Source organism: Ranitomeya variabilis, chromosome 2 (genome assembly GCF_051348905.1).
Source record: "Ranitomeya variabilis isolate aRanVar5 chromosome 2, aRanVar5.hap1, whole genome shotgun sequence".
Taxonomy (NCBI): Eukaryota; Metazoa; Chordata; class Amphibia; order Anura; family Dendrobatidae; genus Ranitomeya; species Ranitomeya variabilis.
This window is the reverse complement of record NC_135233.1, coordinates 190020821-190092909: the sequence shown is the minus strand read 5'-3', so window position 1 is coordinate 190092909 and position 72089 is coordinate 190020821. Positions and strand designations below refer to the sequence as shown.

Genomic DNA, 72089 nt, shown 5'->3' with positions numbered 1-72089 from the left:
AACGTCCCTCAAGGTTGTAGCACCCTCGGCCAATGAAGCTAGTCAGCAACGCAACATCCCTTCCGTCACTGTAAGGCCACCATTTTCAGCACCACCGGCAGTATCTGTGCAGGTTTCTTTGCCAGCCAAAAGCAGTCAGGGTCAGGGAATCACCAGTTTTGTAGGAGGAAATATTGCATGTAGGGCACCGGCGGAAACAATACCGTCTCCAACCGTCTCTCAGTCTGCCATGTCCACCGGCACACCCGAAAGTTCCACGATCTACAGCTCTCCAGTCCAGCTCACCCTACATGAGACTCTGGTTAGAAAAAGGAAGTACTTATCCTCGCATCCGCGTACACAGGGTTTTAACGCCCACATAGCTAGACTAATCTCGTTAGAGATGATGCCCTACCGGTTAGTTGAAAGCGAAGCTTTCAAAGCCCTGATGGAGTACGCTGAACCACGATACGAGCTACCCAGTCGACACTTTTTTTCCAGAAAAGCCATCCCAGCCCTGCACCAGCATGTTAAACAGCGCATCGTCCATGCACTCAGGCAATCTGTGAGTACAAAGGTGCACCTGACTACAGATGCATGGACCAGTAGGCATGGCCAGGGACGTTATGTGTCCATCACGGCACACTGGGTGAATGTGGTGGATGCAGGGTCCACAGGCGACATCAATTTAGGGACAGTTGTGCCTAGCCCACGGTCTAGGAAACAGTTGGCTGTAGGCGTTCGCACCCCCTCCTCCTCCTCCTCGTCCTCCTGCAGAAGCTACAGCTCTTCCACAGAACGCAGTCGGCCAACCACTCCATCGGCAGATGACACTGTTGCACACCAGTTGTCCCATTATGGGCCAGCTACTGCCAAGCGTCAGCAGGCTGTATTGGCTATGAAGTGTTTGGGCGACAACAGACACACCGCGGAAGTTCTGTCCGAGTTCTTGCAACAAGAAACGCAGTCGTGGCTGGGCACAGTAGATCTTGAGGCAGGCAAGGTAGTGAGTGATAACGGAAGGAATTTCATGGCTGCCATCTCCCTTTCCCAACTGAAACACATTCCTTGCCTGGCTCACACCTTAAACCTGGTGGTGCAGTGCTTATTGAAAACTTATCCTGGGTTCTCCGACCTGCTCCTCAAAGTGCGTGCACTTTGCTCACATATCCGACGTTCGCCTGTACACGCCAGCCGTATGCAGACCTATCAGCGGTCTTTGAACCTTCCCCAGCATCGCCTAATCATAGACGTTGCAACAAGGTGGAACTCAACACTGCACATGCTTCAGAGACTGTGCGAACAGAGGCGTGCTGTTATTTATTTGTGGGAGGATACACGGGCAGGCAGTAGGATGGCAGACATGGAGTTGTCAGGTGTGCAGTGGTCGAAGATACAAGACATGTGTCAAGTCCTTCAGTGTTTTGAGGAATGCACACGGCTGGTTAGTGCAGACAACGCCGTAATAAGCATGAGCATCCCCCTAATGCGTCTGCTGATGCAAAGTTTGACGCACATAAAGGAGCAGGCGTCTGCACCAGAGGAAGAGGGAAGCCTTGATGACAGTCAGCCATTGTCTGGTCAGGGCAGTGTACAGGACGAGGTAGCGGGCGAAGAGGAGGTGGAGGACGAGGAGGATGATGGGGATGAGTATATTTTTAATGCGGAAACTTTCACGGGGGCACAGGAAATTGGTTGCGTGTCACGGCCGGGTTCTGGTTTTTTGAGGGACACAAGTGACGTAGATTTGCCTGCAACTGCCCCTCAACCAATCACAACCGGAGATTTGACAAGTGGAACTTTGGCCCACATGGCGGATTATGCCTTACGTATCCTACAAAGGGACACACGCATTACGAAAATGATGAACGATGACGATTACTGGTTGGCCTGCCTCCTTGATCCACGCTATAAAGGCAAATTGCAAAATATTATGCCACATGAGAACTTGGAACTAATATTAGCAACCAAACAATCAACTCTTGTTGACCGTTTGCTTCAGGCATTCCCAGCACACAGCGCACGTGATCGTTCTCACACGAGCTCCAGGGGGCAGCAGACTAGGAGTGTTAGGGGTGCACACATCAGAAGTGGCGTTGGACAGAGGGGTTTTCTGACCAGGTTGTGGAGTGATTTTGCTATGACCGCAGACAGGACAGGTACTGCTGCATCAATTGAAAGTGACAGGAGACAACATTTGTCCAGTATGGTTACTAACTATTTTTCATCCCTTATCGATGTTCTCCCTCAACCGTCATTCCCATTTGATTACTGGGCCTCCAAATTAGACACCTGGCCAGAATTGGCAGAATATGCATTGCAGGAGCTTGCTTGCCCGGCAGCAAGTGTCCTATCAGAAAGAGTATTCAGTGCTGCAGGGTCAATATTAACCGAAAAAAGGACTCGTCTGGCTACCCAAAATGTTGACGATCTAACATTCATTAAAATGAACCACAACTGGATTTCAAAATCTTTTGCCCCACCTTGCCCGGCCGACACCTAGCTTTCCTATGAAAAGCTCTTGCCTGTGAATTACTTTTCTAATGTCTAATTTGCTGCTGCAGATTGTACAGCATACGACATGTTTACACCTCCCTAAATGGCCAAACTCCCCACACGGGGCCGTGGTATCGCGACTTGGCGCAAGCACCCGTGAGACTGCTGTTTGTCTGAAGAGGTGGGTGTGCTCGCTTTTGGTTGACGGCATTGCTACTGGGTCCCTCATAGTACAATGTAGTGTCTCTGGCGGTGGTGGTGCGCACCCAACGTCAGACACACCGTTGTAACATGAGTGGCCCTGGGGCGGTCCCGCCGGCCTCAAGAGAGTTCCCCCCTACCCCAGCTCAAACTGGGCTCTACTACGTGCAAAATTATGTCGCACAGCTCCACCAATCTTTAGTCTATTCGCTGACATCATTCAATGTCTGGCACTGACAATACAAATTTGTAGACATCTATGATGCAACTTAAAGTAGTCTGTGTCTGTGTCCTATATTGGCACCATTAAATAGTTACTGCCAAATTACTATGTCAGAAACACAGCAGATGAGCCCACCCCTGTACCTAAGTATGCCATCTTTTTTTTTGTTTTGGTTGTTTTGCGAGACATTAACATCTATTTATATTTTGGGAGTACTGGGACAGACACTCCTTGCACTACTCCTCCACTCAGCACCAAGCTGCCTGCCCGTGTATCCATGTAACCGCTGTAAAACTGCCATGAGCCTATTGTTTGTTATTTTAGGCCTTTGATAGCCTGTCTGCGGTCCCTACTCCTCCACTGACCACCAAGCTGCCTGCCCGTGTATCCATGTAACCGCTGTAAAACTGCCATGAGCCTATTGTTTGTTATTTTAGGCCTTTGAAGCCTTTCTGCGCTCCCTCCTTCCACTAGTCCTCCACTGACCAGACCACTGCTGCCCGTGTACCCCTGGAACCAATTTTAAAGTGCCTACAGCCAGCCCATTTTATTGTGTTAGGCCTTCGAAGCCTGTCTGCGGTCCCTCCTTCCACTAGGCCTCCACTGACCAGACCACTGCTGCCCGTGTACCCCTGGAACCAATTTTAAAGTGCCTACAGCCAGCCCATTTTATTGTGTTAGGCCTTCGAAGCCTGTCTGCGGTCCATACTTCCACTAGTCCTCCACTGACCAGACCACTGCTGCCCGTGTACCCCTGGAACCAATTTTAAAGTGCCTACAGCCAGCCCATTTTATTGTGTTAGGCCTTCGAAGCCTGTCTGCGGTCCATACTTCCACTAGGCCTCCACTGACCAGACCACTGCTGCCCGTGTACCCCTGGAACCAATTTTAAAGTGCCTACAGCCAGCCCATTTTATTGTGTTAGGCCTTCGAAGCCTGTCTGCGGTCCATACTTCCACTAGGCCTCCACTGACCAGACCACTGCTGCCCGTGTACCCCTGGAACCAATTTTAAAGTGCCTACAGCCAGCCCATTTTATTGTGTTAGGCCTTCGAAGCCTGTCTGCGGTCCATACTTTAAATACTCCTCCACTCAGCACCAAGCTGCCTGCCCGTGTATCCATGTAACCGCTGTAAAACTGCCATGAGCCTATTGTTTGTTATGTTAGGCCTTTGATAGCCTGTCTGCGGTCCCTACTTTAAATACTCCTCCACTCACCACCACCAAGCTGCCTGCCCGTGTATCCATGTAACCGCTGTGAAACTGCCATGAGCCTATTGTTTTTTTATGTTAGGCCTTTGATAGCCTGTCTGCGGTCCCTACTTTAAATACTCCTCCACTCACCACCACCAAGCTGCCTGCCCGTGTATCCATGTAACCGCTGTAAAACTGCCATGAGCCTATTGTTTGTTATGTTAGGCCTTTGAAGCCTTTCTGCGCTCCCTCCTTCCACTAGTCCTCCACTGACCAGACCACTGCTGCCCGTGTACCCCTGGAACCAATTTTAAAGTGCCTACAGCCAGCCCATTTTATTGTGTTAGGCCTTCGAAGCCTGTCTGCGGTCCATACTTCCACTAGTCCTCCACTGACCAGACCACTGCTGCCCGTGTACCCCTGGAACCAATTTTAAAGTGCCTACAGTCAGCCCATTTTATTGTGTTAGGCCTTCGAAGCCTGTCTGCGGTCCATACTTCCACTAGGCCTCCACTGACCAGACCACTGCTGCCCGTGTACCCCTGGAACCAATTTTAAAGTGCCTACAGCCAGCCCATTTTATTGTGTTAGGCCTTCGAAGCCTGTCTGCGGTCCATACTTCCACTAGGCCTCCACTGACCAGACCACTGCTGCCCGTGTACCCCTGGAACCAATTTTAAAGTGCCTACAGCCAGCCCATTTTATTGTGTTAGGCCTTCGAAGCCTGTCTGCGGTCCATACTTTAAATACTCCTCCACTCACCACCAAGCTGCCTGCCCGTGTATCCATGTAACCGCTGTAAAACTGCCATGAGCCTATTGTTTGTTATGTTAGGCCTTTGATAGCCTGTCTGCGGTCCTTACTTTAAATACTCCTCCACTCACCACCTAGCTGCCTGTGTATCCATGTAACCGATGTAAAACTGCCATGACTGCCTACTGTTTGTTATTTTAGGCCTTTGATAGCCTGTCTGCGGCCCCTACTTGCAATACTCCTCCACTGACCACAATGCTGCCTGGAGTGCCTGCCTGTGTATCCATGTAACCGATGTAAAACTGCCATGACTGCCTACTGTTTGTTATTTTAGGCCTTTGATAGCCTGTCTGCGGCCCCTACTTGCAATACTCCTCCACTGAGCACAATGCTGCCTGGAGTGCCTGCCTGTGTATCCATGTAACCGATGTAAAACTGCCATGACTGCCTACTGTTTGTTATTTTAGGCCTTTGATAGCCTGTCTGCAGCCCCTACTTGCAATACTCCTCCACTGACCACACCAATGCTGCCCGTGTACCCCTGGAACCTATTTAAAAGTTCATAGAGCCTAGTTATATATTTTATTTACTATTAATAAGGCCATGATGGACTACGCTGTACCACGCTACAAGCTAACCAGTCGACACTTCTTTTGCGAGAAAAGCCATCCCAACCCTCCACCAGCATGTAGAAGACCGCATTGTCCATGCACTCTGGCAATCTGTGAGTACAAAGGTGCACCTGACAACAGACGCATGGACCTGTAGGCATGGCCACGGAAGATTACGTGTCCATTACGGCGCAATGGGTTAATGTGGTGGATGCATGGTCCACAGGGGACAGCCTACTAAGTCTGTCTGCAGTCCCTAATTCAAATTGTCCTCCACTGTCTAAATCGGAACTTCCACCTTCTGGCTTTCGGCCTATAGTATCAGAAATTAAACTGCATTTGGCCTTCAACTTTGGTTAGGGCCTACTAACGGCTTCTGCCCCTCCCTGGTGTTGCCCTCAACTAAATAAAGCTGAGCTTCAACCTTCCGGCTCTCATTAAGTGGTTTTAAAAAAAAAATGGTGGTTAGGGCCTACTAACGGCTTCTGCCCCTCCCTGGTGTTGTCCTCAACTAAATAAAGCTGAGCTTCAACCTTCCGGCTCTCATTATGTGGTTTTAAAAAAAAAAATGGTGGTTAGGGCCTACTAACGGCTTCTGCCCCTCCCTGGTGTTGTCCTCAACTAAATAAAGCTGAGCTTCAACCTTCCGGCTCTCATTAAGTGGTTTTAAAAAAAAAATGGTGGTTAGGGCCTACTAACGGCTTCTGCCCCTCCCTGGTGTTGTCCTCAACTAAATAAAGCTGAGCTTCAACCTTCCGGCTCTCATTAAGTGGTTTTAAAAAAAAAAAAAATGGTGGTTAGGGCCTACTAACGGCTTCTGCCCCTCCCTGGTGTTGTCCTCAACTAAATAAAGCTGAGCTTCAACCTTCCGGCTCTCATTAAGTGGTTTTAAAAAAAAAATGGTGGTTAGGGCCTACTAACGGCTTCTGCCCCTCCCTGGTGTTGTCCTCAACTAAATAAAGCTGAGCTTCAACCTTCCGGCTCTCATTATGTGGTTTTAAAAAAAAAAATGGTGGTTAGGGCCTACTAACGGCTTCTGCCCCTCCCTGGTGTTGTCCTCAACTAAATAAAGCTGAGCTTCAACCTTCCGGCTCTCATTAAGTGGTTTTAAAAAAAAAAAAAATGGTGGTTTGGGCCTACTAACGGCTTCTGCCCCTCCCTGGTGTTGTCCTCAACTAAATAAAGCTGAGCTTCAACCTTCCGGCTCTCATTAAGTGGTTTTAAAAAAAAAATGGTGGTTAGGGCCTACTAACGGCTTCTGCCCCTCCCTGGTGTTGTCCTCAACTAAATAAAGCTGAGCTTCAACCTTCCGGCTCTCATTAAGTGGTTTTAAAAAAAAAATGGTGGTTAGGGCCTACTAACGGCTTCTGCCCCTCCCTGGTGTTGTCCTCAACTAAATAAAGCTGAGCTTCAACCTTCCGGCTCTCATTAAGTGGTTTTAAAAAAAAAAAAAATGGTGGTTAGGGCCTACTAACGGCTTCTGCCCCTCCCTGGTGTTGCCCTCAACTAAATAAAGCTGAGCTTCAACCTTCTGCTCCAAATTACCATTTTAAAAAATGCAATAGGCTTTTCCGGCCTACTAAAGGTGTCTGCCCCTCCCTGGTGTTGTCCTCAACTGAACAAAGCTGAGCTTCCACATTCTGGCTTTCGCCCTATACTATCAGATATTAAACTGCATTTGGCCTACTAGTGTGGTTAGGCCCTTGAAACAGTGTCTGCTGCTCTTGGGTTTGCTACTCCACTGAACAAAGCAATGCCGCCTGTTTAGTCCTGTTACCAATTTTGAACTGCATGTAGCCTACTTTATTCTTTGGCCCTATATCTGTTTCCTCCTCATCCTGCCCATTGCCCAGCCACTGCTAAATGAGTCTGCTGGTACATTGACCTAGACCACTACATTCCCCTTGTACTCTACACAGCCAGAATCTGTCCCTGCTGAAAGTAAGGTTCCCCTTCCCGCATGTTATACCACCTTACACAGGGACAAAGAGGAAGGTGCAGATGAAAGTGCAGGTTCCTTCATCAGGTGGGGGGGCATACTCGTTGGCGACGTCACTGGCACAGGGCCCCTCAGAGTACGCAAAAGTGTCGCTGCTGGTGGGAGGCGCCCCCGCCATGCAAACACACCGCCGTACTTTGAGGGGCCCTGTGCCAGTGGCAATGCGAACGAGTGGGCCCCCCCTGCTTGCTCAGGATCACAGCACTTGCAACTTTTAAATACTTACCTTTCCCTGCAACACCGCCGTGACGTAGTCCGCATTTCCTGGGCCCACGAAAAACTTGAGCCAGCCCTACTCCCCCCACAACTTTCCCCCAATTCCCTATGCCCAACTATTATTATACAGTTAATTAAGATTGGCAAGCTTCAGAAACAAGAATGGATGTTTTTGGCATTAAAATGGGCACTGTAGGTGTTTTCCTGGCCTCCACTCACTGCCGACTATGCTTCCCCATTGACTTGCATTGGGTTTCGTGTTTCGGTCGATCCCCGACTTTTAGCGATAATCGGCCGACTGCACTCGACTCGACTCTGGACAAAATCGGGTTTCCCAAAACCCTACTCGATCTTAAAAAAATGAAAGTCGCTCAACCCTAGTGACCAGTACATTGTAGAGACCAGTATGTTGTAGTGACAAGTACATTGCAGTGACAAGCTCATGCTTCTGGAGACACACCTGTAAATTAGGTGGGCTATCATCACTACAGGATCGCTGAACATGTGGGTGCTAAATATGGTTTTGTACACACTGGGTCTCAGAATGGAGGGGGGGGGGGTGCATTTGTATTTGGGAGCGGAGAATTTGCTGAATTTGTTTTGAGGGGTGAGAAGCAATTTAGCTTTTCCATAGTCTTTGTACTTTCAGTAACGTGGAAGCCCCCTATATTTCCATTGTCGGGTGATGGACCTGAGTGGGGACTTGCCTTTTTTGTGGATTGAGTTGAAGCTTTTATTGGGAATATTTTACATAACATGTAGGATCACATTTATCCAGCGATCTACACTGAGCACATTGGGGTTTCCATCTAAATTTCCGAGTGACATGACAGATGAAACCCCCGAGGGATCCATTCACTATAATGAGGCAGCAGAGTTACTCTGGACTCCGTCTGGCCTCTGTTGAGCAGTGTCATTCTTTTCAGAAATGCACAAAACTGTGCGCTTTTATGTGTGCCTAAAAAGTCTGACGCCACCGGATCACAGGTCCTACGGCGTCCACAGTGCTTCCATCTGCCTCATTATAGGGGATCGTCCGTTAGAGGTTCTGTCTGAATCATGTATTTTGTTTGTTTATTTTTAAAAATATATAAATGTATATATTGGAATAATATTTTTTAATTTTTTGTATTCTTCATTTGTTTTTTTTTAACCTCTTTACCCACCAAGGTGGTTTGTACTTTAATGACCAGGTCAATTTTTACAATTCTGACCACTGTCACTTTATGAGGTAATAACTCTGTAATGCTTCAATGGATCCCATTGATTCAAAGATTATTTTTTTCCTCACATATTGTATGTTATGATAGGGGTAACATTTCTTGGTAACATTTCTTCAATATGACCTGCATATATTTGAAAAAAATGGAAGTTTGGATAAAATTTGAATTTTTTTGTAATTTTCAACTTTGAATTCTTATGCCCTTAAATCAGAGATGTGTCACACAAAATAGTTAATAAATAAAGGTTCCACATGCCTACTTTACATCAGCACAATTAAAAAAAAATGTTGTTGTTAGGAAGTTACAAGGGTTAAAATTTGACCAGCAATCTCTTATTTTTCCTTCAAAATTTACAAAACCATTATTTTAGGGACCACCTCACATTTGAAGTGACTTTGAGGGGTCTATATGATAACATTTAACTTTTTTTTCACAAAAACTTTATTTAGACCCCAATTTTTTTATTATCACATGGGAAACAGGAAAAAAATTTACCACAAAATTAGTTGTGCAATTTGTCCTGAATACGCCAAAACCCCATATATTAAGGGAAAACCACTGTGTGGGCGCACGGCAGGGCTCGAAAGGGAAGGAGTGACATTTGACTTTTTGAATGCAAAATTTGCTGGAACAAGTAGCGGACACTATGTAACGTTTTGAGAGCGCCGGATGTGCCGAAACAGTGAAAATCCCCCACAAGTGACCCCATTTTGGAATCTAGACCCTGCAAGGAACTTAGCTAGATACGTGGTGAGTACATTGAACTTATCAGAAGTTGGTGCTTCACAGAAGTTTATATCTTTGAGCTGTGAAAATAACAAAATCACATTTTCCCCTCAAAAATGTTTTTTAGACCCAAATTTAGCATTTGCCTAAGGGTAACAGTTTAAATTGCACCATACAATTTAATGTGCCATTTCTCCTGAGTACGCCTGTCATGACTCTAATGTCAGGATTCCCGGGACCAGAGGCTCCTTCTCTGTCCCTAACACTAGGGGCGCCCTTGCTCGCCATGTTTCCTGGATAACTTCTGATGGTGAAGACAGTGTTTTATTGGGAACATTTTACATAACGTTTTGGATCACATTTTTACTGCACTCTACGCTGAGCACTTACTTTGGGGTTTCCATCTAAATCTCTGAGTGACGTGATTCATATGAAACCCCTGAGGGATCCATTCAATATAATGAGGCAGCAGAGTTACTCTGAGCTCCGTCTGGCCTCTGTTCAGCGGTGTCTTTTCAGAAGTGCACAAAACTGTGGCAGACACACTTTATACTCTCCTGAAAAGACGGACACCGCCGAATAATGGGCCGGACGGTGTCCACAGTACCTCCATCTGACTCATTATAGGGAATCTTCCGCTGAGGGTTCCATTTGAATAACGTATTTCAGAGATTTACACAGAAGCCCCGAGGCAAGCGCTCAGTGAGGAGTGCAGGATAAATGTGCGCCGAGCCTTACTGCGATCCTTGAGAGGCAGAATGAACAAAAAACAGTAATTCAGGAATTTTATTTGTTTGTATTTTCATGTTGTTCTGAGCGTGATAAAATTGATAAGTTAGTGTTATTTTTCAGGTCAGTATGATTACAGTGATTCCACATTTATATTTTTTATGTTTTGGCGATTTCATTCAATAAAAACTATTTCATAGAAAAAATTATTATTTTTTATCGCTTTATTCTGAGTGCTATAACTAATGGAGCTGTATGATGGGCTTTTTTTGTGGGACAAGATGATGTTTTCAGCGATACCATGTTTATTTATATTGATCTTTTTTATCTCATTTTATTTCACTATTTGTTCTGTAGTATGATGATAAAGCATTGTGTGTTGCTTTGTTTTTTATTTTATTTTTTTTATGATGTTCACTAAAGTATTTAAGTAGTGAGACAGTTTTATAGGTTGGGTCATTCCGGATGCAGAGATACCAAATATGTGTACTTTTATTCTTTACATTTTTTTTTAATAAAAATATTTATTTATGGGTACAATATATTTTGATTTTTTATGACTATTTTTTAAAAAATATTTTTACAATTTATTTTCCTTTTTTTCCCCTTTTTTTGCTTTTTTCCTTTGTCCCACTATGGGACTTTCATTTTTTGTAGGCTGATTGTTTGTATAGCATGGGGATGCAGCAGCATCCCTATGCTATGTAAACTGTCATATCTGAACTGACAGGCAAAGTTGCTGATCATGTTCGGGGCATGATCAAGCAACTTTGCTAGCTGCGGTGACCCGTCTGTCACCAAGACGACATCAGGTCACAATGGCAATGATCAGGACCCCGAAATGACGTCGCGGGGTCTCTGATCCAAGGGCACAGGGGCTTGTCAGAATGTCAGAATTAGCTGATACCTGGTGGTGATTGCCCATGCACAGCCTCTGTGCACACAAAATCCCTGGAACGTATCCATACATCTCAGGTCAATAAGTACCAGGTCACAGGTACGTATGGATACGTCTCAGGTGGGAAAGGGTTAATTTTTTTTTTTTTTTAGATTGTCCCACTATGGAACATTATCTTTACACTGACAGATCGCTGATCTGATACTCTGCAATGTTTCTGCACTGCAGGGCACCAGAGCAGTGTCTGACAGGCAGGGGAGGAGGCATAGCAGCTCCTGCTCACAGGTCGCCCTCTGTGAAGGACCCTGAAGGGCTTGTGGCCACCTTGGGGTCACCATGGAGATCATCAGCACAACACGATCACATGGTGCTGTGCTGATGGGAGCAGTCAGGGAGCTCACTCCCTCTACAATGCTCCTTCATGTCGCTGTCACTATTGACAGCGGCATCAGAGGGGTTAAATGCAATTGTGAAGTATATGTAGCTCTCGCAGCTCTGTACATATATGGCACATGTCGGGAAGGGGTTAAACCTGCTGTCATGTCATCCTCCATATTCATGAGCTCTGTATAACCCTGCCAATGTCTGGCGGCTTTCTGCCTATGCAGTGTACACAGAAAGCCACCAATCAGTGGTGTGGGCGGGGTTATACATAGCTCAGCATTCAGAGAACTGCTAGATCTGCAGCAGAATACTGTGATTTTATTAAAACTGCAATAAGCAGCCCAGTAAGTGACACATCGCTGGAATCAGGATCTCTACGTCTACATTATGCTGCTCTCAGATGGGGTAGAAAAAAACAGGAGCCAGATTCCCATTAATATACATTATATCATTAACTTTACAAGCTAATATCTCCGCAGCAGAGAGGAGGAATTAAAAAGAATAACCTTTTTCTCAGTTCCACAGCCAGTGTGGCCAATTTATCACTCTGAAACTGGTGAAAAGTCCTCATTAGATAGGCTGTTGGATTCCATCGTTAGCAACCATTTTCTCCAAGCCAGATAGGTTGGTGTCATTGGGATATTTATTAGGCTGTGTTTCCATTAAAGTCCTAGCTGACATCTGAGTGTTATACACATATTATCCAGGCAATTAGAGGCTCTACATTATTGATATTCACAGCAAATCAAATATTGGGGGAAAATGGAACAAAGCTGGTGAGTTCGAACTTCAAATAATTCTCTTATCTCTAATTAGATCAATTACTGTGCTTGCATTTTCCGGTCCTGTTTTTAGATTTGTGCAAAAAACTTTTTTTCTGCAGTTCTCTTTTGATGGACAGGTGAGACAACTAGTAATGTGCAAATCAGAATCCCAGCAGAGAAAAAGACGGCGCTCTGCTAACTGGAGCAGTCAGTTCCTCATCAGCAGCTGCACAGGACAGGCTTTTTTCCTGGGAAATATGAAGAGTTTCCTCGAGGTTATCAGTCAGCGGTTGGGCCTATCATTAAACATCCGAGCTGAGAAGATCACATTGACAGAACACTGTCAGTTCATAGTGATCTGTGACCTGCCTCAACTCTCAGTTTCTCAACAGCAGAAAGATAAGAAGCTAAGTAAGATATCGATCCAGCTACTGGTAAAAATAGCAATTGTCTCTCATCTGGGTCTGTGCACAATGTCAGCTTATGGTAGTGACTTACATACCGTATGTGGATCGTGCCGGCTTCAGATAAAGAATGGGAGAGAGAAAAAAATTACACAATTGTTTCCTATCCCCCACACTCTTTACATATGGGCATCACAAAACCATCTCTGCTATGGCCAAAGTGTGTGTCTATGTGGGATTACTTAAATCCATTAATTAGTCATAATTCGGGATTTTAGCACATGTGAATATATGGAAAAAATTAACTTTTTAACGGTTTATCAAATTGAAGCAAATGTGTCATTTTTTGGCAGATCGTAAAAGTAGGCCAAAACTATTTATATTTTTAATTAAAGATGAAAAAGTAAATAACACTTTGAAAAAAACAATTGTTTCCCTATACATCATATTTACAAGTTGTACTATCTAGATTTGATCAAATGTTTTGATATTCGAATTTGCAGGCTTCAACAAATTTTACCCAAATATTTGATTGTGATTTATTCGATTTTGCACAAATCTCAATGCTGTGAAGGTTCTAATTGCCCAGACAAAAATGTGTATAACACTTTCAAAGTCTCATGGGACTGTATTGAAATGTCTAAGTGACCTCAACATATCTGGCTAGAGGAAAACAGATGTTAACTGGTTAAAACTAACAATACACTGCACTAACAGACATTTTAGGCTTCTTAAATGGTAAAAATGGTCCAATATGTATCCCTATTGGGGGGCAAATGCCTGGCTTCCTTGGCTTAACAGACAGGCAGTGCAAACAGTAGAAGCGATGGCTTTTCATAATGGGTAATGCAAACATTATCCCTGTTTGGAGGATATCAAGAGCTTTGTTTTCTGCTAAACAAATAAGGCATATCCTTTTCACAAGCCATACAAAATTATTCCTTTATATAGGAATCAGAAAAAGTTGTACTGTTTTGAAACTGAAGAAACAATGGCTTCTCAACTTAAAGTGAAGAAAATTATCATTTTTTTAGGATCCATAACAGGTTTCTATAGTCAAATTGGCTTTTTAACATCCAAAAACATCCCAAAATTATTCCTTTATTTAGGGAGCATGAATAGGTCAGCTGTTTTCAAAGTAAAGACGCAATGGCTTGTCAATAAATTGTGAAAAAAAAAATTCTAATTTTGGTAGGAGTTTAATTTTTTACCCTGAAGAAGGTACAGTGGGGAAAATAAGTATTTAATACACTGCCGATTTTGCTAGTTTTCCAACCTAAAAAATGGAGAAGTCTGTTATTTTTATTGTAGATACACTTCCACTGTGAGTCACAGAATCTAAATTAAAAAAACTTTATTTTTGATGAGTTAAATAATTAAACTGCATTTTATTGCATTAAATAATTATTTGATCACCTACCAACCAGCAGGAATTCTGAATCTCACAGACCTGCAAAATTGAACCTTTTGGCCACCAAGGTAATTGCTATATCTGGTGCCAATCCAACACAACTCATTACCCCAAGAATACCATCACCACAGTGAAACATGGTGGTGGCAGCATAATGCCGTGAGGATGTTTTTCGGCTGCTTGTACAGGGAAAATGGTCCGAGTCAAGTGGAAGATGGATGGTGCAAAATACAGGGATATTGTTGAGCAAAACCTGTTTCAGTCTGTTAGTGATTTGAGAATGGGACAGAGGTTCACCTTCCTACAAGACAATGATCCAAAGCATACTGCTAAAGCAACACTCGAATGATTTAAGTGGAAATGTGTAAAGGTTCAGGAGTGGCCAAGTCAAACATGTGTCCCCATCTCCTTTGAACCCATGTCATCTGAACAAAGACTGACTGTTCATCTCTTCCAGTAAATTAACTGGAAGGAGTGGTTTTGCTGAAGTACCTTCTTTAGCTCCTAGGGTGCTGTAGTTCTTCTATGAGCAACAGTGTGTTATGCCGGCCACTGGTTGGGTTGAGCAGAATACTGACGGTGTCTCCAATCCGCCAGCTTGCACAGGTGTGCCAAATGGATCTGTTGAGTTCAATGATTCCATTTATATTTTCTGTTCAGATTTTTTTGTTATGCAAAGTAATTCCATCTGTCCCAAATAAACTTCAGGCAGGTACACAGCTTCCAAATGCGAGAAAGACTCACAATATAATTATTGGGTGAACAGTGTATGGTTTCAAAATTAGTCTAGTAAATCAGGTATATAAGAAGTAAGTGTGACATTTTTTAACGTTTCATTTTGACCATTATTTCCTCCACCCCCCAGGAAAAATCCAAAATCAACAATGCACGCATGGAAAGAAAGATGCAGCAACAATTAGCAAAATTGTTGAGGCACATACAGTTATTTTATTGAACTAGCAAAAGAGATATGCAAAACTTTAAAAGGAATTTATCAGCGGGATTTCACTCTCCAATCTATTTACATGTCCGTTCCTCCATTACCGAGAAATCAGAGTTTGAATTAATATGCAGATGAGTGAATAGACCTGAATCCTCTGTCACTCCAGATCTCCACCCTGCCCATCATCACCTCCTGCTGTGTGACTATGCGTTCCTTTCCCTGACATCACACTGCATAGAGACTGTCAGTCAAACAGGAGGGGAAGGCTGTGGGTGTATTATAGAGCTGGTATAACAGAAGCTTCAGATCTACCATAGCTTTTCCACCTCATTTTCATACCAATTTAAATGTTGATTGCTCAGTAATGAAGGAAGGGACCGGCCTTGTAAAGATGTTGCTGGACTTCTCTTTGAAAAAGTTACAGGTGCATATAAGTAGTATAAGGGGTGAATTCCTGCTGTCAGACTCCCTTTAATTTTTTTAAAACATTTTTTATAAGTTTTTTAATATCCCCAACTGGGCAAAAAAACTATAACCCTTAAAATATGCGTTGCTAAGTAGGTTCATATCGAGAAAGGAGCATAGTGCAACATAAAGCAGTATTACTGGAGCATGTACATTTGAAAAATTAGACTAGTAATACAGTTATGCAAAGCATTACTTTTTTTTACTTTTTTTTTTAATCTCCCCCACCCCTTTAACAAAAAATTAATAACTCTACAAAAGCCATGTTGCCATTTTTTTTTAATGGTTTTTTTTTTACTTTTTTTTTTTCTTTCTCCTCCACCTATACAAAAAATCAACTGTAACCTAAAAAAGTAAATTGCCTGAAGTCACACAATATAGAAGCTGTCAGTCAAGCAGAAGTAAGCAACATCGGGCAGTGACTAGATCTGGAGTGACGGAGGCTTCAGATCTACAGTCTCAATTGCATATCAGTTCGAATGCTGATTTCTCAGTAAAGGATGAACGGATCGGCCATTTTAAGGTATTGCTGGACTTGTCTTTGAAAAGAGCTATATGCTGATACAGGTTTTTTTTTCAAGGGGGGAGTGAAATCCTGCTGACAGATTCCCTTTAAAACGCCCTTTTTGTTTAGAATTTGGCAAAAGTGAAAAAAGGTGTTATTAGGCTGTTTTCTCAATAAATATTTGGTGCATTTTTTTAACTGCATATTTGCCAACTGGTATGGTATAGAAAATATTTTAAAGTGAGACAGCGTGATGCTACACCGCTTTGTGGTATTTTCTATACCATATCAGAGGGCAATTGTGGCTAGTTTGTTGATAAGTCTGCCCTAAAGGACTCTATGGATGGGAAATGCATTGGGAGTAGCGCACCCTTGTAAACTATGCACTCCCCTGGTCATCACTACTTGGACCTACTCCGGTTACCATACAACTGATTGGGTGAGAGGGTTCCTTCTTATATGTGATGCCTTTTGTATGGGGAGTTTTGTGGGAACACTAATGCAGTCTATGTGCTTGTGTTTACCAGGACTTTATATATAGAGACGTATCCTGGATGACTGACTGAATCTAATTGGGTTCCCTGTGTATCTATACATTTTGTTGCTATCTTTATATTGCCGGGACACTTGTCCCATAGGTTGGTCAGTATCGGTGAAATATTATATGCTTATTCATAGCTCTCTTGTGTGGTGTTGCACTATATGCACTTTAGATTATTTTTTGGTTAACTTTTATATTAGTTACATTAAAAGCTAAGTTTTAATACCACTTTTTGCTATTATACTGCCTCATTATAGGGAATGGATCCATCTGGGTTTTTATCTGCCACGTCACTTCAGAGATTTAGATGTAAACCCCGATGTAAGTGCTCAGCGTACAGCGCTGGATAAATGTGATCCTTAATGTCTAAAATGTTCGCAATAAAAGCTTCAACTCAATCCACAAAAGAAGCAAGTCCCCACTCAGGTCCTTCATCTGTTAACGGAAATATAGGAGGCTTCCACAATACTGGTAGTAAAAAGGCTCTGGAAAAGCAAAATGGCTCCCCCTCCAAAGAAATTCAGCAAATTCTGCATTCCCAAATCCAAATGCCCCCCTCCCTTCTGAGTCCCAGTGTGTCTAAACAACATACAGCGCCAACATGTTTGGCATTTCTGTAGTGATGAGAGCCCACCTAATTATGTCTCCAGAAGCATGAGCTGGGCATAATGTACTGGTCACTACAACGTACTGGTCACTACAGTGTACTGGTCACTACAATGGCAGTTTGCAATCTTCACTCAGCAACATTCACTGCTGCTTGTTTCTGGAAAACACTCATGAAGTCAAAATTGTCCTTACACCTGTAGATAAATTCCAAAGGGGGTATAATTTCAAAAATGGAACCATTTGAGGGTGGATTCTGCTTTTTTAGCACTTAGGGGCTCTGTACATGGAGCCCACAAACTATTCTAGGAAAATCTGTGCTTCAGGAGGCAAATAGCGCTCTGTCCCTCCCAAGTCGTTCCGTATGGCTAAACAGTACTGTAAAGCCACATATGGGGTATTTCTACAATCAGCAGAAATTCTGGGACACATTTTAGTGTCATTTTTACCCAATTTTTAATATGAAAATTTTAAATCTGGGGCTAACACACAATTTTGATGGTAAAAATGTAGCTATGTCTTCTTCACTGCCCGATGGTATAAAATTCTGTGACACATCTGTGGTGTCAGTATGATAACTGCACCCCTGGATGAATTCATTGAGAGGTTTAGTTTGGAAAATGGGGTCACTTATGGGGGGGTTCATCTGGTCTGGCACCTCAGGGGCTCTGCCAATGTGAAATGGCACCCTCAAGAAAGTGCAGCAAAATCTGCACTGCAATATGGCGCAGTTTCCGTTCTGAGCTTTGCACTGTGACTCAAAAGTAGTTTTCAACCACATATGGGGTATTGATGAACTCTTAGAAATTGAATAACAAATTTTTGGGTCCAGTTTCTCCTGTTGAGAAAATACAAAATTTGGGGGCAAAAAACATTTTTGTGGGAAAAATTTTAATTTTTTTTATTTTGAACGGCTCAACGTTACAAACTTCTGTGGAGTACCTGGGGATTCAAGGTGCACACCACACATCTACATAAGTTCCCTCAGGAGATTAGTTTCCAAAATGGGGTAACTTATGGGGGATTACCACTGTTTGGGCATATCATGCGCTCTTCAAACGCGACATGGCGTCTGCTAATTATTCCAGCAAATTTTACATTCAAAAAGTCAAATGACTCTCCTTTCCATTCGAGCCTTGCCATGTGCCCAAACAGTGGCTTTCCCCCACATATGGGGTATTGGCATGCTCAGGAGAAAGTGTGCGACAAATTGTATTGTGAAATTTCTACAGTTATCCTTATGAAAATAAAAAAAATTGGGTCTAAAGTAAAATTTTTGTGAAAAAAAGTTAAATGTTTATTTTTTCCTTACACATTCCATTAATTCCTGTGAAGCACCTGAAGGGTTAATAAACTTCTTGAATGTGATTTTGAGCACTTTGAGGGGTGCAGTTTTTATAATGGTGTCACTTTTTGGAATTTGGTGTCATATAGGCACCCTAAAGTCACTTCAAATGTGAGGTGGTCCATAAAAAATTGGTTTTGTAAATTTTGTTGTAAAAATGAGAACTCGCTGGTCAAATTTTAACCCTTATAACTTCCTAACAGAAAGAAAAATTATGATTCAACAATTGTGCTGATAAAGTAGACGTGGCAAATGCTACTTACTATTTTGTGTGACAAGTAGTGTTGAGCGATACCTTCCGATATCCAGAAGTATCGGTATCAGATTGGATCGGCCGATATTCAAAAAATATCGGATATTGCCGATACCCGATACCAATGCAAGTCAGTGGGACAAAAATATCGGAATTAAAATAAACCCTTTCTCTCCTTGTAGGTTAATTCTACGTGAAGAAAAACAACTAAGAATAATGTATGATGTATTGGGGGAGGTGGAAGAGACATTAAGGCCATGTTCACACTTTGCGGTTTTTACCGCGAACCGCGGCGATTTTGATGCTGCGGGTCCGCAGCAGTTTCTATAGCGTTTCCATTTAGATGTAAACCCTATGGAAACCGCAATCCGCTGTGCACATGCTGCGGGAAAAACCGCGCAGAAACGCAGCGGTTTAAAACCCGCAGCATGTCACTTCTTTGTGCAGAATCGCTGCGATTCTGCACACATAGGAATGCATTGAACCGCTTACTTCCCGCATGGAGCTGTGCCCACGTTGCGGGAAGTAAGCGGTTAATGTGCGGGTGGTACCCGGGGTGGAGGAGAGGAGACTCTCCTCCAGGCCCTGGGAACCATATTTGGGGTAAAAAAAAGAATAAAAATAAAAAATCATGTTATACTCACCTCTCAGCGCTGCACGCGGCCGGCCGGTCAGAGTTGCTGTGCGAACAGGACCTGCGGTGACGTCGCGGTCACATGACCGTGATGACGCCCGGGTCACATGACCATGACGTCACGAAGGTCCTTCTCGGCACAGCATCTTTGGAACCGGAGCGCTGCGTGCAGCGCCGAGGAGATCCGGACATCGGAGGGTGAGTATAACCAATTTTTATTATTTTTAACATTACTATTGATGCTGCATATTGCTGCATATGCAGCATCAATAGTATAGGAGTAATCCCGCAGCGGAAACCGCGGAACAAACCGCGATAAATCTGCAGGGATAACCGCAGCGGTTTTGCCCTGCAGATTTATCAATTCCGCTGCAGGAGAACCCGCAGAGGGACGCCGCAAAGTGTGAACGTGGCCTAAAGGCATACAGAGACCGTGCAGACAGCCGTGAACAGCGCTGCAAGACCAAAAAAAGCTCCTCTATGTAATTCTATATAGTGTTTTTCCAGAATCTAGCAGGATACGGATGGAAAGCCACTAATAGGATACATTTGAAAAAATGTGCAGCAGGCTGCACTAATTGAAAAAAGGACAATGGAACAGTATGAGGCAGTGACGCACCCTGAGCTGACTACAACCAGCTGTGGCTGCAGACCAGACTACAGAGTGAGCTGCACTCACACACAGACCTTGCAGACAGCTGTAAATGGCGCTGCAAGGCAAAAACAAGGTTCTCACACAGCGGTTGCTAAATTAGCGATTTGCTTCATTGTGCTTTACCCAGGCTATCTCCGAACTGGCCCTCAGTCAGAACACAGCGTCCTGTCCCTAACTGAATTCACAGCAGAGTGAACCCAAAATGGCGGCGGCGATTTTTATAGTGCATCATGACATCATTTCAGCAGCCAATCACAGCCATGCCAGTAGTTACATGTCTAACATGCAGAACAGGATGTGCCCACACTTCTAATGATTCCTCATTGGCTGAATTCTGGCTCTTTGAATTATGGGAACTTCCGATTCCGTTATCCGATATACTGAAAGTATCGGAACTCGGTATCGGAACTCCGACACAGCGAATATCGGCCAATACCCGATACTTGCGGTATCGGAATGCTCAACACTAGTGACAAGACTCTGATTTAAGGGCATAAAAATGAAAAGTTTTAAAACTGTAAAATGTTCAAAATTTTCTCCAAATTTCCGATTTTTTTTACAAATAAACATGTCATAAAAAAAGTAACATAAATATAACATTTCACTATCATGAAGTACAATATGTCACAAAAAAAAAATCTCATAATCAGAGGGATCCATTGAAGTAGTCCAGAGTTATGACCTCCTAAATTGACAGTCATCAAAATTGAAAAAATTGTCCTAGTCAAGAAGGTGAAAACAGGCTTCGGGGTGAAGGGCTTAACCCCTTTCCGACATCGGGAATAATAGTACGCTGATGTTGAACTTCCTCCTTTTGATGTGGGCTGCAGCACTGAGCCCACATCTTTTCCTGCAAATGTCAGCTGTTTTGAAAGGCTGACATGTGCCTCTAACAGCCGTGGGTGGAATCGAGATCCACCCACAGCTGTCAACTAGTTAAATGCCGCTGTCAATCTCTGGCAGCGGCATTTAACTTGCGCTTCCGGCAAGCGTGGCAGAAATCCTGCCCATTGGTGACCCCGTCATTTAATCGCGGGTCACCGATAGGTTGGCATGACAACCAGAGGTCTCCAGCAGATCTCTATGGTTGGCACTGCCAGATTGCTATGAGCACCGCAGAGTGGTTGGTGCTCATGGCAAGTGAGCAATTCTGCTACATACAGGCGATCTGATCATCACCTGTATGTAGCAGAGCCGATCGGATTATGGCAGCTTCTAGTCTTCCATGGAGACTATTGAAGCATGCCAAAAGTTAAAAAAAAGTTTTTAAAAATATTTAAAAAATTAAAAAAAATATGAACGTTCAAATCACCCGCCTTTCGCCCATTCAAAATAAAACAATTAATAAAAATCAAACTTACACATATTTGGTATCGCCGCGTTCTGAATGCCCAATCAACCAATATAAAAAAAAGAATTAGCCTGATCGCTAAACGGAGTACCGAGAAAAAAGAAAAAACACCAGAATTACATTTTTTTAATCGCCGCAACATTGCATTAAAATACAGTAACAGGCGATCAAAAGATCCTATCTGCACCAAAATGGTATCATTAAAAACGTCAGCTCGGCATGCAAAAAATAAGCCCTCACCCAACCCAAGATCATGTAAAATAGAGATGCTATGGGTATCGTTAAATGCAGAAACTTGATTCCTGCTTACCCAGTTGCTCTATGCTCATCCAGCTAGGGCTCAGACACCAGCCTCGCCCTGGCCTCACATCAAGGGTAATAGAAAATATTGGAGTCCGGCTCAACAGGACTGATGTTAGGGCTAGCGGAACGCACCAAATAATTGGATAGATAGAATAAGGTGCATTTGCAGCCTAGGGTCCACCGTGCAGAGATGGAACCTGCTTCTGAGTAATGACGGACTATATGGCGGTACCAAAATGGATTCACACACGGGTTAACTTCACCCTGTATGAAGAAAACGAACCCTGTTGCGTCACAGGGCCGCGGTACCGCACAAAGAGCGCAAGCAAGGAGTCACAGAACTCTATTTTAAGACTCTGGATTAGAGTTCATCTAGACCTCCTATGCTCGACACCGCGACTGGGGTGTCAGAGTAAATGAAATAATAATAATTATTTAGATGCACGAAAGTGCGTGCGGTGCCGCTCTGGCAGACGCCACTAACCACCCAGGCTTGGGTAAGGAAAGCGCTGTGAAAGCGCACGGCACGGCACTGACGGTCACAGAAATCTAATGCTGATTTGTGTGTCACGTGCTGATAGCTAAGTCGGGCGCTAGATAGCAATCATCCACCTTATGCGAGCAGTCATACACAAGGGAGGGGATAATTAATGAGCGACTTTCACACGTCAACACACACACGTTTATAAGTGTACACTAGCGCATGGCCGAGTGGCCATGCGAACCTTTCATAGCAGCAGTGCTACAAGACCTTCCAGAAACTCCAATAAGAGCCACAACAAGACGTGAGCATGTGACCCTTGACCTCCAATGGGAGGTCGTCCCGTGGGCATGCTCAGCATGGGAAAAGCAGGACTTACTGTAGTCCCAGAAAGATCTGCTCTCTGCTGATCAGTGCTGGCTACAAAGGCAGAGCCTGGAAGGACAGTAGTAACCAGTCACCCAGTATGAGCCTGAGCAAGACGCTGGGACTGACGTCTCCGCTGGGCAGGCTCCACTGCGGCTGGAGAAGAATGGGAGACCGCAGCAGAGTTGGTTCGAGATTCCCCCTGTGCAGAGGTGGGAACTCAACACCTAGCATTACACCCCTCCTTGGACCTCGCTATACTCAAAGGCAGCAATGGGCTGCGGAGCTCGAATGTGCTCAGCAGGCTCCCAGGACCTGTCCTCTGCGCCATAACCTTTCCAATCAACCAAATAAAATTTTTTACCACGTACCACCTTACACCCAAAGATAGCATTCACCATATAATCGTCCGTAGATGAACCCGATGTCCCGGCAGATGACTTGGAAAACCGGGACATGTGTACGGGCTTTAAGAGGGACACATGAAAGGTATCAGTGATACCAAGGCATGGAGGACAGCCAGATGGTAGACCACAGGGTTAAACTGTTTGAGGACCTTGAAGGGACCCAAGTAGCGAGGTGCAAACTTAGTGGACTCAACTCGCAGCCTGATGTTATGGGCGGAGAGCCACACCAAGTCGCCAGGAGCAAAGGTCGGAGCGGGGCTCCGACATGCATCGGCGGAGGACCTCATTCTCTCCTTGGAGGCCCGGATGGCATCCTGAGTGCAGTCCCAAATGTCCCATGCCTCTACAGCCCAGTCTGCCACCTTGGAGTTGGCGGAAGACACGGGCATAGGCACAGGAACCTGATGATGCTGGCCGTAATTAAGGAGGAATGGGGTCTGACCAGTGGAGTTGGCTATGGCGTTGTTTAGCGCAAATTCCGCCCACGGTAGCAAGGATGCCCAGTCATCCTGCCTGGCTGAAACAAAATGTCACAGCTATGTGACCAGGGTCTGGTTGGCGCTCTCTACCAAGCCATTCGTCTCGGGATGATATGCAGAAGAGAGATTCAACTCAATGCTGAGTAGACGACAAAGCTCTCTCCAGAACCGAGATGCAAACTGGGGACCCCGGTCACTGACAATTTTGTCTGGCATACCGTGTAGGCGAATGATTTGTTTAATAAACAACGCTGCCAGAGCCCATGCAGAAGGTAGCCGTGGAAGAGGCATCAAGTGCACCATTTTGGAAAAATGGTCGGTGATCACCCAAATAATGGTGCAGCTACGAGACTTGGGTAAGCCCACAAAAAAATCCATCCCGACCATCTCCCAGGACCTGTCTGCCACCGGCAGGGGTAAAGCAACCCAGCTGGCCGTTGTTGAGGGGACTTGTTCTTGGCGCAGGAGAACATAGTCTCAGACGTCATGGGCCATATGAGGCCACCAGTATGTCCTCGCCAGCATCTCAGATGTCCTTTTGGTCCCAAAATGTCCTCCCAGCCTGGACGAGTGAGCCCAAGAGAGAACCTCCAGATGAAAATTTGGTGGTACAAAAGTCTTGCCCAGAGGCACAGACTCTAGCGAATCCAGAGCCACGATTCTCAGGCTCTCAGAAGGGACAATAAGCCGAGGCTCCTTTTCCTCCTCCTCAGATGATACAATGGAGCGAGAGAGAGCTTCGGCACAAATGTTCTTCTCCCCGGAGAGAAAATGGGGGTTAAATGGAACCGGGAGAAGAACAGGGACCATCTGGCCTGGCGAGAATTTAGCCGCTGGGCTGTCTGTAAGTAGACCAAATTTTTGTGGTCTGTGAATACTTGGAAGGCAAAGCGAGCCCCCTACAAAAGATGTCTCCATTCTGAGAAAGCCAACTTCATTGCTAGCAACTCCCTGTCCCCGATGTAATAATTCCTCTCCGCTGGTGTGAAGGTCTTGGAAAAGAAGAAGGAAGGATGCTTCCGACCTTGAGCATCCTTTTGGAAGAGGACTGCTCCAGGACCAATGGATGAGGCATCCACCTCCATTATAAACGGTTTATCTACATCGGGGTGATGTAGGATGGGAGCACTAGCAAAATGAGACTTAATAGAAGTGAAGGCCTTGGAGACCTCCTCAGACCACAATTTGGGATTTGCTCCCTTCTTGGTGAGGGGTGCCAAGGAAGCTACCAAAGCTGAGAAATGAGGGATGAACTGGCGATAAAAGTTAATTAACCCCATAAAGCGCTGCACCGCTATAAGAGAATGAGGTTCTTGCCAGTCCATCACAGCCTGTAATTTGGCAGGATCCATGGCCAGTCCCTGGGCAGAGATGATATAGCCCAGGAAAGGTAAGGACACCTGATCAAACACACATTTCTCCAACTTGGCATAGAGGGAATTTGCCCGTAAGAGGTCGTAGACTCTGCAAACATCTCTCAGGTGGGAGTCAATATCTGGAGAGTAGATGAGAATATCATCCAGATAGACTATGAACAAGGTGGACAGCATATCCCAGAAGATATAATTTACAAAGTCTTGAAAAATGGCTGGGGCATTACAGAGCCCAAAGGGCATCACTAGATATTCATACTGCCCTTCTCTGGTGTTAAAAGCCGTCTTCCATTCATCCCCCTTGCGGATGCGAATCAGGTTGTAAGCACCCCACAGATCTAGTTTAGTAAATACCCTTGCTCCCCGAAGCCTATCAAAGTGCTCAGATATCAGGGGCAGAGGATACTTATTCTTAATGGTGATGGCATTAAGACCTCTGTAGTCTATGCATGGACGTAGTTCCCCGTTCTTCTTCTGCACGAAGAAGAACCCAGCCCCTGCAGGTGACACTGACTTCCTAATGAAACCTCTTGCCAGATTCTCCTGGATGTACTGTGACATTGCCTCCGTCTCCGGGAGAGATAATGGATAGACTCGACCCCGGTGAAGCTCAGCACCAGGCAAGAGGTCAATAGGACATTCATAGGGGCGGTGAGGCGGAAGAGTCTCCGCAGCCCTTTTGGAGAACACGTCCGCATAGGGCCAGTATTCCTTGGGAAGAGAGGAAAGATTTGCGGATACCTCAGTAGTAGCAACCTGAACACATTCCCTCTGACATCTACCCCCACAAGATTCACCCCATCCCAAAATTCTGCCTGTGGACCACTCAGTATGTGGAGTGTTATGATCCCAGTGGTAGAGGATCTCTGGTATTCCGGCAAGGTAAACAAAAAACATAGGAACTGCTCTAGGGAGGTGGAAACTGGGCTAACCGCATACCTGATCCTAACACAACAACTAGAAGTAGCCGGTGAACGTGCCTACGTTGATTCTAGACGTCTCGAGCCAGCCGGAGAACTGACTACCCCTAGAGGGAAAATAAGACCTCACTTGCCTCCAGAGAAATTGAACCCCAAAGATATAGAAAGCCCCCAACAAATAATAACGGTGAGGCAAGAGGAAAACACAAACGCAGAGATGAACTAGATTCAGCAAAGTGAGGCCCACTAGTCTAGATAGGCAGAAAATAGAAAGTGAACTATGCGGTCAGCAGAAAACCCTGCAAAAACATCCACGCTGAATATTTCAAGAACCCCCACACCGACTGACGGTGCGGAGGGAGAATATCAGCACCCCAGAGCTTCCAGCGAGCCAGAAAATCACATATTAAGCAAGCTGGACAAAAACACTGAAAAATGCAAATGATCCAAAGTATTCAAAATGGACTTAGCTTTTCTTGCATGAGACAGACGGAAAGGAATCAGGAGGAAACCTTATAGGACTGGATACAACGATGCCAGGCAAGAGGCTGAGTCCAGAGGAGACCTAAATAGGGAACACCCGCTGCTTAATGACCCAGCTGGAGCCCAGGCCTGCAACAAGACATGCCTAACAAAGTACCGTTAGTGACCACCAGAGGGAGCCCAGAAACACAGTTCACAAAATTCCCCCCCCCCCCTTGAGGAGGGGTCACCGAACCCTCACCAAGACCCCCAGGGCGATCAGGATGAGCAGCGTGAAAGGCACGAACCAAATCAGTCGCATGAACATCAGAGGCGACAACCCAGGAATTATCCTCCTGACCATAGCCCTTCCACTTAACTAAATACTGAAGTCTCCGTCTGGAGATACGAGAATCCAAAATCTTCTCCACCACGTACTCCAACTCGCCCTCAACCAAAACTGGGGCAGGAGGCTCAACAGCAGGAACCATAGGCACCACGTACCGCCGCAACAAGGACCTATGGAACACATTATGAATAGCAAATGACGCTGGAAGGTCCAAGCGAAAAGACACCGGGTTAAGGATTTCCAAAATCTTATAAGGACCGATAAAGCGAGGCTTAAACTTAGGAGAGGAGACCTTCAAAGGAACATGCCGAGAAGACAACCAAACCAAATCCCCAACACGAAGTCGGGGACCCACACCGCGGCGGCGGTTGGAAAAACGCTGGGCCTTCTCCTGTGACAATTTCAAATTGTCCACCACATGGTTCCAAATCCGCTGCAACCTATCCACCACAGAATCAACCCCAGGACAGTCAGAAGGCTCAACCTGACCCGAGGAGAAACGAGGATGAAAACCAGAGTTGCAGAAAAAGGGTGAAACCAAAGTGGCAGAACTAGCCCGATTATTAAGGGCAAACTCGGCCAGTGGCAAAAAGGTAACCCAGTCATCCTGATCAGCAGAAACAAAACATCTCAAGTAAGTCTCCAACGTCTGATTAGTTCGCTCGGTCTGGCCATTAGTTTGAGGATGAAAAGCCGACGAAAAAGACAAATCAATACCCATCCTAGCACAAAAGGATCGCCAGAATCTGGACACAAACTGGGATCCTCTGTCAGACACAATATTCTCAGGGATGCCGTGCAAACAAACCACATTCTGAAAGAACAAAGGCACCAAATCAGAGGAAGAAGGCAACTTAGGCAAGGGCACCAAATGGACCATTTTAGAAAAACGATCGCACACCACCCAGATGACAGACATCTTCCGAGATACCGGAAGATCCGAAATAAAATCCATGGAAATGTGCGTCCAAGGCCTCTTCGGGATAGGCAAGGGCAAAAGCAACCCGCTGGCACGAGAACAGCAAGGCTTAGCCCGAGCACAAATCCCACAGGACTGCACAAAAGAACGCACATCCCGTGACAAGGAAGGCCACCAAAAGGACCTAGCCACCAAATCTCTGGTACCGAAAATCCCAGGATGCCCCGCCAACACCGAGGAATGAACCTCAGAAATAACTCTGCTGGTCCATCTGTCAGGGACAAACAGTCTCTCCGGTGGGCAACGATCAGGCCTATCAGCCTGAAATTTCTGCAGCACTCGTCACAAATCTGGGGAAATGGCAGACAAAATCACTCCCTCTCTGAGAACACCAACCGGCTCCGAGACTCCAGGAGGGTCAGGCACAAAACTCCTAGAAAGAGCATCAGCCTTCACGTTCTTCGAACCAGGCAGGTACGAGACCACAAAGTCAAAACGGGAGAAAAACAACGACCAATGAGCCTGTCTAGGATTCAAGCACTTGGCAGACTCGAGATAAATAAGATTTTTATGATCAGTCAAGACCACCACACGATGTTTAGCTCCCTCGAGCCAATGTCGCCACTCCTCAAATGCCCACTTCATAGCCAACAACTCCCGATTACCAACATCATAGTTCCGCTCAGCAGGCGAAAATTTTCTTGAAAAGAAGGCGCATGGTTTCATCACGGAGCCATCAGAACTTCTTTGCGACAAAACGGCCCCTGCACCAATCTCCGAAGCATCAACTTCAACCTGGAAGGGAAGAGAGACATCCGGCTGGCACAGGACTGGCGCTGAAGTAAACCGACGCTTCAGCTCCCAAAAGGCCTCCACGGCCGCAGGAGACAAATTAGCAACATCAGAACCCTTCTTGGTCATATCCGTCAAAGGTTTAACCACGCTAGAAAAATTAGCGATAAAACGACGGTAAAAATTAGCAAAGCCCAAGAACTTCTGCAGGCTCTTAACAGACGTGGGCTGAGTCCAGTCATGAATGGCACGGACCTTGACTGGGTCCATCTCCACAGTAGAAGGGGAAAAAATAAAACCCAAAAAAGAAACCTTCTGTACCCCAAAGATACATTTTGAACCCTTCACAAACAAAGCATTCTCACGCAGAACCTGAAACATCATCCTGACCTGGTTCACATGGGACTCCCAATCATCAGAAAAAAACAAAATATCATCCAGATAAATAATCATAAATTTATCCAGATATTTCCGGAAGATGTCATGCATGAAGGACTGAAACACAGAAGGAGCATTAGAGAGTCCAAAAGGCATCACCAGGTACTCAAAATGACCCTCGGGCGTATTAAATGCTGTTTTCCATTCATCTCCCTGCTTTATGCGCACAAGGTTATACGCACCGCGAAGATCTATCTTGGTGAACCAACTGGCACCCTTAATCCGAGCAAACAAATCGGACAACAATGGCAAAGGATACTGAAATTTCACCGTGATCTTATTCAGAAGACGATAATCTATACAAGGTCTCAAAGACCCGTCTTTCTTGCCCACAAAAAAGAATCCCGCACCAAGAGGAGAAGAGGATGGGCGAATATGTCCCTTCTCCAAAGACTCCTTTATATTACTCCGCATCGCGGCATGCTCTGGCACAGATAAATTAAAGAGTCCTCCCTTAGGAAATTTACTACCAGGAATCAAATCTATAGCACAATCACAGTCCCTATGAGGAGGAAGGGCACTGGACCTGGGCTCACTAAATACATCCTGATAGTCTGACAAAAACTCAGGGATCTCACAAGGAGCAGAAGAAGCAATAGACACCAATGGAGAATCGCCATGAATCCCCTGACAACCCCAACTTGACACAGTCATAGCTTTCCAATCCAAAACTGGATTATGGGCCTGTAACCATGGCAGACCCAAAACAATAACATCATGCATTTTATGCAGTACCAGAAAACTAATCACCTCCTGATGTACAGGAGTCATGCACATGGTCACTTGCGTCCAATACTGAGGTTTATTCTCTGCCAATGGCGTAGCATCAATTCCTCTAAGAGGGATAGGATTTTCCAAAGGCTCCAGGACAAAACCACAGCGCCTGGCAAACGACAAATCCATCAGACTCAGAGCAGCACCAGAATCTACAAAAGCCATAGCTGAGTAAGAAGATAATGAACAAATTAAAGTCACAGACAAAATAAACTTAGGCTGAAAAGTACCAATGGCGACAGGATTAGCAACAATTTTTTTTAAGCGCTTAGAGCATGCTGAGATAACATGTGTTGAATCACCACAGTAAAAACACAACCCATTTTGACATCTATGATTTTGCCGCCTGGCTCTGGTCAGAATTCTGTCACATTGCATAGAATCAGGTGACCGTTCAGACAGCACTGCCAAAGGATTAGCAGATTTGCGCTCCCGCAAACGTCGATCAATTTGAATGGCCAGAGCCATTGAATCACTCAGACCTGTAGGGATAGGAAACCCCACCATCACATTCTTAATGGCTTCAGAAAGACCATTTCTGAAATTTGCGGCCAGGGCACACTCATTCCATTGAGTAAGCACGGACCATTTCCGAAATTTTTGACAATACACCTCAGCTTCGTCCTGACCCTGAGAGATAGCCAGCAACATCTTTTCAGCCTGACTTTCAAGATTAGGCTCCTCATAAAGCAAACCAAGCGCCAGAAAAAACGCATCAACATTCACCAATGCAGGATCTCCTGGCGCCAGAGAGAAGGCCCAATCTTGAGGGTCGCCGCGCAAGAAGGAGATAACAATCTTAACTTGCTGAGCGGAATCACCAGAGGAACGAGGTTTCAGAGACAGAAACAATTTGCAATTACTCCTAAAATTCAGGAACTTAGATCTATCTCCAAAAAACGGCTCAGGAATAGGTATTTTTGGTTCAGACATAGGGCTATGGATAACAAAATCCTGAATGCTTTGCACCCTAGCAGCAAGCTGATCCACACTAGAAGTCAGAGTCTGGACATTCATATCTGCAGCAGAGCTCAAGCCACTCAGAGAAAAAGGGGATGGAAGAAGCAAGGCAAACTGCAGCAAAACACACAAAAAAAAACCCGAAAAAACTCAGAACTTCTTTTTAATCCCGCTTCTGCGATGCAATAAACATTTTCTTTTGGCCTGGCATTCTATTATGATCCCAGTGGTAGAGGATCTCTGGTATTCCGGCAAGGTAAACAAAAAACATAGGAACTGCTCTAGGGAGGTGGAAACTGGGCTAACCGCATACCTGATCCTAACACAACAACTAGAAGTAGCCGGTGAATGTGCCTACGTTGATTCTAGACGTCTCGAGCCAGCCGGAGAACTGACTACCCCTAGAGGGAAAATAAGACCTCACTTGCCTCCAGAGAAATTGAACCCCAAAGATATAGAAAGCCCCCAACAAATAATAACGGTGAGGCAAGAGGAAAACACAAACGCAGAGATGAACTAGATTCAGCAAAGTGAGGCCCACTAGTCTAGATAGGCAGAAAATAGAAAGTGAACTATGCGGTCAGCAGAAAACCCTGCAAAAACATCCACGCTGAATATTTCAAGAACCCCCACACCGACTGACGGTGCGGAGGGAGAATATCAGCACCCCAGAGCTTCCAGCGAGCCAGAAAATCACATATTAAGCAAGCTGGACAAAAACACTGAAAAATGCAAATGATCCAAAGTATTCAAAACGGACTTAGCTTTTCTTGCATGAGACAGACGGAAAGGAATCAGGAGGAAACCTTATAGGACTGGATACAACGATGCCAGGCAAGAGACTGAGTCCAGAGGAGACCTAAATAGGGAACACCCGCTGCTTAATGACCCAGCTGGAGCCCAGGCCTGCAACAAGACATTCCTAACACAGTACCGATAGTGACCACCAGAGGGAGCCCAGAAACACAGTTCACAATAGTGGAGGTGGTACCGTAGCCAAGGTATCCCCAACAGGACCTCATCTCCTGATGAGATGGTGACATGGATAGAGAAAATGGGATAGTCTGGTGTGTTATCTGTGAGGGCAGTGTCGACCCATTCACCACTCGTACAGTTAAAGGTTGAGCAAGAATCACCAGGGGTATTGCGTGTCCTTGGGCGAAGGCAGAAGACATAAAATTGCCCTCCGCCCCGGAATCCACGCAAAGGTCTACCGAATGAGTGGATGAGCCAATAGTAATAGTGTCCCCTTAAAGGACAATTTGGAGGCAAACGTCGCCGTTTCTAGTGTACCTCCACCTACTGCCACTAGATGCTGATGTTTCCCAAACCGCTGGAAACATCTGGTGGCAAGATGTCCTGACTGCCGGAAGACATGACAGACCTTCAGTGCACGAGCAATCTGGGACTTTGATCCCACTTGTGACACTTCCATGGCCTCATGTGACTCAGGTGCCTGGACCGGAGATTCCAAACGTTTGGCAAAGGTGGGAGGCAGCCGAAACCTCTGCCTACACTGGGCTCGTGCTAACCTCCTCTCGTTAAAATGGAGGTCGATACGAGTGGATATAGCTATTAGCTCCTCCAGTGTGGCGGGAATCTCCCTAGTGGCTAAAGCGTTCTTGACATGGTCAGCCAGCCCCCTCCAAAATACAGGGATAAGGGCTTTATCGGACCACTCCAGCTCAGATGCTAAGGTGTGGAAGTGGATGGCAAAATGGCTGACCAAGGACGAGCCCTGAGTCAATGCCAACAGTTGGAGCGCCGTATCATGGGTGACTCAAGGTCCTAAAACTACCTGTTCAGAGTGCTCAGGAACAGCAAAGTACTTTGCACCACATGATCACCACGCTCCCACAGGGGTGTAGCCCATTTCAATGCCCTGTCCAACAGGAGAGACAAAATGAATCCCACCTTTGCCTGCTCTGTGGGGAAACATGCAGCCAGGAGCTTGAGGTGTAGAGAGCACTGGCTCATGAAACCCCTACAAGATTTGCTATCACCAGAAAATTTATCTGGCAGCGGAAGGCGAGATAGGGTCGGAACAGGGGTTGCAGTGGACAAGGTTGCTGCAGCCACGCTAGCAGCCTGAACAGCTTCTGCGGTAAAATCTACAGCTGAGGTTGTGCGCTCGAGAGCCGCCAACCTTCCCTCCAGCTGCTGGATGTACCGCAAGGATTGCTGTTTGTCTGTCATTACTAGCCAGACCCTGGCGCTAGTGTAATGTTAGGGCTAGCGGAACGCACCAAATAATTAGAAGGATAGAATAAGGTGCATTCGCAGCCCGGGGTCCACTGTGCAGAGACGGAACCTGCTGCTGAGTAATGAAGGACTATATGGTGGTTCCAAAATGGATTCACACACGGGTTAACTTTACCCTGTATGAAGAAAGCGAACCCTGTTGCGTCACAGGGCCGTGGTACCGCACAAAAGAGCCCAAGCAAGGAGTCACAGAACTCTATTTTAAGACTCTGGTTTAGAGTTCATCTAGACCTCTTGCGCTCGACCCCACAACTGGGGTATCCAAGTAAATGAAATAATAATAATTCTTTAGATGCACGAAAGTGCGCGCGGTGCCGCTCTGGCGGACCCCACTAACCACCCAGGCTTGGGTAAGGAAAGCGCTGTGAAAGCACACAGCGCCACACTGGCGATCACAGCAATCTGAGGCTGATTTGTGTGTCACGTGCTGATAGCTAAGTCGGGCGCTAGATAGCAATCATCCACCTTACGCGAGCAGTCATACACAAGGGAGGGGATAATTAATGAGCGACTTTCACACGTCAACACACACACGTTTACAAGTGTACGCTATTGCATGGCCAAGAGGCCTTGTGAACCTTTTATAGTCGCAGTGCTACAAGACCTTCTAGATGGTCCAATAGGAGCCGCAACAGGACCTGAGCATGTGACCCTCGACCTCCAAAGGGAGGTCGTCCCATGGGCATGCTCAGCATGGGAAAAGCAGGACTTAAGGTACCTTCACACGAAGCGACGCTGCAGCGATAGCGACAACGATGCCGATCGCTGCAGCGTCGCTGTTTGGTCGCTGGAGAGCTGTCACACAGACCGCTCTCCAGCGACCAACGATGCCAAGGTCCCCAGGTAACCAGGGTAAACATCGGGTTGCTAAGCGCAGGGCCGCTCTTAGTAACCCGATGTTTACCCTGGTTACCAGCGTAAAATGTAAAAAAAAAAACAGTACATACTTACATGCGTCCCCCGGCGTCCGCTTCCTGCACTGTGTGAGCGCCGGCAGTAGCAGGGCACAGCGGTGACGTCACCGCTGTGCTGTGCTTTCACTTTCACTTTGCGGCGCTCAGTCAGTGTGGGAAGCGGACGCCGGGGGACGCATGTAAGTATGTACTGTTTGTTTTTTTTACATTTTACGCTGGTAACCAGGGTAAACATCGGGTTACTAAGCGCGGCCCTGCGCTTAGTAACCCGATGTTTACCCTGGTTACCAGTGTAAAATATCGCTGGTATCGTTGCTTTTGCTGTCAAACACAACGATACACGGCGATCGGACGACCAAATAAAGTTCTGAACTTTATTCAGCGACCAGCGACATCACAGCAGGATCCTGATCGCTGCTGCGTGTCAAACTAAACGATATCGCTAGCCAGGACGCTGCAACGTCACGGATCGCTAGCGATATCGTTACAAAGTCGTTTCGTGTGAAGGTACCTTAAGTCCCAGAAAGATCTGCTCGCTGCTAATCAGTGCTGGCTACAAAGGCAGAGCCTGGAAGGACAGTAGTAACCAGTTGCTCAGTATCAGACTGAGTAAGACGCTGGGACCGACGACTCCGCTGAGCAGGCTCCATTGCGGCTGGAGAAGTATGGGAGACCGCAGCGGAGCTGGTTCGAGATTCCCCCTGTGCATAGGTTGGAAATAGACACCTAACAACTGAATTTTTCTTTCCTTTTATTTTTCAAAAGATAATATAGTGCATACAAAAGAAAAATTTAAATTATCGACATTGACCCAGTCGACACGTTTTCTATTGCACTAAGCAGTCTTACTCATGACAGGTTGCATATCAAAGCAACCTGGGCTTCCATAACACCTCAGCAGTGCCACAGGCTGATCGCCTCCATGCCACGCCGCATTGATGCAGTAATTGATGCAAAAAGAGCCCCGATCAAGTATTGAGTGCATTTACTGAACATACATTTCAGTAGACCAAAATTTCAGGTTTTAAAATCATTTTTCAAACTGGTGTTATGAAGTATTCTAATTTACTTAGATAATGACTTTTGGGTTTTCATTGGCTGTAAGCCATAATCATCAACATTACCAAAAATAAACATGTGAAATAGATCACTCTGTGTGTAATGACTCTATATAATATATGAGTTTCACTTTTTGTATTGAAGAACTGAAATAAATTAACTTTTTGATGATATTCTAATTTAATGAGAAGCACTTGTACATTCCCTGACAGAAGTTATGTCGCTTATCCATGTTATGTAAATAAAAGCTTATAACCTGACGTTAAATTCATCCATTGGTTGTATAAATTATTCTTTTGAAAGCTGAAACCCTCCGAAATGTGGTTTAGGTTAAGAAAATAAATTGGCATCAATGCAGAAATATTGATCAGTTAATGGACACTGAATGGTCAGATTTTGGCAAGGCAAAAGTTTTGTCCCCCACAGAAAGTAATGTGATATTCAAACAAATAATTAACTTAAAATACAAATATACGTTGCATAACATTGGTGAATGAAGTTGTGTGCTATTAGAGTCATATTTAATATTTTGTGTGACTTCCAAGAGCTTGAAGGACTGCATCCATGCCGTTCATCAATGATTCATACAAATTATTAATGAAGTCATCAGTAATAGCAAAGAAGGCAGTCTTACATGCCTCCCAGAGTTCATCTAGATTCTTTGGTTTTGTCTTTCAAGCTTCCTCTTTCATCCTACCCCAAACATGCTCAATGATGTTCATGTCTGGTGACTGTGCTGGCGAGTCCTTGAGCACCTTAATCTTTTTTGCCTGGAGGAACTTTGTTGTAGAGATGGATGTATGAGATGGAGCACGATCCTGCTGCAGAATTTGACCCCTTTTATGATTTGGAATATAAGAGGTAGCTAATACATCTTGATATTTTTGGCTATTGATATTGCCTTCCACCTTGCAAATGTTTCGCACACCCCCATACTGAATGTAACCCCAGACTATGATCTTTCCACCACCAAATTTAACCATTTTCTGGGTGTATTTTGGATCCATACCAGCTCCAGTGGGTCTCCTGCAGTATTTGCCGTGGTTGTGGTGTAATTCTACTGAAGATTCATCAGTGAAATCCACCTTCTGCCACTTTTCCAGCATCCATCTGTTTAGCAGGCTGTTGGACTTTGCAAATGCCACATGGTTTTTTATTTGCCTTTTGTTTAGTGCTGGCTTCTGGGCACCGATTCGACCATGGAAGCCTTTTCGACAGAATCCTACAAACTGTTCTAATTGACAGAGGGACTTGAGGTGACCAGGCCTGTTGGAGCTCTGCTGCAGCAGAAGAGGGGCTTGCTTTGGATTTTCTAACCAACAAACGTTTCTCCTGAGCAGTTGTCTTGTGAGGTCTGCCATACCTGGGCTTGTCAAGCACATCTCCAGTCTCTTAAAATCTTTTTTTAATTCTTTGCACTTGACGCTGAGACACATTAAAGGTGCCAGCCACCTCTGCAGTGGATCTGGTCTTCAGCCTCTTAATAATCAAGGCTTTGGTCACAGGGTGGATTTTTGGCATGTTGTCAGAGCTCAAGTTGCAGTTCAAGTGAAGGTCTGAGGTGCTGAGTCCCTTTTTGTACACACACACTAAATAACCGATAATTTACTGAGCACAGGTGAGGATGTAAACTAGGATTGGATGCATTGTGTGACCAGGCGACAAAACTTTTGTCTTGCCAAAATCTGACCATTCTGTGTCCATTAACTGATCAATATTTCTGAATTGATGCCAATTTATTTTTTTAACCTAAATCACATTTTGGGGGGTTTCAGCTTTCAAAAGAATAATTTATACAACCAAGGGATGAATTTAACGTCAGGTTATAAGCTTTTATTTACATAACATGGATAAGCGACATAACTTCTGTCAAGAAGTGTACATGCTCATAGACTGCTTAGAAGGGTTTATCCTACTGACTGATTCCTTTAAGACAAAAAACTGAAACCCATATTTTTGGTCATCTTATCTTTCCCCTAAAAAAATAATTTAGAAACACAGTAAAAAAATATAGCTCTCTAAAAAAATTTAAAAAAGCAGTCTCAATCATTTTTTTGCAAAGGTTAATATATATATATTTTTTTTAACCAGCACCCCGTATATAAATTTGATATAGCTTTATCACTGACCCACAGAATTATCTTACCAGGGTATACTTTTTGGACATTTAAAACTTTTTTCCTGTTTTCCAGTACATTATGTGGTAAAGTGAATGGCGTCGTTCTAAACTATAACTATGACTATGTTGATGGAAAAATAAACATTTCTGCCTCCTGGAAGAAGGAGATGGAAAAATAAAAACACAAAAATGAAATCAGAAAGGGTAATATTAATATTAAATGTTAATATCAATTATAAATACAATTGCATAGTGCAGATGTGAAATAATATTCCAGTTTATAAGAATAAAATAATAAAGAAAATAACGGAAGAAAGCCTTGTCTTAAAATGCTATTTTTTTTACTAGTATTGCAGGAAAGATCCTTGGCTCACAACTTTTCATAAAATCACAAACACCTTTTTTAGGGCCACTTGAATGAGATGGACAGCAAGTTTTTTATTCTAACTGCGAGATTTTCTTAAAGCGCTCTAGAGCAGCAGTGATCTCCGCTCAATTCACAAATGTCTTATGTATTCTAATATGCAAATTGCCTCTTCTGAGAAAAAGAGGACTTAACTCTATAGCGCCACCTGTTGGAAGTAGCGATCCTACAAGTCACAATCAACCCTTTAACGAGTCGTGCAATATGACTTAGGATAAAAGCCAAATCAGTATCTCAATTCGCAGACACGGTGTTTCGGGCATTTACACTAAAAGGCTTATGGATTGTAGTACAGAACCACACACAGGAACACAGAGACTGCTGTAACTGATGTCATGATAAGGACATTTCTCTTGTCACAATATTTGGCAAGCAATAAAACCTCGCTACCAAGGACCTCAGGCCTTTAATATTTTATTGACTAGAAACATGGTTATGTGTGGCATTTCGTGCTAGTTTGGATGTGGGTCTCTGTAAAGCTCCATCCCTCACCATAAAGGAAGTAAGGCTGTGAAGTAGTTTCTCAGTATGTGAGGCTTAAAATACAAAGTTCATAATGAATTTGCCCTCAAACTACTCAGATTTAATCTCTCTAAGAATGTCTTCCTGTATGGTTGACAGCTCTACCACCAGCTTGTTTGGACTGCCGTGGGCAGTCCCTGTGAACCAAGTTTTGCTAATTGATATCTTAAATGGTGGGGGATCAGGTGCTGTTTACGGATGGAATGGACCAATATGTCTCGTCCATATTGTTGTGGGAGGAATATATTGATGATATCCTTATCCTATGTCCGTTTCCAATAAGAGATTTATTAAGATACTAGACGGAGGCCTGATGTTATCGCATTGGGAAGGCGGTAATGTCACGATGGGTCAGACTTTGCAGCGTTGAGAATCCCCCCATGTGTTCACCCACCTATCCACTCTCTCTTTCCCCATGTGCTGATGACACAGACAATTTTTAAAATGAACTTTCCTTCTTGGGAAAACCCCTTTAATGTGACCGGCTTCTTCTGCCTGTAGACACTTTGCGCATCTGCCGAAGGGATCAGCAGAATGATTCACTGCGCCTGCACGGAATTCACATAGGCACAGTAAATCAGACCACCGCCATCTTTGTGCAGACAGATACCGACTGTTAGATTAAAACTGTGCATGCGCTCCTCCTGTACAAAGATGGCAGCGGTCAGTGAATCATTCGACTGATCCCGGTGGTGGCGTGTTCTCGATGGTGTTCCACTGGTAGGACCGTACAAGAGGCTGCGTACGGCGTATACTGTACAGTGTGTGTGTGGTGCGAACGGCATATACAGTGTTTGTGTGTGGTGCGTATGGTGTATACAGTGTGTGTGTGTATGTGTGTGGTGCAATGGTGTTCCGCTGGTGGTACCGCGCAAGAGGCTGGTACCACCAGCAATTTCCATATTGAAACACCCATCACTTGGGTGTTCCAATATGGAGGTCGGTGAACTTCCACCACTTGGAATTCTGGGATCCGGACATATCTAGATGGAACAGGATGTGAAGACATTACAAGGTAAGTATATATTAAGATATGCTGGATATCAAGAAATAACGTACATTATAAACCAGGAATCCTCAACCTGTGGCTACGAAGGCATATGTGGCTCATGTCACGATATGTGGCTTGCGGCTGTCTGCAGGTGGCTACATTAGCATCATTTCTAGCAAACACCTCTGAGTAGCAGGACTACAGATGGTGACTTTTATGAGTAGCCCCAACATAGAAGAACTGATCTGGATGCATATATACTGCTATTGGTGTTGGAGAGATAGAATACGTGCTAAGAAGGACATAGGGTGATACTGCCAGAGGAGATACTTGAAGCTGGATAGGATATTCTTTGCGAGTACTAGATGATAGGATAATGAATGATGGGAAGGTGGAAAACCCTAGATGCAAGTGTACTGCTTTGGCACTGGCGGACACAGGCAGAAGAGAGGTTTTGCGCAACAACAGCATATGGGTCATTTGCAGTCCATCATATTGCTGCTCTGGAAGTGGAAATGGGCCCCCTTACCTCTTGGGCGTGTGCGAAATGATATGTTTGACCTTGTTTCTTGGTGTAATTTCTGTTTGGAAGCTTTGGTTGTCTTTATTCATATAATGGATGCTCTATGTCAGTATTTGTGGGAAGTCAGTAGCTGGATGTCACTATTCCAGGGGAAGGGGGAAACTTTGGATGTGGCTTGCAACACGCTCTCAAAGCTGAATGTGGCTCTCAAGGTAAGAAAGGTTGGGGACCACTCTTAGAAGCCAACCTTGACTAACAGTCTTCTTTCTAGGGAAAGTCACCAACCAAAGGCATTTGAAATGGAAGATTTCCAAAGGTCAATGCTTAAGGTTGGGGAGAAATTATTCTGAGATGGATGATTACATGCAAAATTTAAGGACTTACAGATGCGGTTCTTGGGGAAGGGGTATTCTAGAAAGATTCTGGGTAATACATATACACATGCACTTTTGTAAAATTGGAGTGGTCTCCTTACCCCACGATCATGGACAAAATTGTTTGTATCCTTCCTCTTGAAAAAGTAACTTGAAACTGACAAAAGTAATTTTAAATTTATTTTATATAAGAAAAGAAAATCAGGCCATTGCTTTTGAATTGTAGTTGAACATAAAATTTTGAGAAAAACAAACTAATGACACTGCCTTGGACAAAAATAATGGTACCATAATGTAATATTTTGTTGAGCAAGTTTTTGAGGCAATCACGGCAAACAAATTATGTCTATAACTCTCAATAAGACTTCTGGACCCATCCACAGATATTTTGGCCACCCCTCATGAACAAACTACTCCCGCTGTCCCAGGTGTGAAGGCGCCTTCTCCAGACTGCAGTTTTCAGCTCCTTCCACAGATGTTCACTAGGAGTTAGCCTCTTCAGAAGAGTCTGATGCTTTGCTCTCAGACATTCTTGGATTTTTTTAGCTGTGTTTTGGGCAATTATCCTGTTGGGGGATCCACGATATCCGACTCATACAAAGTTTCTTGATACTTGGCAGCACAATTTGCTCCAGAATACCTTGATAGTCTTGAGATTTCATTGTACCCTGCACAGATTCAAGACACCCTGTGAAAGATGCAAAGCAGCCCTAAAGCATAACTAAGCCTCCTCCATGTGTCACAGCAGGTACAATGTTCTTTTCTGTGTATGCTTCATTGCTGTGTTTGTGAACATAGAGCTGATGTGACACCAAAAAGTTCCAGTCTTGTCTCTTTTGTTGAAAGAATATTATCACAGAAGCTCTGTGGCTCATTAATATGCATTTTGGCAAACCCCAGTCTTTTTTATCACTTGTTTTTAACAGTGATTTCCTCCTCGGTCATCTTCCATGAAGTTCACTTTGACTGGGACAACAACAGATGGTGCAATCTGATAATTGCGTACCTTGATCTTGGATTATGCCTCTAATCTTTTTGGAAGTTGCTCTGGGCTCTTTGGTTACCATTGGTATTATCTGTTTCTTCAAGGTGTCATGAATATTCTTCTTGCGGCCACATCGAGGGAGGTCGGCTCTAATCCCATAGACATTAAATGTCTGAATAAGTGCAACTGTAGTAACAGGAACATCAAGCTTTATAGAGATGGTCTTATAGCCTTTACCTTTAACATGTTTGTCTATAATTTTCTTTCTAATCTCCTGAGACAACTCTCTCCTCGGTTTTTTTGAGGCCATGTTCAGTGTGATACACAACTTGATACCAAACAGCATAGTGACTACCTTTTATCCTCTAAATAGACAACTGACTGAAGACAAGTGTGTAGACAACTTTGGTGCTAATTACAGGACACACCATAATATATTTAGTCCCTATATTCAAATTATTTACAATCTTTTCTAGGTGTGCCATAATTTTTGTCCAGGTTATCTTCATTATTTTTTTATGATTATTTTTGTGTTGATTAACAAATCTAAAGTAGTGTCTGATTGTCATTAGTTGATATTCAGTAAATTTAAATTGAAAGTTAAAGTTGCTTTTGTCAATTTCAAGTTATTGCCATGACCATTGTAGATTGTTTTTGCTTTAACAGAAGGATATCAACAATTGCCAAGCCGGGACCAGGATTGTCCAGGAAGAGCAGTGATTGCCAGGAGGACAGGGATTGTCCAAGAAAGAGTCGTGTTTGCCGGGAAGACAGGGAGAGTTCTGGGAATTAAACTATCTATTCACTGTGCCGCATCTGTAATGGAAACCCTGCTGGTGAGTACAGTTGAACTGTGAAGAATGAACATTGTATTTGGAGTCCTTTGTGAGACCCGTTGATTGGAATCTGGGATGACAGAAGCAGAGGGGACTCCGACAATTAACGTGAGTGTTCTGTTGCGTACGTTGCACACACAGCAAAAGGGACATTACAATTCATTTGTGGGGCGCCAGGGTGTGGGAACACTACAGCTCGTTGCCACAACTACCACCCTGGCCACCTTACATTGACATGCATCATCTTCAAGTGTATACACTTACTGGAGACGGACACCCATACATAGTACACTGTTAAATGCTGTTGTCAATCTCTGACAGTGGCATTAACAGAACACTGGCATGGAGGACTGTCATTATATCAACGCCCTAGCAACATGATATCTTGGCTTGGATAGTCGAGGGTCTATTGAAGACCCCCATGTTTGTGTTCACAAAGCTTCCTTGAAAACCAGCCTGTGGATGGGCTTCAAAGGAGATATTAATTTTTGCTATATACAGAAGTACTGGAGTATTGCTATATATATAGAACAAGCGATCAGACAATTGCAGGTTCAAGTACCCTGAGAGTACAAACAAATGCTTCAAAAAACAAAATTAAAAGCACATAAAAATCAATTTCTCCCATTAAAAATAGAGATATTTAAAAAAATTAAATACACACATACGTCGTGTAGGGGTTTTACTCACTTGGGTGCGATGGGAGGAAAACAGGAGACTTGTTCCTTAAAAAGTTCATGTGGGTTTATTGCTTCATAAACCCAGAAGCCAAACAGAAAAACAAACAGCCTTTAGATCAGTCAAGCAAAGTAAATAGGTCCTTAGCAGGTCTCTGCTCCTCCAGGCCAGTGGGCACACAGACTGGGGTAGTATCCAGTATTGAGGCGTGGTTTGGAGCCAAACACACACGGGAGGCCTTCTCCCTCCCAACATACAGACCATGTGCCAAACAACAGCCTCCATAATATAGGCTGTAACCACACCCAGAGGTGAGGTATGTGGGCAGCCAGACCCACCCATGTACCATATTTACCTGCAACCAGGTGCACTAAACATCATCCTAGTGCTTACATGCACTAAAGAAAAATACTCCGGGTTACATCACAGAGAGCAGCCATTTCTGCAACACATACTTCCCATTGACTACACGGCCATTAGCCTCCTTACAATGGTATCACAAAAATTCAGATCTATCAAAGTCCATAAAAGTCAGATTTGTCAAAATGCTAAATTTATTAGCCAGAGCGGTAAACCTACATAAACAGAAAAAAAATCCAAATGGCAAAATTGCAGGTTTTCGATCATGTATAATCAAAATCATCAACCAAAAAAAATCATCAATTGGGGGAAAATGGCAAAACAATCGAAAAGAAAAATCCTTTACAAATTTTCAATTTTTGTCCCTAAAATAATAAGAAAAAATAGACACAATCGTACTAACCTGAGCAATCTTGATGCCAGATGATTTTTACCACAGAATGTACACTTTAAAAACAATTAGCAATATGGAATATCAGAATTGTGGGGGGATTTTTTTGTGATTTGCAATTTCACATCACTTGGAATTTTTTTCCCGCTTTCCAGTACACTTTGCGGTGAAATGAATGGTTTCTTTCAAAAGAACAACTGATTACGCTAAAATACAAGTCCTAAAGCATAAATATAAAGGCAGAAATATAAAAAAAAAAAAATGGCCCTTGAAAGAAGGGGGGGAAAGAATGAAAACACAAAAATGACAATTAGTCAGGTTGAGAAGGGGTTAGTAGATTAGCTGATGAAGTTGGTGCACTTATAAGAGTGTGGAGTGCTTTACCCTGTTCCTGTTCCTAAAGACAACAATTGCATAATTTAGATAATGTCATGTGCAGGGCCGGCGTTAGGGGCAGGCAGACCAGGCAGCTGCCTGGGGCCCCCACTCCCCCAGGTGCCCCCAGCTAGCGGCAAGTCACGCAGCCGCTATGGGGCCCCTTTGAGGCAGGGGGGCCCGCCTGCTGCCAGCGCCGACTCCCCCGCTGCATTGAACTGTACCGGCGTCTGCGGGTACAGTTCAATGCAATAATGGAGGAGAGAGCGTCACCCCTCTTCCATCATTCCCCGCTCTGCCTCTGACACAGCGGGTGCGCGCGTACTCACTTTGTCCCAGGCAGAGCAGCGGCAGCCACTGACACAGGAGCAGGAAGCAGTGCGGGCACGTGTGGAGAGGTGAGGAGCTTGTGTTTTTTTTTTTTTACTGGACTGTGCGGCCATTCTCGGGAGGGGAGAGGGGGGGATGGGCATGCTGTATACTACTATGGGTTCTGCTGTACACTATTGTGGGCTCTGCTGTATACTACTGTGGGCTCTGCTGTATACCACTGTGGGCTCTGCTGTATTATACTACTATGGGTTCTGCTGTACACTATTGTGGGCTCTGCTGTATACTCCTGTGGGCTCTGCTGTATACCACTGTGGGCTCTGCTGTATACCACTGTGGGCTCTGCTGTATACTACTGTGAGCTCTGCTGTACACCACTGTGGGCTGTGCTGTATACTACTGTGAGCTCTGCTGTATACCACTGTGGGCTCTGCTGTATACCACTGTGGGCTCTGCTGTATACTACTGTGGGCTCTGCTGTATACTACTGTGGGCTCTGCTGTATACCACTGTGGGCTCTGCTGTATACCACTGTGGGCTCTTCTGTATTATACTACTATGGGTTCTGCTGTACACTATTGTGGGCTCTGCTGTATACCACTGTGGGCTCTGCTGTATACCACTGTGGGCTCTGCTGTATACTACTGTGAGCTCTGCTGTACACCACTGTGGGCTCTGCTGTATACTACTGTGAGCTCTGCTGTATACTACTGTGGGCAGTGCTGTATTATACTACTATGGGTTCTGCTGTACACTATTGTGGGCTCTGCTGTATACTCCTGTGGGCTCTGCTGTATACCACTGTGGGCTCTGCTGTATACCACTGTGGGCTCTGCTGTATACTACTGTGAGCTCTGCTGTACACCACTGTGGGCTCTGCTGTATACTACTGTGAGCTCTGCTGTATACCACTGTGGGCTCTGCTGTATACCACTGTGGGCTCTGCTGTATACTACTGTGAGCTCTGCTGTACACCACTGTGGGCTCTGCTGTATACTACTGTGAGCTCTGCTGTATACCACTGTGGGCTCTGCTGTATACTACTGTGGGCAGTGCTGTATACTACTGTGGGCTCTGCTGTATACCACTGTGGGCTATGCTGTATACCACTGTGGGCTCTGCTGTATACTACTGTGGGCTCTGCTGTATACTACTGTGGGCTCTGCTGTATACCACTGTGGGCTCTGCTGTATACCACTGTGGGCTCTGCTGTATACCACAGTGGGCTCTGCTGTATACTACTGTGGGCTCTGCTGTATACTACTGTGGGCTCTGCTGTATACCACTGTGGGCTCTGCTGTATACCACTGTGGGCTCTGCTGTATACCACTGTGGGCTCTCTGCTGTATACTACTGTGGGCTCTGCTGTATACCACTGTGGGCTCTGCTGTATACTACTGTGGGCTCTGCTGTATACTACTGTGGGCTGTGCTGTATACTACTGTGGGCTGTGCTGTATACTACTGTGGGCTCTGCTGTATACTACTGTGGGCAGTGCTGTATAGTACTACTGTGGTCAGTTCTGTATACTACTGTTGGCTGTGCTGTATACTATATGGAGGACTGTGGTGCACATTATATTATATGGAGGACTATGGGGTGTATTATACTAAACCAGCAAAATGCTGCATATTCATTGGGTGATTGGATTGTTTTTGCTGGAATAAAAATCCTTGTTCTCAGCAGCACATCACCGGTATAAACTGTATTTGTGCTGTTGATAACATGATACTGTATGGTGATCTGTTAGTGATCTATTAGTGATCGTTCTGTCCCCTTCACCCCTTCATTCTTTCTCAGATGGTGGAAAGATGTCGGGAAACAAGCGTCCAACGACTTCAGTATTGTCAATCACGCTCATTTAGCGGCCTGAGATCAGCGCATGTAAATACAACCAAAATGCTTCTGTATGATGTGCAATATGTTAGCATTTGGGGCCCCATTTTAAACTTTGCCTAGGGCCCCACTTTGCCTAAAACCGGCCCTGGTCATGTGAATTATGTACTATATAGTGCAGCGGTGTCCACGCTGTGCAGTGATGAGGCAGTGACCCAGCAAAGTTCAAAACAAAACGTGTTTAATGTCCAAAACATCACACAGTGCACAGCATGCTGTATCCTCTACATCCCAGCAGTGAAAACAAAGACAGTCCGTGACCTATTGCCGTGGGCAACTTCACCGCCGTGTATGATGAGGGTGCCAGACCTTTTGGCTCCGCTTGTCCCTGTGTTACCTCACACAGGTAGTGCTCTGCAGACCGACTGCTCTGCCTGCTTGCAAGACCAAAACTGACACACCCAAACACTTTACTGCCGGGCCTTTAACTTGAATCTGTGGCCATATGGAAAACCTGGAGCTGAGGAGGAAATGGACAAACCCCACTACCTTCCTGTAGTCCTTTTAAAAAATAAAAGCACATGACAGGATTTCTTAAGTCTGGGACAAATAACTTGCCCAAAGCTACACTTACTTTTATTCTACATTGCAATCACAGCTATGCTTGTGACTTCAATGCACTCCCATGGCCTCCATATGTTTCTTCGCACATCCTAGGGGACACATAGTGACCCTCGCATATAACACTGGTCACTGCCTCACAACAGTTAATATAGTAGTGTGAAGTATGGTAAGCATAGTACATGGCAGCGGTATGTTGATAGTGCACAGTGTAAGGACAGACTTAGTGCACGCCATGCTGTTATAGGATAGTAACAGTTGATAGCACAAGGCACAGGAATGAGATACAGTTATTGTTCAGAACTAGCCCACAATAGGAGGTTAGTAAGTTTAGAAAAGGGACTTACTTCCTGATGGGTATCAGATAGGGAAATACCGTCACAATGTCAAGTTTAAGAGAAGTGGGTTGCTATGGCCAGCATGTGACACGGTCGTGTGGGCCGGGGGTACTCGGTAGTCAGGCAGGCAGTCTATCAGGGATGTCACAGTGGCGATTGCCCAGCACCATGGCCCTGACCGGGCAAATGAAAAGGGAATATTTACAGGGGATAATAGTTTATTGTTGTATCGTGATGCCAGCTGAGGTGTCTGGCCAGGGATGCCCAGCATTGCAAGTGGGGTCCCCAGGGGATATATGGCAATGCAGCAAGATGGATCACTCCCCTCAGCAGGAACATGTCCCTGGAGCAATGATGGGGGTTGTAGTGAGCAGTGCAGCAGAAAGAAGCAAGGAGGTAAAAGAATTCAGTCTTTACCTTTACTGATGATGGATGCAAATTGAATCCAGGGGTACTGGTCACTATGTTTTGGTGTGACGGGCCAAAGTGGGACACGGGGAAATTGGGCCGTACTGGAGTTTGTGGCCAATAGGGTGGGCAATATGCGGACTCTGGCCGCTCGACTGGACGGGATGAAACCAACCGTGCGTTTTCATCCAAACTGCCATCCAATCCCTTACTAACAGCCTCAAAGATAAGACGCTCGGTTAAAGTTCGCTGCCTTGTTTCCATTGTAGAAAGTTTATCAGTGATGTACAGTCCAAAAGCCTCCAAAGCAGGGCTGGTTTTGCGCGTCAACACCTTTTTGGCCATGCTCAACAGTTCATGGGACACGTCCGAGGTGGCTTTCCGCTTCCTCGAACCCTGCCTCCATTGACTCCGTGCAGGTGCAACCTCCACTATTTCACTGGTGGAGCAGTCCTGTGCATTGTCCTGTGCACTGTCCTGTCCACTGTCCTGTGCACTCTCCTCCTAGGGAGAAAATAAAAAAGGAAATTATTAAAAACAAAAAAGAAACGAGGTACACCAGCCTAACCGCATAAAAAATATATATTCGTATACATGTGAAAAGTTTCTATATATAGATGCTATGGGTTAAGAATGTCGCCATGTAATACTTTTCTGCGACAGGGTTATGGTCTGTACAGAAAAATGATAAAACTTCGAATTCATGGTATAATCAGATGGAGAAAAAGCTGAAAAATAATGTCGAATTATAGGCCACATTGGTGAAACAGTGCTGCAAAGATGTACTTACTGGTTGCCCTTGTGAGTCCAGCTCGACGTGGTTCTGAGGTACTGTCGGTTCCACGGGTGCCAACAACCGCAAACACGACGATGACCGTGGCACCTCTTGGTCCCGAAGAAAATTAAGGTATTCAAAATACCATAGCTTCGGGACATAAACCTCTTCTGTTGAAGACCCAGATTTGGAACTCTGAAGGACCTTATTCAGCTCCTTCCTCCAGACCGTGCGCAGAGCCTGAATTTTCTTCTTTACTACATTTTCTGTGGCTTGCTCTTCCGGTGCCTGGAGATTGTATAATTCGATCAGCTTGGAATATCCGGCCTTACGTTTTTCCCTGTTTGAATACTCAGGCGATTTTATTTTCCAAAGGCATGGGAAAGACCGGTAGATTTCCAGGAACTCACGTATGAATTCTACACGATTTGACATCTGTAAAAATAAAAACAAATAAAGTTAGGCGTTTGACAAATAGTGCATTAAAACAGCAACAGCGAAAGGTGGCCAAAAAAAAAACCGTCACAGAGGTGCAAACGCCACTTTGCAAAACAGCATTCATTTTCCCATATGCCACGCCCTATGCCACCACCCGCTTCACTACAGCAGTCACACAAAGCACTCATGCCGAACATACATTGTTCCATCTGCCACGCCCTAGGCCACCATAACCCACAACAGCGAACCACCACATACATACAAGCAGCCGCAAAAAAGCGCTCATGCTGACATTGTTCCATCTGCCACGCCCTAGGCCACCATAACCCACAACAACGTACCACCCGCTTCACTACAGCAGTTGCACAAAGCCCTCATGCCGAACATACATTGTTCCACCTGCCACGCCCTAGGCCACCATAACCCAAAGCAGCGAACCACCACATTACATACAAGCAGCCGCACAAAGTGCTCATGCTGACCACACATTGTTCCATTTGCCATGCTCCAGCCCACCAGTCACAACAGCGTACTATCCGCATCGCTTCAGCGGCGTGCACGAGGCGCTCATACCGACCATACATTGTTCCATCCGCCACGCTCTAGCACACCATAAGCACTCATACTGACCATACATTGTTCCATCCGCCACTCTATAGCCCACCACCCACAACAGCGTACCATCCGCATCGCTTCAGCGGCGAGCACGAGGCGCTCATACCGACATTACATCGCTCCATCCACTATGCCCAAGCGGTCTTTTCATACCTCGAAGGTGTGGTGCCAAGTGTGGAATATGCTCTTGAAAACTGCGGTGCCAAGCGTGGAATGCTCAGTAAAGCTGCGGTGCCAAGTGTGGACTGGCCTGGGGAACACAAAAAGCGACGTCCAGGTCCACCAACTGTGCAAGTACAAAGTGAAGAAAGTAAATATTTAAAACTGTGAGGTGGTGTCGGGAACAATAGTGCTCAGGTGACAAATTTTCCAACCAATTGTGTGCACATAAACCTATGGCCTATCAGCACACTCTGTAGCAGCACAACACGCCCCTGCACAGATAATTCAATTAAGTACTCTGAATTGTCTCTGAATCGTCTTGTGTGACATGACCAGTAAAGTATAGGCTCTGGCTAGTTCTGGAAGCAACTGGAGTCCACTCCACTAAGTGGGTAGAATGAGCCTTCCATTCTGTCTGTCTCTTAGAAGACTCAGCAGCTTGTGAGCTGATCTGTACTCCCTGCTTGCCTATTCTGCAGCAGCTCCAGCCAGCATACATTGCTGGCCCCTTTGGAAGATGTACTCTCAGTTTCAGCTCTGAACTCTCTGTAATGTGTTGCTTCTAGTGTTGCAGGGGTGACCAGAGGACCTGCAGTCCCTCTGGCCTCCAGATTCTGCTCCCAGGATTTGTAATCCCTGGTAGCCTAGGGCTCTGGTGCCCTATTCTCTTCTTATCCAAGGGTGAGCTTTCCATAGCTTCAACCCCTGGAAACTCCATGTGCTCTCCTTCCCTCTCTCTCACTACACTGCACTATTCTGCTCTAACTTCTCCCCCCAGCCTGAAAGGACAGTCACCCTAAAAGCTAGGGGCATATGCTCCCCTTTCTGGTCAGGGATCAGACTTGTGTGTGGATGTGTGGTTTACCTAGTGTAGGGAGCTTCATTTATTTCCAGACATGATACCACCATTGGTTAGAGAGGTGATATCATTGTGGCAGCCAGAACGCAGGGATGCCACACATGCCCCTATCATTCAAGGTAGTGGTAGGCCATACTAGAATCCCATTCAGACATTCTGGTAACATCAAGACCTCAAGGCCTGGTATTAGGGCTAAAGAGTGCATGGGACAGCAGCTCAGTCATGACTACAGCTCTCGGCCACTTTACACATGTTATGAAAATCCACATCGGATTGGCTGTGTAGATTCTGGCAGGACTCATAAAATAAAATTGAAAAAAATTGAACCAGAGTATAAGTTGGTATATATGTGACACATGCTTGCCCACACCGGCCATTAAACAGACAAAAATTAAGATAGAAACAAAAAATGGGACATATATTCTGATGCAAGTAAGAAAAAAGTGAAAAGTAATAGTATATATAAATAACATAGGGAACTTAGTAAAAACTGTTTATAATCAAAAAAGTATAAAAGTCAATCCACCATTGCCAAGATGTACCCCAAAAAAGTACAACAGTCTCATCTGGTCTGAGATTTTTTTTTTGTAATATATGCAACTTGAAATGTGAAGTCTGGTAACAGGTTCCCATTTATCCATCAAGTTTATAAATTTTCTGTTAAGATTTTTTTTAAATCTACTGCCTCAAAACTCTATGATGTCTATGATCTATATGCCAATGACACTCAGATCTACCTCTCTGGCCCAGATGTCACCTCTCTTCTCTCCAGAATCCCAGAGTGTCTATCAGCCATATCCTCCTTCTTCTCCTCTCGCTTCCTCGAACTCAATGTGGACAAATCTGAACTGATTATCTTTCCTCCATCTCGCACACCTTCCCTACCTGATCTATCTCTCACAAGTCACAATAAATGAATTCACACTCTCCCCTGTCCCTGTAATCCACTGCCTCAGAGTAACCCTTGACTCTGCCCTGTCCTTTGAACCGCACATCCAAGCTCTCGCTTCCAGCTCAAAAATATTTCCAGAATCCGTCTTTTCCTCAACCCTCACTCTACCAAAATGCTTGTGCATGCCTTCATCATCTCCCGACTCGACTTCTTCAACATGCTTCTCTGTGGCCTACCTTCTAACTCTCTCGTACCCCTCCAGTTCGTCCTTAACTCTGCTGCCCGACTAATTAATCTCTCTCTTTGCTACACTCCTGCTTCTCCTCTTTGTAAATCCCTTCACTGGCTCCCAATTTCCCAGTATATCCAGTTTAAACTACTAACACTGACCTACAAAGCCATCCATAACCTTTCTCCATATATTTCCAAACTAATTTCTCAATATCTTCCCTCATGTAATCTCCGGTCCTCCCAAGACCTCCTTCTCTCCTCCACGCTTATTCACTCCTCACCCAACCGCCTCCAAGACTTCTCCTGAATATCCCCCATCATCTGGAATTCTGTACCCCAACACTTCCGTTTATCCACCACATTTGGATCCTTCAAAAAAAACCTGAAAACCCACCTCTTCAAAGAAGCTTACAGCCTGTAATGACCCCACGGCCTCCTCAACACCATTGAATCTACTGCAACCCTCGACCTATTGTTTCCTTCCCCACCATCCTGTAGAATGTAAGCCCGCAAGGGTTTTGTTTACTGTAAGTGATATTTGTATTTTGATGTAACCCAATCTAGTGTTCAGCACCATGGAATTAATAGTGCTATTTAAATAAATAATAATAATAATAATGGATATCAGTGATGGAATTAATTCCTTAGCACATGAAGTCTATGACTCTGTGCAGGGGCTGGCTGGCAAATTTTAGCCTGGGGGGCAAGCACACAGCAGTGGCCCATGAGTAGCGGCCCATCCTTAAAGGGGTTGTCGGATCTTAAGCTACATGTCTAGTCACTATGTGTGAATCCTCATATCGTGCGCACTGTGCGCTGTGAGGATTATCCGGTGCCTGCGCCGGGAACAAGTGGTCTTGTGACTGCAATATATAATATGACACACACACGCACAGCCCCACTGTAAAATTGACACGCACAGCCCCACTGTATAGTGACACACACGCACAGCCCCACTGTATAGTGACACACATGCACAGCCCCACTGTATAGTGACACACACGCACAGCCCCACTATATAGTGACACACACGCACAGCCCCACTGTATAGTGACACACACGCACAGCCCCACTGTAAAATCACACTCACGCACAGCCCCACTGTATAGTCACACACACAGCCGGACAGGGACAAAAAAGCAGCCCTGCCACAAAAAACCCCACCAGTCCACATACTCAAACACTTCCCACCCCCTAACAGTGAATTTTGCTATACTTTGTTCTGCCCTTCAACAATCCTCTTAAAGGAGTTATTTGAAGAGCCACATGTCAATGGCGCCGAAGTGCGCATGATCAACCACAGGTCCATTTGCATGGTGCTCTTTAGAGCTCCAGCTCTCGGGATCATGGGGGTCTCAGCGGTTGGACCCCGGTGATTCCAAGATCTCAGCATAGGAGATTACTTGGGATAATCCATTTAAATGGATTTTCCAATATTTTTTAAAATTTTCCTATAAAAAAACTGAAAATAATAAACCAGTATTGACCTTCCCAAAGACCAATGTCGCCTCTCTGACAACAGAACAGGAGAAATGGCACCATGCAGTGTATATATACAGGACAGGAGAGGTGGTACTGTGCAGTGTATATATAAAGGACAGGAGGAGTGGTACTGTGCAGTGTATATATACAGGACAGGAGGAGCGGTACTGTGCAGTGTATATATACAGGAGGAGTGGTACTGTGCAGTGTATATATACAGGAGGAGTGGTACTGTGCAGTGTATATATACAGGACAGGAGGAGCGGTACTGTGCAGTGTATATATACAGGTGGAGTGGTACTGTGCAGTGTATATATACAGGACAGGAGGAGTGGTACTGTGCAGTGTATATACAGGACAGGAAGAGTGGTACTGTGCAGTGTATATATACAGGACAGGAGGAGTGGTACTGTGCGGTGTATATATACAGGACAGGAGGAGTGGTACTGTGCAGTGTATATATACAGGACAGGAGAGGTGGTACCGTGCAGTGTATATATACAGGACAGGAGGAGTGGTACTGTGCGGTGTATATATTCAGGACAGGAGGAGCGGTACTGTGCAGTGTATATATACAGGACAGGAGGAGTGGTACTGTGAAGTGTATATATACAGGACAGGAGGAGTGGTACTGTGCAGTGTATATATACAGGAGGAGTGGTACTGTGCAGTGGATATATACAGGACAGGAGAGGTGGTACTGTGCAGTGTATATATACAGGACAGGAGGAGTGGTACTGTGCAGTGTATATATACAGGACAGGAGGAGCGGTACTGTGCAGTGTATATATACAGGACAGGAGGAGTGGTACTGTGCAGTGTATATATACAGGACAGGAGGAGTGGTACTGTGCAGTGTATATATACAGGAGGAGTGGTACTGTGCAGTGGATATATACAGGACAGAAGGAGTGGTACTGTGCAGTGTATATATACAGGACAGGAGGAGTGGTACTGTGCAGTGTATATATACAGGTGGAGTGGTACTGTGCAGTGTATATATACAGGACACGAGGAGCGGTATTGTGCAGTGTATATATACAGGACAGGAGGAGTGGTACTGTGCAGTGTATATATACAGGACAGGAGGAGTGGTACTGTGCAGTGTATATATACAGGACAGGAGGAGTGGTGCTGTGCAGTGTATATATACAGGAGGAGTGGTACTGTGCAGTGTATATATACAGGACAGGAGGAGTGGTACTGTGCAGTGTATATATACAGGACAGAAGGAGTGGTACTGTGCAGTGTATATATACAGGACAGGAGGAGCGGTACTGTGCAGTGTATATATACAGGACAGGAGGAGTGGTACTGTGCAGTGTATATATACAGGACAGGAGGAGTGGTACTGTGCAGTGTATATATACAGGAGGAGTGGTACTGTGCAGTGTATATATACAGGACAGGAGGCGTGGTACTGTGCAGTGTATATATACAGGACAGGAGGAGTGGTGCTGTGCAGTGTATATATACAGGAGGAGTGGTACTGTGCGGTGTATATATACAGGACAGGAGGAGTGGTACTGTGCAGTGGATATATACAGGACAGAAGGAGTGGTACTGTGCAGTGTATATATACAGGACAGAAGGAGTGGTACTGTGCAGTGTATATATACAGGACAGAAGGAGTGGTACTGTGCAGTGGATGTATACAGTACAGAAGGAGTGGTACTGTGCAGTGTATATATACAGGACAGGAGGAGTGGTACTGTGCAGTGTATATATACAGGTGGAGTGGTACTGTGCAGTGTATATATACAGGACACGAGGAGCGGTATTGTGCAGTGTATATATACAGGACAGGAGGAGTGGTACTGTGCAGTGTATATATACAGGTGGAGTGGTACTGTGCAGTGTATATATACAGGACACGAGGAGCGGTATTGTGCAGTGTATATATACAGGACAGGAGGAGTGGTACTGTGCAGTGTATATATACAGGACAGGAGGAGTGGTACTGTGCAGTGTATATATACAGGACAGGAGGAGTGGTGCTGTGCAGTGTATATATACAGGTGGAGTGGTACTGTGCAGTGTATATATACAGGACACGAGGAGCGGTATTGTGCAGTGTATATATACAGGACAGGAGGAGTGGTACTGTGCAGTGTATATATACAGGACACGAGGAGCGGTATTGTGCAGTGTATATATACAGGACAGGAGGAGTGGTACTTTGCAGTGTATATATACAGGACAGGAGGAGTGGTACTGTGCAGTGTATATATACAGGACAGGAGGAGTGGTACTGTGCAGTGTATATATGCAGGAGGAGTGGTACTGTGCAGTGTATATATACAGAATAAGGCCACATGTTCAGTATTTGGTCAGTATTTTTTATCCGTATTTGTAGCCAAAACCAGGAGTGGGTGATATATACAGAAGTGGTGCATATGTTTCTATTATACTTTCCCTCTGATTGTTCCACTCCTGGTTTTGGCTACAAATACTGATGTAAAATACTGACCAAATACTGATAGTGTGAAAGTGGGCTTAATACAGGTACTCATTAGGGTGGAATCACAGTAGAATATGGCATCGGATGTGAGAAGAAAATCATACCACTGTTGTGGAAGAAAATGGAACCGTTTTTTTTTTTTATACACTTTATTATCCCATGTGGCAACATTTCACTTCCATATCAGAGAAATGTTCAGTTATGGATCTGAAACGTTGCCACATGGACTAATAAAGAGTCCGCTAATTTTCTCACAATTAATTGGAATGATAGATAGATATATAGATATACACACATACATAGTAAGAATAGATGCTGATAATTACACCATTTATGCAGGACAGTAGAAGTATACACAGCTCCCAATATACCGTATGTACTCGAGTATAAGCCAAGGCACCTAATTTTGCCACAAAAAACTGCGAAAACTTATTGACTCGAGTATAAGCCGGGTATACATTGTCCCCACATCCCCATCCTTGTTTGCATGGCTCCTTATCCCCATCCTTGTATGCATAGCTCCTTATCCCCGTCCTTGTATGCATGGCTCCTCATCCCCATCCTTGTATGCCTGGCTCCTTATCCCTGTCCTTGTATGCATAGCTCCTTATCCCTGTCCTTGTATGCATAGCTCCTTATCCCTGTCCTTGTATGCATAGCTCCTTATCCCTGTCCTTGTATGCATAGCTGCTCATCCCCATCCTTGTCTGCATGGCTCCCCTGTCCTTGTGTGCATGGCTCCTTATCCCCGTCCTTGTATGCATAGCTCCTTATCCCTGTCCTTGTATGCATAGCTCATCATCCCCATCCTTGTCTGCATGGCTCCGCTGTCCTTGTGTGCATGGCTCCTTATCCCTGTCTTTGTATGCATAGCTCCTTATCCCCGTCCTTGTATGCATGGCTCCTTACCCCCATCCTTGTATGCATGGTTCCTATAAAAAAACAAAAACAAAAAAAAAACACTTCCTACTTACCTTCCCTGCATGCCCTCGCAGCATCTCGTTCTGGTGCCAGCAGCTCCTATGGCTGGGCGATCACATGTCTCCCACTCATTAAGGTAATGAATATTTACCCACACCTATGGGAGTGTAGAGGGGTGAATACTCATTACTTTAATGAGCGGAGGACACGTGATCGCTCGGCCTGAAGAGCTGCTGGCCCCGGAACGAGATTCAGTGAGGGCGCGCAGGGAAGGTAAGTAGGATGTGTGCTGGAAGCCGGCGGCTGTGGCTGTGCACACTGTAAGAGAAATTAATATTCACTGCCAGCGCAGTGAATATTCATTTCTCTTTAGCAGCGGCACAGACTTTAGCCTCAGCCGCCGGCTCCTGCCTCTGTGACCCGCTGCTCCCCCTCCATCTTTCTGTGACAATGACTCGTGTATAAGCCGAGGGGGGCGTTTTCAGCACTAAAAAAAATATGCTGAAAACCTCGGCTTATACACGAGTATATACAGTATACTACAATCTATTATATACACAGCTGCATATTATATATCGTGTTAAGGAATATAGAGCGGTGTATATATTATATAGTGTAGAGATGTGGCAGCAGTGTATATATAGTGTGAATTCCACACTATGTACATAGCGCCACACTATATAAACATCTCTCCCTCTCTCTCAATATATTATAATTAAGACACCATTATACTATATTATGATGCATACATTATGATGCATACATCACATAAGAGACACAGAGGCTGATGTACATAGGAGACACCGCGACTGCTGGATATATATCACATTGAAACTACTGTATATACAATATATAGTTGATACTGCGACTGATGTGCATAGTTGTAGTATCACCTATATATTGTATGTGATACTGTGACTGCTGTACACACATTATTTAGGTGAAACTGCTATACATATATATATATATATATATATATATATATACACACACACATACACACACAGATATATAGTGCGACTGTACACAGCAGTATCACCTATATAACGTATATGCAGTAGTCAACATTATACAGGTGATACTGCAAATGTTGGATACATATTATATAGGCGATACTGCTACTGCTGTGTATGATAGTATCACCTATATAGTGAATATACAGCAGTCTATATAGATTATATAGGAAATGCTGCTACTGGTGTGTATATACATTATATATAGGTGATACTGCTGTGTATATATGTACGTGTGTGTGTGTGTGTATATATATACACACACCAGTATCGCCTATATAACGATACAGTATATACTCAGCAGTATCACCTATATAACGTGTATATACACATCAGTAGCAGTATTGCCTATATAATGTATATAGACTGCCGTATATACATTATATAGGTGATACTGTGATTATATACAGGAGTAGCAGCCAGTATCACCTAAATAATGTATGTATAGCAGTCTGCATCTTATATGGGCAATACTGCTACTGATATGTGTATACGTTATATAGGTGATACTGCTGTGTATACAGTGGTGTGATATACACCCCCCCCCGCAGTGTCACCTATATAAGGTATATACACATCAGTAGCTGTCTCACCTATTTAAGATATAGACTTCTATACGTACATTATATAGGTGGTATAGTGAGTATATACAGCAGTATCACCTATATAATGTATATATAGCAGCCTATACACATTATGTAGGTGATACTGCTGTATATAATCACTATACCACCTATATAATGTACGTATAGCAGTCTATATCTTATATAGGCAATACTGCTACTGATGTATATACGTTATATAGGTGATACTGCTGTGTATACATGTACATATATATATATATATATATACATACATACACACACACCCCGCAGTGTCTCCTACATAAGGTATATACTCATCAGTAGCAGTGTCACCTATATAAGATATAGACTGCTATACGTACATTATATAGGTGGTATAGTGATTATACACAGCAGCATCACCTATATAATGTATATATAGCAATCTATACACATTATATAGGTGCAACTGCTGTATATACATTAAAAAAATTCATCTTGGGACTCACCCAGGTCCCTGAGATGTGGGGGGAGGTCGGGAGGATGAAGAGCTTAAGTGGGTCGGGTCCTGTCCAGCATAGGCGGTGAAGAGGAGAGGATCCCAGGCATTGGTGAGGAGAACAGTCTTCTCTGACGCTGGTACAGGCCGGCCAGCGTCAGACACACAGTCAGGTGGAGGCGCCCTCTATGCGCGCCGGACTTTTCAAATCTCTCCATGTGCGCGCGTGGTCTCCTGCTTGCCCGCGCTGGCACAGGCAGCAGACGAGCACGCGCAGGAACTAGCAATGCGGCCGTGCTCGTGCACTAACGCGGGCCGCCGCGGCACTTCTCAGCGCGGGCAATGCGCGCACACAGGACCTGACTGACAAGATTTAAAGGGCCGGCTGGCGAGATGCGCTATATATTAAAATCGCTGCCGGTCCTCCAGCGGCCCTGTGCAGCTGCTCAGGCACCGGCCCGGGGGGCATATGCATTTCTGCAACCCGGGCCAGTCCGCCCCTGACTCTGTGAGAACTCAATGTTGTCATTGCTGATTCTCATTGTTGCTAACACTAGTGGGCAGTGACAAAAATAAAGACTATTCTTACATAGAATGTAAGTCCGCAAGGACAGGGTCCTCTCCCCTCTGTACCAGTCTGTCACTGTAAACTTTATTTATAACCCTGTATGTAACCCCTTTCTCATGTAAGCACCATGGAATTAATGGTGCTATATAAATAATAATAATATTGGCCCTCTGTGATAACACCCTACTCTTCTGTTGTGGATACTAGAGTGACGGGAGAAATGACGGTTGTGACTTGGCTACACAGCTCTGATCTCACCTCTGACTCTGGCAGAATGAAGTGATTGGGGCTGTGCTTCTTCATTAGGTACTCTCTATAAGGCCATGTTCACACTAGCAGTATTTGGTCAGTATTTTACATCAGTATTTGTAGCCAAAACCAGGAGTGGAACAATCAGAAGAAAAGTCTAATAGAAACACGTCACCACTTCTGTATTTATCACCACTCCAGGTTTTGGCTACAAATACTGATGTGAAATACTGACTAAATACAGATTTGACAAATTCTAGTGACAGCTCAATCGGCACAGATATTTCAATCATTAGGCGTTAAGGAGTTAAACAGTATTGTGATCTCTTTGCCATAGATATACTTGGGTCACCTCTTCCATAAAAACGAATAAGTTATGAAATGTTTATTATTATTATAGAGCATAGATCGAAATAGGATCATATAGTGTAGATGTGAAATGCTCTGTTATCAGGAGAGCCCCGAGCCCTGTGCAGATGTAATCTGCCATTTCATTTTATGGCCTGATAGAATGGCAAAAGTAAATTCTCAGAAACCAGGAGTCAGAGTTACTTTTCTTGAATTTCTCCTCTTTTCATTATAGCTGTTTGGGTGCATCGTGTCTAGTTTCTGAATGCTGTTCTGTCAAAATACTTGCCTTAAAAGCCACAATTATGTGCTCAGTTTCTGGCTTTACCATTTTTCCATGCTTGTGCTCTCAGTATCTGCTACACTATGATGGTGTCTCTTGATAGAGCCGGAGCACAGATGTCTTGATTACTAATGACCGGCCAGTCATGGAGCCCAGCGGACTGTGACTGCACCTCCTGCTCCCCATATCATTCTCTCTTTCTCTTGCTCTATCTTTCGTACTGCCTGAATGCTTTTTCTAATTTGTCTTTCCCTAGTCTCCATAAACACGCCGATGTTTTTCTTTATCGCTCTCGCTTTCTCTTTGTTTATTTTTACTAAATATCATGACTTATCTCTCCACATCCAAAAGCATTATAAACATAAGATGTAAAAAATATAAAAAATCCTTATACTCACCTACTCACTTCTTTGGTCCATCTGCTACTCACCATCACTGGTCTGGTCCTCACTTCATCTTCTGGTCACCACCGCTCTCACGCTAGTCTTGAACTTCCAGGTCTCTGAGCATTCTGCACAATTGTTAGGAAGGCCACACTGTAATGACTGTACACTGTGACCTCACAAGCGCATGTGCAGAACCCTGCCAGGCCTCATCAGAGCCAAAAGTCACAGCCTAGCGTGAGAAGTCTGGAGATCTCAGCACAAGGGGCAGTGATCAGAAGATATGGCAAGAACCGGACTGGTGATGAAGAAAACCAAAGGGGCCAGAGAGGAGAGAGGTGAGTATACAGATTTTATTTTCTTTTTAAACTATTTGATGACCTATGGCTGTTCAGAACCTGCACATAAGAGAATTATAAAGATCTGCATTTTGGTGCATGTTTGTAAAATTCGAGTAGAATTCAATTCCCTTTAAAAATATTTGCTCATCTCTTTTGATGACCTATCAATATTACAACATCAATATTAGATAATTGTTCTGTCTTCATACACGTTGATACGGTGTGTGATCCGACATACGGCATAAACCTTTTCTGTCTCCCAAATAAGCAGACTGTTCTCTGTAGTCTAACTTGTTTATTGGTAAACATGAGCACGGTAAAACTATAAGAATACAAATGATTTGGGTAAGTATTGGGCAAATAACAGCACAACTGATACTTATAACTAGCAGGGGAAGCATACAGGATGATGCAACTTCTACATGTAACTACATACAGTAACTCACAGATAATAGATTTCCCAGGTACTAGTTGCTATACAGTAATCACATTCTGGAGAACACTATATTGCAAGAACAGGGATAACAATCTTACCGGATAAACTTAACCAGGATGGTAAGTAAGTAAGGTATTTCCAGACAGCAGATAAACACGTGTGTCTCGGGGAGTAACAGAGAGAAAATGGAAGTTCCTCTTCCCAAAATGCCTTGGTGCAACCCACAATGCAACACTCTAATTATTACTGAAAAACACAGGTAATAAATTTAACCACCACTGGGTGGTGCTATAACACAGCAAACCAAAACACTAATAGTACTAAAACTTTAATGCATGATATGAACACCTGTCCCTCGTTAGAAAGGGCAGAACACTCCCCGCTTAGCATCAACCGATGCTACACACAGCTCTTTTGGCGAAAACAGTAAGACAAGTTCCGCAACTGGTCTGAGGAACTAAACGAACGAGGGCACGAACAAGCAAATTCCAAGTTGAGAACCTGGTGAAACGGTGTGTTTGAGGTGATTGTCTTTAGTCACCGTACGTAGAACGGATACATGAGGGCGGATTTCCACATCTGCCTCTGGATCTACCAGTTCAAAGATGTTTGACTCGTCCATGTATGGCGTCGAACAATATAAGAATGTAGGGCCAGTAAACCAGGTAGTGTCCTTAAGGTGTCTTGCTTCAACGGATCTGGTTGCGTGGTCCGCAGGATTGTGGTTTGTGGACACATAGTGCCACTGTTTAGGTTCGGTGGATCTCCTGATCCTTAGCACGCGATTGCTGACATAGACATAGAAGCGACGAGTTTCATTGCAAATGTACCCCAGCACTACCTTGCTGTCAGTGTAGAACTCGACTTCTTTGATTTCCAGGTCCATTTCTGTCGAGATAAGCTCAGCTAACTCTACTGCTAGCACAGCTGCACAGAATTCCAGTCTGGGTACTGTGTGTTCACAGAGTGGGGCCAGTTTTGTCCGGCTCATAACAAGCCTCACGTGGCATTGTTCGTTGATGTCAGTAGTTTTCAAATACGCAACTGCTGGAATTGCTTTGGTTGAGGCATCGCAGAAGATACAAAGCCTTTGCATCTTGATTTCTGTTGATGGCACAGAAGCATATGGTCGTGCCACGTAGAGACTTGACAGGGCTTCTAAAGAGTTCTTCCATCTTAACCACAAGTCTCTTTTCTCGCTGGGAAGCGGATCATCCCAATCGGACGTCTCTTGGGTGAAGTCTCTCAACATCATTTTACCTTGGATAGTTACAGGGGTTACAAATCCCAGAGGATCATACAAGCTGTTTACAAGGGACAGGACGCCTCTACGCGTGAAGGTTTCTCTTCTTCGCTGATCTGGAAGGTGAATGAATCCTTTTTCAAATCTCAGAGTAAACCCAGGCTCTGCTGCATGGGAAGGGAGTCCGTGCTTAAATCCAAGTCTTTTAAATCGGTTGAGTAATCTTGAGAGGGAAAGGCTGCCATTAGTTTTTGGCTGTTGGAAGCAATTTTGTGCAACCTCAAATTGGATGAAGCGAGCATTTCTTGTGCCCTTTTCAGGAGACTGACTGCCGACTCCTCTGTGGGTGTGGATTTCAGGCAATCATCTACGTAGAAATCCTTTTCTACAAACAATCTTACATCCGATCCATACTTTGCTTCACCCTATCTGGCTGAATGTCTGAGGCCGTAGATAGCGACAGCAGGGGAGGGGCTGTTCCCAAAGATGACCTTCATACGATATTCCACGATGTCCTTGTAGGGGTCATTATCGCGGTACCAGAAAAACCTCAAGTAGTTTCTGTGTTCTTCTTTAACAAGGAAGCAATGAAACATCTGTTGTATGTCGGCCATAAATGCTACTGCATCTTTGCAGAAACGAAGAAGTACTCCCAGAAGTCTGTTGTTGAGGTCTGGACAAGACAGAAAGACGTCATTTAGAGAAACAACTTCGTATCTGGCACTTGAGTCAAATACCACTGTTATCTGACCTGGTTTCTTTGGATGATACACGCCGAAAATAGGTAAGTACCAACATTCCTCGGAATCTTGGAGTACAGGTGCAATTTCCGCGTGGCCACTCTGGAATGTTCTCTCCATGAAGGTAAAGAAGTGTTCTCTTGTTTCTGGTGCCTTCTGCAGTTTGCGTGTAAGGGAGACAAATCGACTGTACAATCTCTGTTGTTGGGTAAGCATTGCCTCTGTGGTTTGAATGGTAAAGGTGCAACCCAACTCTTTGATTCATCTCTTACTATCTCTCGCTCCATGATGTCCAAGAACAGTCTGTCCTCTATGGACATTGCTACCTGGTTGTCTTCTTTTGTCCTGTGGAAAACTGTGCACCCTATATGATCTTGCTCACCATCGCATGCATAGTCTTCACAGGAAGGATCAGCTAACGGACAAGGTGGAGGGGTGTGGTGTGGCAATTCTTTAATCAGGAAACTGCTCTCGCATGGCTGGAAGAGAGACGGACTTCCATTCTCGAGGGTATTGGTGAGTGGTGAGCATGCTGTTGACTGATGTCGGCCTGTGTGCTCCACCCAAACAGACGTCTCCCACAATGACCCATCCTAGGTCAAGTCTCTGAGCATATGGGGCATTTTGTGGGCTGTTAATCTGTCCTCTAGCCTTGTGGACCCGCAGTATGTCTCTTCCGAGGAGTAAGACGATAGGAGCTCCTTGGTCAAGCTCTGGTATCAGGTGAGCTATACATCTCAAGTGGGTGTGATGAGCTGCTACCTCTGGTGTAGGTATCTCAGACCTGTTGTCGGGAATCTGGTTGCACTCCAGTATTGATGGCAAGGATGAGCAGGTTTGACCGTCCATAGACTCTACTTTGAATCCGGTCGCTTTCCTCCCCGCCGTCTCGACAGTACCTGCACATGTCTTCAAGGAGTACGGAGAGCCGGGACCAGCAATGTTGAAGGTGTCAAAGAGAAAGGACTTAGCTAGAGACCCGTTGCTCTGATCGTCCAAGATTGCATATACCTTGATTGCCTTATCCCGTTGGCTCGCTGGGAATACTCTGACAAGACAGATCTTTGAGCAGGATCTTCCTGCTACGAGTTCCCTGCAGATCTCTGTACACTGAGAAGTGACCACTGGGGTGTCCATGTCAGTGTCCATCTGTTTTTCGGCAGACTCTTCTACTCGCGACGATACCCCTGAGGGTGGTCCAGGATGTAAGGCCGTGCTGTGCTCCACACTACTACATTCTGTGCATTTCACACTGGTTTCGCAGTTCTTGGCAAAGTGTGAGGTTGTCACGCAGCATCTGAAGCATATCTTGTTTTCTTTTAGGAAACTCTTACGATCTTCTAGGGACTTCTCCCTGAAGGCTCTACATTTTAGTAGAGGATGAGGTTTCTTGTGTAGGGGGCAGTGTTTGCTGAGATCCTGCGGTTTGTCCTCTTCTGGAGAGGACTTACTTGCCCTGTAAGGAAAACCTGTGGAGGTAACATTAGTTTTGTGGACTGCCACTGGTGTTTTACTGGGTTTGACACCAGAGGCAGTGGTACATGACATAGTCAAATCGAAACTGGGGTCATTTCTAACTTTAGCCTGCTGAGCAACAAAGTCTACAAACACCCTGAAAGGAGGAAATGGTACCTTATGAGCCTATTTGTAATGAGACCCGTGACTGACCCACTTTTCTTGTAAGTTGTAAGGGAGCTTTTGGACAATCGGGTTGACACCTCTGGCAGTGTCCAGGAATGCCAACCCTGGTAGGTCACCTTCTGCCTGAGCAGCATGTACCTCCATTAACAAGTCGCTCAGTTCCCTGAGCTTTTGATAACCCTTATTTGCTATCTTGGGGAAATCATCAATTCTTTTATACAAAGCATTTTCTATAGCTTCTATTGACCCATAACATTCTTTGAGTCTCTCCCACACCATGAGAAGTCCTGTGTGTGGGTACTTTATGTTAATGTTCCTGATTCTTTTGGCGTGTTCAGCTGACTCGCTCCCAAGCCACTTAACCAGCAGATCTAACTCTTCACTACTGGAAAGATCCAAGTCTCTGATGGCGTTCTGGAAGGAGGCTCACCATGCTCTATAGCTTTCAGCTCGATCAGTGAACTTTACAAGTCCCTTGGTCACCAGCTCCCGGCGGGTAAAGAACCTTGCAAAGTTCATAGTGGCTGAGTCAGTGCCAACGTGAGCTGGTGTGCTGTTGTCATGCGGTGTGTGTGGTGCATCCTCATACCTGGTAGGAGCTTCTGGCTAAGGAAAATCTGTATAAAACCATTCCGAAGCGAAGGGTGTCCCTGTCAGTCTGGGAGGAGACCGTACCTTCTGTTCTGTAAGATGGTGGTGGTCGACGTCGTTTCGCAGTATACCTTCCTGCTTCCAGTACGGTGTTTGGAGGAAAGATCTCTGGTAATCTGTATAGGCTGGTTGGTGTAATGGAACAGAGTTGTCTTCTATTCTGGGATGTTGGTGGACGTATTCTGAGATGCGTTGAGCAGGGTCCTGACGATCAAGGTCTGGTCCACATACGTTGCTGTCACGCTCAGATTCAGGAAACTCGACGGCTTCTAAGAACTCAGCTTTGGCTATTGCGGCTGCTGCTTCTTTTTCAGCGGAAAGCCTTTCTAAGGTCGTTCGCAGGCGTGCTGTTTCTGCGTCTCTATCGGCTTGCAGGCGGGCTCTTTCTGCTTCTCTATCTGCTTGCAGGCAAGCTCTTTCTGCTTCTTGCTCTGCTTGTCTTAACTTTAACTGCATCTCTTGTGCAGCGAAGGAGGATCTTACTTTCGCCGCCTCAGCTTCTGCTCGGGCGAGGGTAACAGACCTTTTCGAGGAAGACTTGCTAGAGCGGCTTGTTTGGGACCTCGTCCCGAGTGAAGATGCTCGACTTGCAGACATTTTGTGTCTGTTTGCAGGCTGTAGGACATCTCAGAGCGGGTAGGAATGACTTCAGCGTGGACGGAGACGTGTCGTGCTTGGTGGGCTGCACTCTCGGTACTTGTGACTGTATGGCGGCTGCTGCGGTATCTGCAGGCAGTGCTGTATGGTACAAGCGGCTCTGTAAGAGGTATTTGCTATCGCTGGCATCTAGCCTCCTTTACTGTCATCACCGGTGTCTAGCATCCGTTTTACTGTTCTGTCTTCATACACGTTGATACGGTGTGTGATCCGACATACGGCATAAACCACTTCTGTCTCCCAAATAAGCAGACTGTTCTCTGTAGTCTAACTTGTTTATTGGTAAACATGAGCACGGTAAAACTATAAGAATACAAATGATTTGGGTAAGTATTGGGCAAATAACAGCACAACTGATACTTATAACTAGCAGGGAAAGCATACAGGATTTATGCAACTTCTACATGTAATTACATACAGTAACTCACAGATAATAGATTTCCCAGGTACTAGTTGCTATACAGTAATCACATTCTGGAGAACACTATATTGCAAGAACAGGGATAACAATCTTACCGGATAAACTTAACCAGGATGGTAAGTAAGTAAGGTATTTCCAGACAGCAGATAAACACGTGTGTCTCGGGGAGTAACAGAGAGAAAATGGAAGTTCCTCTTCCCAAAATGCCTTGGTGCAACCCACAATGCAACACTCTAATTATTACTGAAAAACACAGGTAATAAATTTAACCACCACTGGGTGGTGCTATAACACAGCAAACCAAAACACTAATAGTACTAAAACTTTAATGCATGATATGAACACCTGTCCTTCGTTAGAAAGGGCAGAACAATAATGTACACATCCCATATAAAGTACAAACGGGAGGATGAAGAGATCATAAGTTAAAAAATAACTTTTATTCAAAAAGAATTAAAATGCAAGAATAAAAAATAACGAAGCAGTGTGCTTCACATAGAGGCTACCCGAAACACTTCATAAAGGTACAATATATGAATGCTAAGTAGGACTAAATCACAAATTATCTAATCCAAGAGCCCTTATAAAGTGACTAGTGCTGCATATATCACAATATACAAATTTTTTGGTCATTTGCTTAATAGCTACCTCAAAATGAGTAATGAATTAAACGATTAGCTCAAAACCATAATAAATAAAGGTGTAATACCTATGAGATAAAGGAGGAGCTCCACACTGGGGAAAAAATTCCTTCCCGACTCCACATATGGCAATCAGACTAGTTCCCTGGATCAAAGCCCTATCAAGGAATCTAGTGTATATACCCTGTAACATTATACTTTTCAAGAAAGGCATCCAGTCCCCTCTTAAATTTAAGTAATGAATCACTCATTACAGCAGCCAGCTCTTAACCCACTTACACATATTTTCCCCTATCCCCATTATTCTCATTTTATGTATCAACCTTTTATGGGGCACCGTATCAAAAGCTTTTGAAAAGTCCATATACACTACATCCATTGCGTTCCCTTGGTCCCTTCCGGAACTTACCTCTTCATAGAAGCTGATCAGATTAGTCTGACATGAATGGTCCCTAGTAAACCCATGCTGATACTGGGTCATGAGGTTATTCCTCTTCAGATACTCCAGCATAGCATCCCTTAGAATGCCCTCCAGGATTTTACCCACAGTAGAGGTTAAGCTTACTGGCCTATAATTTTCGAGTTCAGTTTTTGTCCCCTTTTTGAATATTGGCACCACATTTGCTATACGCCAGTCCTGTGGTACAGACCCTGCTATTATGGAGTCTTTATAGATTAAAAATAATGGTCTATCAATGACTGTACTTAATTCCTGAAGTACTCGGGGGTGTTTCCCATCCGGGCCTGGAGATTCGTCAATTTTAGTGATTTTTAGATGCCGCCGTACTTCCTGCTGGGTTAAGCAGGTGACATTTAATGGGGAATTTTTGTTATCACTGATCATATTGTCTGCCATGGAATTTTCTTGTGTATATACTGATGAAAAAAGTCATTTAGCATATTGGCTTTTTCCTCGTCCTCATCCACTATTTCACCCAGACTGTTTTTAAGGGGGCCAACACTATCATTTTTTAGTTTCTTACTATTTATGTAGTTAAAGAATATTTTGGGATTATTTTTACTCTCTCTGGCAATCAGTCTCTCTGTCTCAATCTTTGCTGCCTTGATTTGCTTTTTACAGAATGTATGTAATTTTCTGTATTTATTTAATGCCTCCTCACTACCTACTTCCTTTAATTCTCTAAATGCTTTCTTTTTGTCACTTATTGCACCCCTTACAGCTCTGTTATGATCCGGTGGTAGGATCACAAAACTGACCTGATAAATAAACCTGAATATTAGGACGAGCTCTGGGGATGTGGAAACTATACTGACCGCAACCCTGATCCTATCCAAACACACTAAAGGCAGCCGTGGAGCGTTACCTAAAAACCTAGACGCCTCTTCACAGCCTGAGGAACTAACTACCCCTAGAGAGAAAGCAAAGCCTCACTTGCCTCAGAAAAATAACCCCCAAAGTTTAGACAGCCCCCCACAAATAATAACGGTGAGTTAAGGGGAAAATACAAAAGTAGTAATGAAAAACAGGTTTAAGCAAATGAGGCCTGCTAACACTAAATAGACTGAAGATAGCAAGGGATCTGTGCGGTCAGTACAAAAACTATCAAAAACTATCCACGCAGAAAATACAAGAACCCCCACACCAACTCACGATGTGAGGGGTGCACTCTGCACCCCAGAACTTCCAGCAAGCGAAAAATCACATATAAGCAAGCTGGACTGAACTCATCATATATTGAGAAACATTTTCAAGAGAAATATGAGCAAACATGAACTAGCAAGACTTAGCTTCTCCGGATGGAGACAGGTCACAAGGAAGTCCAGAGAGATCAGAACCAGTACTGAATACAACGACAGCAGGCAACAAGTAAAGGTCCAGGTGGAGTTAAATAGGAACCAGCATAGCAGGAAATGAGGCAGCTGAGCCCTGCTACAGACCCGCAGTAACGCTAAAGGCCACCAGAGGGAGCCCAGACGGAATTCACAACAGTACCCCCCCCCCTTGAGGAGGGGTCACCGAACCCTCACCAGAGCCCCCAGGCCGATCAGGACTAGCCGAATGAAAGGCACGAACCAAATCGGCCGCATGGACATCAGAGGCGACAACCCAGGAATTAGCCTCCTGACCATAGCCCTTCCACTTAACCAAGTACTGAAGCTTCCGTCTCGAAATACGAGAATCCAAGATCTTCTCCACCACAAACTCCAATTCTCCCTCGACCAAGACCGGAGCAGGAGGATCAACAGAAGGAACCACAGGCACCACATATCTCCACAATAATGACCTATGGAACACATTGTGAATGGCAAACGATGCTGGGAGGTCCAAACAAAATGACACATGGTTGAGGATTTCCAAAATCTTATAAGGACCGATGAAACAAGGCTTGAACTTAGGAGAGGAAACCTTCATTGGAACATAACGAGAAGACAACCATACCAAATCCCCCACACGAAGTCGGGGACCCACACAGCGACGGCGGTTAGCAAAGCGCTGAGCCTTCTCTTGTGACAACGTCAAATTGTCCACCACGTGGTTCCAAATCTGCTGCAACCTATCCACCACGGAATCCACCCCAGGACAGTCAGAAGGCTCAACCTGACCTGAGGAAAAACGAGGATGAAAACCAGAATTGCAAAAAAAAGGCGAAACCAAAGAAGCAGAACTAGCCCGATTATTGAGGGCGAACTCAGCCAATGGCAAAAAAGTCACCCAATCATCCTGATCAGCAGAAACAAAACATCTCAGATAAGTCTCCAAGGTCTGATTAGTTCGTTCGGTTTGGCCATTCGTCTGAGGATGGAAGGCCGATGAAAAAGATAATTCAATGCCCATCTTAGCACAAAAGGACCGACAAAATCTGGACACAAACTGGGATCCTCTGTAAGACACAATGTTCTCAGGAATACCATGCAAACGAACCACATTCTGAAAAAACAGTGGAACCAAATCAGAGGAGGAAGGCAGCTTAGGCAAGGGCACCAAATGGACCATTTTAGAAAAACGATCACAAACCACCCAGATAACAGACATCCTCTGAGAGACTGGAAGATCCGAAATAAAATCCATGGAAATATGCGTCCAGGGCCTCTTCGGGACAGGCAAGGGCAAAAGCAATCCACTGGCACGAGAACAGCAAGGCTTGGCCCGAGCACAAATCCAACAGGACTGCACAAAGGAACGCACATCCCGCGACAAGGAAGACCACCAGAAGGACCTAGCCACCAAATCCCTGGTACCAAAAATCCCCGGATGACCCGCCAACACCAAAGAATGAACCTCGGAAATGACTCTACTGGTCCATCTATCCGGGACAAACAGTCTCTCCGGTGGACAACGGTCAGGTCTATTGGCCTGAAATTCCTGCAGCACCCGTCGCAAATCAGGGGAGATGGCAGACAAAATCACCCCTTCTCTGAGGATACCAGCCGGCTCAGAAACTCCCGGAGAGTAAGGCACAAAACTCCTAGAAAGGGCATCAGCCTTCACGTTCTTCGAACCCGGAAGGTATGAAACCACGAAATCGAAACGGGAGAAAAACAGCGACCATCGAGCCTGTCTAGGATTTAACCGTTTAGCAGACTCAAGATAAGTCAAATTCTTGTGATCCGTCAACACCACCACACGATGTTTGGCTCCCTCAAGCCAATGTCGCCACTCCTCAAATGCCCACTTCATTGCCAACAACTCCCGATTACCAACATCATAATTCCGCTCGGCAGGCGAAAACTTTCTTGAAAAGAAAGCACATGGCCTCATCACAGAGCCATCAGAGCTTCTCTGTGACAAGACAGCCCCTGCTCCAATCTCCGAAGCATCAACCTCGACCTGGAAGGGAAGAGAGACATCCGGCTGACGCAAGACAGGAGCCGAAGAAAACCGACGTTTCAGCTCCTGAAAGGCCTCCACGGCCACAGGAGACCAATTCGTCACATCAGAACCCTTCTTGGTCAAATCCGTCAAAGGCTTAACCACACTGGAAAAATTAGTGATGAAGCGACGGTAAAAATTAGCAAAACCCAAGAACTTCTGAAGACTCTTTACCGATGTAGGTTGAGTCCAGTCATAGATAGCCTGGACCTTGACTGGATCCATCTCAATGGTAGAAGGAGAAAAAATAAAGCCCAAAAAGCAAACCTTCTGGACTCCGAAGAGACATTTAGAGCCCTTCACAAACAAGGCATTGGCTCGCAGGACCTGAAATACCATCCTGACCTGCTTCACATGAGATTCCCAATCATCAGAAAAGACCAAAATATCATCCAGGTACACAATCATAAATCTATCCAGATACTCTCGGAAGATGTCGTGCATGAAGGACTGGAACACAGAAGGGGCATTAGAAAGCCCAAAAGGCATCACCAAGTACTCAAAATGGCCTTCGGGCATATTAAATGCTGTTTTCCATTCATCGCCCTGCTTTATACGCACAAGATTATACGCTCCACGAAGATCTATCTTGGTGAACCAACTTGCCCCCCTAATCCAAGCAAACAGATCAGACAACAGTGGCAAAGGATACTGAAATTTGACCGTGATGTTATTTAGAAGGCGATAATCTATACAGGGTCTCAGAGAACCATCCTTCTTGGCCACAAAAAAGAACCCCGCACCCAAAGGGGACGAGGACGGGCGAATATGCCCCTTCTCCAAAGACTCCTTTATATAACTCCGCATAGCGGCATGTTCTGGCACAGATAAATTAAAAAGTCGTCCCTTAGGGAACTTACTACCAGGAATCAAATTTATAGCGCAATCACAATCCCTATCCTGGTAGTCCGACAAAAATTCAGGGACTTCAGAAGGAGTAGAAGAAGCAATTGACACCAAAGGAGCATCGCCATGAATTCCCTGGCAACCCCAACTTGACACAGACATTGCTTTCCAATCCAGGACTGGATTATGAGCCTGCAGCCATAGCAGACCCAACCCGACAACATCATGCAAATTATGTAACACAAGAAAGCGAATCACCTCCTGATGTGCAGGAGTCATGCACATGGTCACTTGAGCCCAGTACTGAGGTTTATTCTTGGCCAATGGCGTGGCATCAATTCCCTTTAGTGGAATAGGGAATTGCAAAGGCTCCAAGCTAAAACCACAGCGCCTGGCAAAAGACAAATCCATCAAATTCAGGGCGGCACCTGAATCCACAAAAGCCATAACTGAGTAGGATGACAGAGAGCAAATTAAAGTAACAGACAAAATAAATTTAGGCTGTACAGTACCAATGGTGACAGACTTAGCGGAGTTTTTTGTGCGCTTAGAACAATCTGATATAACATGAGCAGAATCACCACAGTAAAAGCACAACCCATTCTGACGTCTGTGATTTTGCCGTTCAATTCTGGTCAGAATCCTGTCACATTGCATAGACTCAGGCTTCTGCTCAGAAAATACCGCCAGATGGTGCACAGGTTTGCGCTCCCGCAAACGCCGATCAATCTGAATGGCCAAAGACATTGACTTATTCAGACCCGCAGGCGTGGGGAACCCCACCATAACATCCTTAAGGGCTTCAGAAAGACCCTTTCTGAAAATCGCTGCCAGGGCACACTCATTCCATTGAGTGAGCACAGACCATTTTCTAAACTTCTGACAGTAGTACCTCAGCATCATCCTGACCCTGGGAGAGAGCCAGCAAAACCTTTTCTGCTTGGTCTACAAGATTTGGTTCCTCATAAAGCAATCCAAGCGCCAGAAAAAAACGCATCCACATTTAGCAATGCAGGATCT

At 44.8% G+C, this 72089-nt stretch overlaps 1 protein-coding gene across 1 annotated transcript; it reads right to left on the bottom strand.

Moving 5' to 3' along the window:
* Positions 1 to 40281: 40281 nt before the first annotated feature.
* On the bottom strand, positions 40282 to 48416 carry LOC143803691 (uncharacterized). Its single transcript, XM_077281470.1, has 4 exons — positions 47669 to 48416; positions 47091 to 47382; positions 40727 to 40891; positions 40282 to 40388 (listed from the first exon to the last, which is right to left on the bottom strand). The coding sequence occupies exons 1-4, from the start codon at positions 48086 to 48088 to the stop codon at positions 40282 to 40284; spliced, it is 984 nt and encodes a 327-aa protein (XP_077137585.1). The 5' UTR covers positions 48089 to 48416.
* Between the last annotated feature and the right edge of the window lie 23673 nt (positions 48417 to 72089).

Coding starts and splice junctions, on each gene's coding strand:
- LOC143803691 (XM_077281470.1), bottom strand. CDS start 48,088: ATGTCAAATCGTGTAGAATTCATACGTGAGTTCCTGGAAATCTACCGG. Junction 47,383..47,668: donor TGGACTCACAAGGGCAACCA/GTAAGTACATCT, acceptor TTTTCTCCCTAG/GAGGAGAGTGCACAGGACAG. Junction 40,892..47,090: donor TCTTATCTTTGAGGCTGTTA/GTAAGGGATTGG, acceptor CTGTTACTACAG/TTGCACTTATTCAGACATTT.